This window comes from Amphiura filiformis, chromosome 17 (assembly GCF_039555335.1).
Source record: "Amphiura filiformis chromosome 17, Afil_fr2py, whole genome shotgun sequence".
Classification (NCBI taxonomy): Eukaryota; Metazoa; Echinodermata; class Ophiuroidea; order Amphilepidida; family Amphiuridae; genus Amphiura; species Amphiura filiformis.
Window position 1 is genome coordinate 34,563,323 of NC_092644.1, and position 72,089 is coordinate 34,635,411.

A 72,089-nucleotide genomic window follows, 5' to 3' on the forward strand; every position below is an offset into this window, starting at 1 on the left:
AGAGAGACCGAGAAGGATGCTGAGTGACTGACAGGGTTGCGATGAACCCCAACGGGAATATCAGAACCCTCTCTGTCTGTCCTGGGGGCAGTTGAAAAATCCCGAGAAGACTCTACCTCTGTCTGAGAACCATCCTGAAAGCTCATCATAGTTAGCATCTATGCTAATCGCATCGGACTGCGCGTGGATCCGGGCCCGTTAAGGGCAAACCTGAACCCACTGGTCGGGTTACCGCCGAGGGCACCTGACCGGGATCTTTGCCTAACAAACCAATAAGTTGGTTCATGCGGTATAACCCCGACGGGTCCGGAAGCGATGAGATGAGTGTTGACAGGGCCTCAGCCTGAGATGGTGAGCACTGACTGCTCTGGGATCTCGAATGCTCAACCATCGGGGGAGCAGCTAGGACAGAGGAGAGATCCCGATACCCGCTCTGGCCAGGAGCCGAGCGTAAGGAATCCGAGCGGCTGACCGGTGGACCGTAGCTGCCCCCGGGGGTCGCTCTACCGTCCTGGACGGACGGGAGGCCTTCCGACGGTCGAGCCATGGAACCATTGAGGTCGGCCGCACACGGGGAGGACGCCTGAGCAGCGCCCACGCCCGGGGCACTCAACCCGACCGCAACAGGTGCAGTCGAGGAGTGGCCGCTCGGGCGCGAGCCAGGCCATTACTCAGGGGTGCCAGGGCTGCACACCCACAGACGGCACTCGACCTGGACGCCGTAGCGCTCAGGAGGACGCCTGAGTAGCGCCCACGCCCGGGGCACTCAACCCGACCGCAACAGGTGCAGTCGAGGAGTGGCCGCTCGGGCGTGAGCCAGGCCATTGCTCAGGGGTGCCTGAGCTGTACACCCACCTACGGCAATCGACCCGGACGCCGTAGCGCTCAGGGAGCCGTGAGGGTACGAGCCACCCAGCAACAGAGTGAGAGAGAGAGAGAGAGACCGTCTCTCTCATACCTGGTCTCCTGGAGCTACCTGCAATGGAGAAAGGATAAGAAAACATGTAAACTCCCTCTCGTCTCCGAAGAGACTGAAGGGAGGGAACCCCGGCGTAAGAGGAGAGGGATAAGCAAGAGGGCCAACCTGCAATGGGGCCACAGACTCCCCAAAGGGGAGGACCCCCTCCTCAACCGCCAGAGAACCCAAAACATGCGAAAGCGCACGGGATCCAAAAAAGTGAACACGAGATCCCCTACTACTGAAAGGTGCGCATGGGAACAGTTTTGACATATGCCCCCGCACTATTAAGCGAAAAAAAACGCGAATTTTAAGCTTACTGCATGTGCGAAGAAAAATGAGTCAAAACACCGACTACGAAAGCCAAAGTAGCCAGGACAGAAGGGGAAATCGCCAAGAAATAATCCCGGCGACCTCCCTGTGGAATTACCAGGGGGAGCCAAGTGAGAACCTATGATTATTTTACTTGGGCGGTCTCACGTCGGCCACAGAGACTACGATAAACTAGCAAGAAAAAAACATCACAAATGGGAAAAAATCTTGCTAAAGTTACAGAAAATACCACCGAAGTGATAACTGATACTTGCGTAACCGTTACTCGGAAATGAGCCTCACGCTGCTACGATATTTCTCAACAGAAATTGGAGCTCTTCGTAAACACGTCCTTGTTGGTCGCAAGAAACGAATTGGTGACTAGGGCGATATCTCGTTAGTGTTGGGCGATACCAACACCTGGGCGTTGTCATCCCCGTTCTCCCGGGGTGCCAAAACCTTGTTCTGTGGTACAGGGGGTTTCTTGTGGTCCCAAACTTCGTTTTGTGCATAGATCAGGTCGTGGGAGGTAAGTAGAGGGTGCGCAGTGTATTGTTACATTGCTTTACTGATGAATACTAGGGGAGGATGCGATTGATATGACCTCGCTGTTTCACGGATACACTCTATCTACAATTCACATAACAGCTCTGCGTGCTTCTTTTTAATTGCAACTTTTACAATTGCACCAAATTTCACATAGTAGTATCAATCTTTGTCAATTTACAGGTTGTGGTAGCAAATATGCATCAATTTAGTGCTAACGAGATGGTGACCATGCACGACTGTGTCAATCTAATCGTCACAACGTAAGCCGGGTTAGATTTATGACGGGTTACGCAAGTGCGGACTTTCTTTTTGTGATGTATCAGTCTTTCAAGTAACTATAAATAACCATACACAAATAATGTAGTATTTTCATCCACTGAACGACCACATAAAATTAATGCAGTCTTTCCATCCGCTGAATGACCACACAAAACTAATGTAGTCTTCCCATCCACTGATTAACCACATAAAACTAATGTTGTCTTTCCATCCTCTGAATGACCACACAAAACTAATGTAGTCTTTCCAGTCACTGATTGACCACATAAAACTAATGTAGTCTTTCCATCCACTGATTGACTACACAAAATTAACGCAGTCTTTCCATCCACTGAATTACCACACAAAACTAATGTAGTCTTTCCATCCACTGAGTGACCACACAACACTAATGTAGTCTTTCCATCCACTGAATGACCACACAAAAATAACGCAGTCTTTCCATCCACTGATTGACCACACAAAAATAACGCAGTCTTTCCATCCACTGATTGACCACACAAAACTAATGTAGTCCTTCCATCCAATGATTAACCACACAAAACTAATGTAGTCTTCCCATCGACTGATTGACCACATAAAACTAATGTAGTCTTTCCATCCACTGATTGACTACACAAAACTAACGCAGTCTTTCCATCCACTGATTGACCACATAAAACTAACGAAGTCTTTCCATCCACTGAATTACCACACAACACTAATGTAGTCTTCCCATCCACTGATTGACCACATAAAACTAATCTAGTCTTTCCATCCACTGATGGACTACACAAAACTAACGCAGTCTTTCCATCCACTGATTGACCACACAAAACTAACGCAGTCTTTCCATCCACTGAATGACCACACAAAACTAACGAAGTCTTTCCATCCACTGATTAACCACACAAAACTAATGTAGTCTTTCCATCCACTGAATGACCACACAAAACTAATGTAGTCTTTCCATCCACTGATTGACTACATAAAACTAATGTAGTCTTTCCATCCACTGATTGACTACACAAAACTAACGCAGTCTTTCCATCCACTGATTGACCACACAAAACTAATGCAGTCTTTCCATCCACTGAATTACCACACAAAACTAATGTAGTCTTCCTATCCACTGATTGACCACACAAAACTAATGTAGTCTTTCCATCCACTGATTAACCACACAAAACTAATGTAGTCTTTCCATCCACTGAATGACCACACAAAACTAATGTAGTCTTTCCATCCACTGATTGACCACACAAAACTAATGTAGTCTTTCCATCCACTGATTGACTACACAAAACTAACGCAGTCTTTCCATCCACTGATTGACCACACAAAACTAATGTAGTCTTTCCATCCACTGATTAACCACACAAAACTAATGCAGTCTTTCCATCCACTGAATTACCACACAAAACTAATGCAGTCTTTCCATCCACTGATTAACCACACAAAACTAATGCAGTCTTTCCATCCACTGAATTACCACACAAAACTAATGTAGTTTTCCTATCCACTGATTGACCACACAAAACTAATGTAGTCTTTCCATCCACTGATTGACCACACACAACTAATATAGTCTTTCCATCCACTGAATGACCACACAAAACTAATGACGTCTTTCCATCCACTGATTGACCACACAAAACTAATATAGTCTTTCCATCCACTGATTGACTACACAAAACCAATGCAGTCTTTCCATCCACTGATTGACCACACAAAACTAATGTAGTCTTTCCATCCACTGAATGACCACACAAAACTAATGTAGTCTTTTCATCCACTGAATGACCAAACAAAACTAATGTAGTCTTTCAAATCACTGAGTAACCACACAAAACTAATGTAGTCATTCCATCCACTGATTGACCACACAAAAACTAATGTAGTCTTTCCATCCACTGATTGGCCATACAAAACTAATGTAGCCTTTCCATCCACTGATTGACCACACAAAACTAATGTAGTCTTTCTATTCACTGAATGACCACACAGAACTAATTTCGTCTTTCCATCCACTGACTGACTACACAAAACTAATGTAGTTTATCCACACAAAACTAATGTAATCTTTCCATCCACTGATTGACCATACAAAATTAATGTCGTTTTTCTATCCACTGATGGACCACACAAAACTAATGTAGTCTTTCCGCCCACTGAAGTTATTTTTTATATATTGCTTGTATGGTCTTTTCAAAAATAAAATGTTCATATGAAACAAAGGTGCCAGGCTCGCCAGATTCTGTATAGCCTAAGTCATCAGCGACCTTTTGGCAAAAAATGGGAAAAACTGAGAACTACATTTTGTTGGAGTATATATTTTGTTTGAGATATTTCCCCCTCTTAAGAAGTATTTTAATTATATTTGTAATTGCTCAATTTGCACACGATGATGATAATATTGAACAATTAAGCACACAATGCAAGGTACTAGTTTTTGTTTTGAGAGAGGCTATACAAATAATTTTGTATGTATTGTGTGTATGGTCTATTCAAAAATAAATGAAACAAAGGTGTCAGAAACAAACCGGGAATAGCTTAGAACCGCATTTTGTGGAGATTGGTGTAACCTTATAGATGTTAATTAGGAAAAATGGCAAATCTATAAGTCAAAGATGAGTATATATAATACGGTCATTATCGGTTTATCTTTAGAAATAACCTTATTCCTACTTGTAGAGAGGTATATCAGTCCACGTAATCGTTTTCACCGGTTTAGAGCGCTTGTATTTACGCTGATGTGATTTTAAAATTAGCTCACAAGCTAACCACTGAGCCATTATTTGCGCTTATTTTAGTAATGCGGATTTTAATCTCCTTACCCTGGGGGAAAGCCCGACCGCCACAAATATTGTTAGGTGGGGATTTGGTGAAGTCCATCATTATAGGTTCTACAGTAAAATCTATGCTTTTTATTTACGTACATTGGTAGAATTCCCAAATTTTGGTAATGTCGTACTCATATTGTAACGACATTGCGACATTGAGTAAGGACTGATTGTACTTATTTTGGTATCAATTTTGGACAGAGGAGACCCCGCATAGCTATACATTGGTAGCAAATGACATTAACACTTTTAATATGGAAAAATATGGAGCTGGGTTACAACAACCCTCTCCGTCTGGTTTGGCAAAAATTTGCCTGATATTAATGATTTATAAATCTAAAAGGCACATTTTACAATATTGACACTGTCTGAGTTGGACTTTACCCAGGAACTTTAGTCTCATATTTGTATCATCAAACCACTCCAAATACAAAATGGCAGCAAGTTCATTCGCTTTTTCGATGATTTCAGGATCCTCTTTTACTTCCATATTTCTTCTGTTTGTCATCTTAGTGACAGCATTCTTCTTCTTTCTTTCTAAAAGAGCAACTTACCGCCAGGACCATGGACTCCAATTCCTTACATTGGCTTTGCTCCCAACATCGCTTACGCGCTCTACAAAGGCGAACCACTCTACAAGGTTTTGGTAAAGCTTGGTAACAAACATGGACAAGTATTTTCGTTCACAGCACTTGGGATACCTATCGTGGTTCTGAATGAATACCAAGCAATACGTGAGGCTTTTCAAGATATAAAGCTGAGTGATCGAGGCGAAAGTAAAATGCAAGTCAAGGCCTTTGGCAGAACTAGTAAGTAGAGATTGTGATGTTAATTGTGAAATCGATTACAATTCGATGAAAAGTGTAGCAGCCGCAGCAGCAATACGGCGGCGGCGCACAGCGTCACCACCGGGTCAATAATTTGTAACAGACGGAATCACGTGGAATTGTAAACGCACCATCAAGTGCTAGATTACAAATAAACTGAATTAATCAAATAAAAATTACCTCTAGAGATGTCTTTCCCACTTCCATTTAATCAAAAGAGTCAGAATCCTATTTACCAGGATAATTGAAGCTTGCACTCTCTTACTGTGTCTATAGAATTGACAGCCACAGACCATGTAGGGTTATATTCATACAATACGTACAAGAGCTTATGATTTGAAAAGACTGCCACTTAAGATAATTTTATTCATAGCATGTTGCAGCGTTAAAATATTTCTGATATTATCCCTAGCTATAGGCCTAATGCAAAATGTATGGTGATGGTGGTGCATTTTCCATTGATATGATATGTCAATGTGTGATTATAATCGCAAATCGTAGAAAATATCCTTTAATTTTTGGTCTATTTTAAAACCTATTGTTGGACTTGCAGTTGAACATATGTGTTAAAAGAATATAGTAATCTCTTGTCAGTGGATTGAACTTCCAGTCAGTTTATTAAAAAACAAAAACTCGGCTGACAAACAATCAAATTTTTTTGAGTTGGAAACGTTAAAGGAAATCCTCGGCAATCACAACATTATGTCTTATATTTAAGAAAAATAATTATTAAGCACGAATCACGTGGTTTTATTTCAAACAAACTCATAGTGACCATAAAAACGAATAAAAACGTCAGTCACTCAACACGCGATATTCAAAATTCCCGGGCGCTGAAATTGTCAAGTGCAATGACGTCCCAGTAATACAATGAAGGCTGACGACAATTGAGCACAAAATAACCATTACGTCATTGCACTTAAACAATTTCGGCGCGGGAATTTTGATTATCGCGTGTTGAGATCCGACTGTTTTTAATTCGTTTTCATGGTCAATATGAATTTGTTTTAAATAAAACCATGCGATTCGTGCTTGATAATTATTATTCTAACAAATGAGGCATAATGTTATGCTTGCCGGAGACCCCCTTTAAAGAGGACAATGAGCATGCGCAGATCGTAAAAATAAGTAATTTCATATGATATATGGCAACGGTTAATTCATAGTGGCAATGAAGCGTATTTTAACGTACACGGGCGTGTGCTTAGTCTGGGTCGCTCGGCCTATCTCGAACAAAATCGCCACGGCGTGGCTGTTAAAGAACGACAATTTTTGACACGAAGATATAGATATAGAATGAGGATGACCACCACCACCACCACCACCACCACCACCACCACCATCAACGTCGTCGATATCAGCATCCTCAACCAGTATCATTATTATTTTATATATTATTAGTTGTTGTAAAAGCCATAATGTACTATGAAATTGGTTAATATTTTTTTCAAACCTGACTTTTGGCACATTTGTAATGCTTACACATGTCCCAGCTTAGACTTAAATGTAATTAGCTAAATTCGTTATGTTTGTCAGGTCAATAGAGCAATGTTGACATAATGTCATATTCAGACATATTTAGCCCCCATAGATAAAAGCTCCGTGTTAAAGTTAAAAACGGTCAAAATAGCCAAGGATTCGTTACCTAGATATTCGGCTTAGAATTTGGAAATCGTAGATTTTGGCTTTATAATGTTCACTTTAAATGATACACAACATCAATTCCATCATCGACATATCTCCATGAATCCTCCACCGCTCAAGCAAGGCGTAAAATTACTATTTCACCATGATTTATTGTTTTCTTGCAGATAACAAATGGGACGACATAGGACCATACCGGATTTTTGCTTTAGCCTGCTTCCGTCAATTTGGAGTCGGTACATCTCGTTTTGAGGAACCCATAAGTAAAGAAAGCACATATCTGATCGAGGAGTTAGCCAACCTTGAAGGCCAAGCTGTCGATCTTACGTGGCATTTCAGTAATGCCGTGTCAAACATCATCTCTAAAGTCGTTTTTGGAACCCGATTTGAACTTTCCGACGAGCGCATTCATCGGCTTACGAATCTTGTGAATCGTCTAAATGAACTGTTTGGGGCAGGTGGCTTGGAGGTATTGATCCCAATCAACATCCCAAGTAAAACGAAACAAGAAGTGAACAAAGTTACTGATGAGCTGCATGAATTCAGAAACGAAATGATTGAAAGTCATCGTAAAAACTTTGACCCCAATAACTTAAATGATGTGATAGATTTGTGGTTGAATGAGATACGACTTCACAAATCCGACGATCCTAATTCTTTCCTCCATCCAAATAATATGGCCGGACTAATATTACTTCTGTTCTTAGCTGGTACAGACACAACTTCAAACACACTTCGATGGGGCAGTCAATACCTTGTCCGATACCCGAAGGTGCAGGATCGCATACATCGCGAAATCGATACGGTAGTCGGTCGTAACCGGTTACCAAAGCTGGCTGATAAACTGAATCTGCCTTACACACAAGCCGTTATTGCGGAGCTTCATCGAATAATTTCACTTGCACCGCTGTCTGTTTTGCATGTAGCAGGGGAAACGGCAACCTTCCGTGGGTACACTATCCCGAAGAATAGTGTAGTGATTTCTAACTTGTATGCAGTGATGCACAGCCCTGAAATATGGGGCGATCCAGAAGAGTTTAGACCAGAACGCTTTTTGGATGACGATTGTAACTTTCATGAGCCGATTGAAGTGATTCCATTTGGAGTAGGTAGGTAATGAAACAAATTAATGCTAAGCATTCAGATTTTCTCAAGAGAAGGTGGCTAACTGTAATGCTATTTGTAACCTAGACAACTGATCCACGAATTGATCAGTAAGGGACTGTGCAATAATTGGGAGGCCTGGAGGGTAAAACGGGGAATAAGAATTGTTTAGCCAACATGAAACATACGAAAAATAGGAAACATATGGAAACGCTTAAATATGCGCATTTTCCTGCTCGCTGCGCTAGCAATATAATTCTACACCATTTAAGGTTTGCAAATAAACAGTCCACAAATTTGGCATGTGCTTTTGTGGCAAATTTTATTTGCAAGGGGTAGGACATTAATACTGCCATTAAAACAGCTGGAATTGATGAAGCAAGCAACAAGGAAATTTTATAAACATATTTTATCAAACAATACAAGGATTTATTTGTATTAAAAGCTTGAAAGAGTAATTTCCAGTAACTAAATAGCGCCACCAATCTTGTCATTAATAGATACATTTTATATCCGAAAAAGCTTTCAAAAATGCTACAAAAGTGAATAATTTTGTAAAAGAGGGGAAATTAAAGTTGAGAATGACTCAAAAGCATCTGTATATATTAGTAGGATATCACTTTTAGCTGTTTAATCCTAAAATTTGGTTGTACAGGATGTTTTGTTTGAAAATCTTATTAATGATCCCATCAAACAACCCTGGAGACTAGCAATATTTAAAGGTCCGTAACCCGATCGACAGCATCATCCCCCGATTTTTTTCATTGTTGATGAGGTTTTGGTATCACATAATAGATACTATATTTCTCATTACTAACCTGAAAATTGACACACCAAGTCGATGTATTTCCGGAGAAATCATGAAACACAGCGGTTTTTACAGGTTACCAGTTGTTCGCATTTTACACGACACGGGAGTTTTGGGTAGTCATAGAATGAAATCGGAATAGATTCGGAAGACTTCACCCCAGTACCAATTCGTCCGCAAAAATACATCAAATAGGCCTCCTAATGTCAAACTATAGATGGCGCTATAATGATATAAAACAAAAAAAACAAAAATAAAGAAATACATAAGAGGCGAAATAAATAAGGAAACATGACCTATATTGTCAAGCATGATACGAGGAATATGAAAAAAATTATGAGAGCACCCCCCCCCCCCATTAAAAAATTAGTTAAAAAATAAAACAAAGAAAAATCATAAATATGTGAAAATGTGCATCATATAGCTAAAAATAAAGAAATAATTAAGCGAAGTACGTACAGCATGGGCTATCTTGTCAAGAATGATAATGAGCGCAGTGATATGTAATGTTTTTTAAGATTAATCAGTATGAATAGAGGGTATAAAAGTGTACAGGGGCGAGCCGGTTTTTAGTGCCAAGGCGAACACTTCCCGTTTCCACCGGGACATGCGCTCGGCCGTTGTTTCGGGATGCCTGACCAGAATGCAATGCACGCGTACCAGTGTATTGGCTTGCTAATATGCTAATTATTCACATTTATGCTGAAATTGTTCCCGTTTTCTCACATAGATTGATAAAGGGGATAATATTTGACATTGTGTGTAAGTTTGAAGAGAATCCATATCCTAAACCGATAGGGTTACCCCCCTTTAACACCGTATTAACGTACATAAAAACGTACGTGAAAACGTACGTTCCACGTGCTGCGTTTGGAACATCGCAATGTCTCTAGTGTCAAACTCATAAACGTAAGTCCAGTTGCCTAGATTGTAGTTCAACTACCTGTATGAATGATAATCTTCACAAACGTAATTAATGCTCAATTATTAGGAAATCAAAGAAAATGACAGGTTTGAAATAATTGTATACACACTTAAATAACTCGTCATAATTCAAGTCGACTTGATTTGAGAAACAATAAGACACGAATAAAGGTGACAATTGGTTAAGGCTACATGCTCTTTTTGGTTGAAATTTTTGGCGGGAAATAATCCCGCCAAAACATTAAAGTAATCTTTTCCCACAACTAAATATCATAGTCAGGAAATTAATGATGCATCTGGTAGCTTAGATCATAACTTTCATTATACTAATTATCCCAGAAAATTCTTGATTTGTTTTTACAGAGTCTTGAATTGTCGATGTTTTTGATCAAAAAACATCACTCGGTGTATTTTGAAACTCGAGGCATTAACTCTTCTCACATTAGCCCCAAATCATAATTTATTATATGCACGTGTAGCAAACACCAATGGGAATAATTGGACGTTGTTTGCGGAGCCTAAATTTGGTTTGATTTTATTTCACAATAATTCTAAGGTGAGAATTTTGACCTGACATTTCCTTTTTGGATTTCCAATTTAAATTCATTGATATGTGATATTTTTAATAAATAAAGAGTACGCTTACCTTTCTGCAACACTTCCCGGTACCATTAAGCATTTTCTGATAACCAACATTTTAGCTGAAAACAGTCCCTTCCTATCATTTTTGAACAAAATCTGGTTCAAAAGTGCGTACACTACACGTATAAACTGGAACAGCGAGGTAATGAAGAGAGCTATTTACGGTGGGGTATCTATTGTAAGCTATTAGGGTAGGCCTATAGTATATCTTCCCGCAAGTGACAAGATGTGTCAAGCAGGGCGGTATATTCAAACGCTATTGTCTGGATCATTGAGTATCGATTGCGCACGTATACATGCAACACGGATGTGTGTGGTCCCCAGGTTTTGACATGAATTACAAATGACGTCGTGAATGACCCAGCGTTTTCATTTTATTATTACTAAATTAATCGTCGTTTATCACGAGTGCTAAGAGTCGTACCAGTTCAATTCATCAAAATTAATTTGTATTAAATGAAAAACAAACAGACAAGTAGAGTCATATGTCTTTCTATGACCGTATTCCTACCAAAATCTGATTTTCAATACACTAGAAACGTGTTGATATGTATATCTTTGAAAATCGCCGAATGTTAACCACAATCACCGTGGCACAGTAGGCATCTTTAGCATTCATAGTGCAATTGGCAGTGGTTCGAACCCCGGTGAAAATTTTAGTATTTTTTATTCTTTTTACTAATGCGCTGTGCCGTTTTTCAAACACGTCCCTGAATGAAACTGATGGGCAAGTACCCTTAAAAAGACTATTTGATATAAGTTTGATCCTCAAAGCCTTCGCCACCATTTTGTTATCCAGCGTAGCTATACCCATTATGACATTTTATTACTCCATCATTAAATGTATTTTTAATATTTTTCTTTCCATTGTAGGGCGCCGTGTTTGTCTTGGTGAAGCTCTCGCGAGACAAGAACTCTTCATCTTCTTTACCCATCTACTGCATCAGTTCAAATTTGAGAAGACATCTGAGGATGCACCGATGCCTACCTTGAAACCCATTGATGGGGTTGTCGCGCACCCAGAACCGTACAAACTTAGAGTCACCAAACGCGACTAAATCTGGTATCCTACTGTATTGTGTTTAATTTTGGTAAATCATATTCAGGAAATCAGATTCTGAAGGATAAGCCCGATGGATTTTTAAATAACACGCACAGGTATCTCTGCCTGTGTTATTCTGATTCTGGTTATTTTCAATCAAATAAAGCCCATTTCACACATCAAATAATATAATTAATATTTCAGAAACATATACATATATCAAACATTATTTTCAATAAAGAGTAGTGCATTGTGGCAATAAGCAATTTCTTTTTAAAATCCTTTCATGGGATGAATTCATGCATTGAAGGAAATATTTCATCATTGGCTTCCAGTCTGAACAGGAAGGGAAATACTTGTGCCTAGACTCATCAAATAAACTGAATTCGAAATGGAACTCGTTTTCCACTTATCCCTTATCACAAAGGAAATAGATGCCTTATGATATTATTCCAAATTATCTCTCCTTTGTCTCAACTCGAAGACAATGACCAGAGCATTTGAATCTTGCCGACGCTCTAGCTATAACCGGTATCTATTAGAACATCAAAATAACGATATAGTGATTATGACAGGCTAAATCTGCCATTCAGTCTCAATGTGAAATATCCAGAACTCTCTGGCTGTAAATAAATTCAGGAACACTATCTCATTATCAATACCTTTGGCTATCCACGCGAAAAGAAAAGGTATTTTACCATGTTTACTACACTTTCCCAAGTTGCTTTACCATTATCAAGTCTGCTCAGGAAGTCTAAGAATTCTTAGCCAAGATTTAATCAGGCGAATATTTTGACAGACATATTCACCAAGACGGATATATTCACCAAGTGCTGTTACTTATTTTTTGTAATCGGGTTTTGATTGAACAAACTTCAATCAAAATCAAAAGCCCCAGATTTTGTTGTATTTCCCTGAGTGCAATCATGTAGATCAATAAGAGGTGGAGTCATGTATCGTATGCCATTAGACGGACACCTGTTGTGCACCAATGCCTTGTGTCGAATCGTGTGCCAATAGCCAATCACGGGCAGCGGTTTTGGGGGGCGTTGGCCGTTCTCTGAGAAATGTTTTTAAAGCCCACCCACCACTCCCTTTATGAAAAATTTGAGAGTGAATGGCGTTGTTCCTGTTTGCGTTTTACCATTTTGACCAATATATGAATCAAAATTGAGATAAATTGCTGCATTTGGTCAAGGCATTGAGAATGTTTTCTCATATTTAATATGTAATGTCCATTCCAAATTATGCTGTTTGGAAATTTAAGTGGGTTGTCACACTACTTGACAAATGGATAATTCTTGTATATAGTAAATGTGAGTTTCAAATTAGCTGTTTGAAAAAGTGAATTGAGTTGTCCCACTTTCGGGCCAAAAACGGTAACAGATGATGTAGCTGTCTGATGCATATACTTTCAATGATTTGATTATACAGCTCATTAAATGGATCAGACGATATAGCCGTCTGATGCATATAATTTCATTGAATTTGATGTCTATGTCGATTAAGAAATGGCGCAGATGATATAGCTGTCTGAGGCGCTAATGAATTTGAATTAATATCTATTTAAGGATTTCAGATGATGTAGCTGTCTGAGGAGACTGGTGCTAATGAATTTGAAGTAATATCTACTTAAGGGTCTCAGATCATATAGCTTTCTGAGGTGACAGGTGTCTGGCGTGATATTTCTCAAATGACTTTGATAATAAATTTCATTAAATGTTATACAGACAGTTGACTTTTGATAAACTGTGTAAAAGAAAGGAAAATAAAAGATTCGGATGGTAAAGATCCAGTTCCGGCAATAATTGTGTTTGGTCTATTTATTGCGTCAATAGGACAATTACTCTATATGTAGAGATGCATTTTTTCACCACAAGACTACATGTGTAATAACGTGTTTCGCCCGATGAAAATGTACACATTTCTCCAACTTATTAATTCTATTAAAATATCTTCTTTTGTGTTTGCGTGACAATTATAAATCAATTTAAAATATATTTTTGTTTAATACAAAATAAAGGTATTTTCTCAGGAATGAAAGTGGGAGAAATCTTTCTCAATTTGGTCCATGCATCAGATATGATGAACAATATTTCATGAAAGTGATTATTCTTGGATCACATGTCCCAGTGTTTGTAGATAAAAAAAAAAAAAAAAAGGCCTAATTTTGCCGATGTTTTTTGCCCATTTTTGGCATGAATGAATGTATTTCTAGTTGAAAATCTATAACTCCAAACTGATTCTGCTCATGATTCCTCCAGGATGTGTCAATCGTACATTATATATTATATTACATTTCAGTTTATTGCCTGATGAAACTTGCATTTTTCATAAATTTGGCTAATATTATGTATCAATTCAAAATCGTGATTGTTCTCGAGTCAAGCAATTTAATGAAAAATAATAATTACACAAATCAATATCATCTCAAGATAGCGTTCTTTAAAATATATATATTTAAAAAAATGCCGTTGGCTTTTTATTCCAAAGTGTAGCCAGCGAAGTTAAAGTTACGCATGTCTGTACACCGAGTGTCATAAGTGATTACACCCATACCTATTTTCAAGTGTGAATGATTATTAGAAAACATAGAAACTTGGGCACTTATGCTAAATATCCAAATATGAGGTTTATTTGGTCAGAATACATACGTTAACCTTGGAGGATGATTCTATGGACCACCCCGCAATTATATATGGTATGGTCGATATTGTCACTGCACTGTCTATGCAAGAATAGGATACTATCAGGAAAAATCAAATCAAATAGCTTCCTGTTGGTCAAAGTAAAAATCACATAACCTCCTACATTTCTCCCGGCACCCCGGCATTAATAATGAACAAGGCCTTTAGATTTATAATTCTGATAGCCTCAGTTTGCAATAGTGCACTGTCTGAGTTGGACTTTACCCAGGAACCTTGGTCTCATATATTTGTATCATCAAACCACTCAAATTCAAAATGGCATCAAGTTCATTTGCTTTTTCGATAATTTCGGGATCCTCTTTTTCTTCCATATTTTTTCTGTTTGTCATCTTTGGGACAGCAGTCTTCTTCTTTCTTTCAAAAAAGATGAGCAACTTACCGCCAGGACCATGGACTCCAATTCCTTACATTGGCTTTGCTCCCAACATCGCTTACGCGCTCTACAAAGGCGAACCACTCTACAAGTTTTTGATAAAGCTTGGTAACAAACATGGACAAGTGTTTTCCTTCACAGCATTTGGGATGCCTGTCGTGGTTCTGAATGAATACCAAGCAATACGTGAGGCTTTTCAAGATACAAAATTGAGTGATCGAGGCGAAAATGAAATGCAAGTCAAAGCCTTTGGCAGAACTAGTAAGTAGAAATTGTGATGTTAATTGTGAAATCGATTTAATACGGTGGTGGCGGCGACGACGTCGACGACGACGATGACCACCATCACCATCAACATCACCATATTCAACCATTGTCATTATTATTAAGTTATTAGTTGTTGTAAAAGCCATAATGTACAATGAATTTTTGTTAATTTTGTTCTAACCTGATTTTGGGCACATTTGTAAAGCTTACACATGTCCCAGCTTACATCTAAACATGCTAAATGGAATCAGCCAAATTCGTTATGTTTGTCAGGTCAATAGAGCAACTGACATGATGCCATATTTAGACATAAGTCCCACATATATAGAACTCCACGTTAAACGTCCAAAATAGCCAAGGGATTATTTATCTAGATATTTCGACTTAAAATTTGGAAATCGTAGATTACCGTATTGCTTTAATGTTCATTTTAAATGATACGCAACATCAGTTTCACACGGTTGTTTGATGTGATTATGTGTTAAATTTTCCATCAAAACATTGTATAATGTTCAATTCTAGACCGGGACAATACCAAAAGTTATCACACTAATATACACATATAATTTTATAGCTATTTTTGACATACATTCTCGTTTCTATTTATTTATCTTTTCCCAGGGGCTATTTTAGGGGGGAAAGACACTGCACGTTGATAAATGGAATGTTTATAGTTACTTTTGCCTTAATGTCCAAGCATTGCGTGGGTACGGGGGGTGCTCGAGGGCATGTTTCCCCCCGTTTCTGGGAAAAAATAAATCACTCAATTTGGTGACACATTTTTGATCTCAAATTAGTGAAGTATAGATTTCTTTTTGACATTTGAGATGGCGGTTCACGATGCGTAACAATATTTTCTTAGTTTAAAAACACATTACTAATGATATTCTTATTAAAGTTGAATGGTATTGTTGTATAATCAGCAGAGAGGATAAATTGGAAAATTCTTTAAGTATTTATTATCGTTTATATATAATATAAATAACAGGGGTCCTCGAATTTACCCTCGGGGTACACCAAAACTTGTATTCTAAAATGTAAGCTTTAAAAGTATCACAATTATTATCATTTACAATTTGTCCAAATGTTTGCGTAATATCATCGTAAGGACAAATTGTTATTGTTTCTAAGAATATTTTTCACGATTGGTCATACGATTAAGGGCTGGGGTATGAACGTTTGGACAGTATTTATTTTGGGACATTAGAGCATCAGACATATCGAATTGCATTCTGAATACGAAGAATGTCATTCTGATATCAAATAATTTTGATTTTTTGAAATTCGCAATTTAATACACATTTTATGGCAAATCATTAAAATTGATATTTTTGATATTTAACAGTACTTGAAGTAAACTTTGTAAATCTGATGATTTATACTTAAAGTGTATGTAGGTGGGATGAAAAGCCGACGATCAATTGAAAATTTTGACCTTTCGTATTGAAGATATGGATTTTGTTTTCCAAAACACCAAAAAAAATTAGGTCTTTTTGGGAAAAAAATCCATATCTTCAATATGAAAGGTCAAATTGTTCAATTGACCGTCGGCTTTTCCTCCCTGCTACATACACTTTAAGAATATATCATTAGATTTATATAATTTACTTCGAGGACTGTTATATATCAAAAATGTGTAAAATATCAAATTTTTATAATTTGTCATAAAATTTGTATTATATTGTGATTTAAAAAAAATGAAAATTATTTGATATCAGAAAGACATGCTTCGTATTCAGAATGCAATTCGATAGGTCTGAGGTGCTCTTATGTCCCACAAAAAACTGTCGAAACGCAATAAACGCTCATTTTGGATCCCTTAAGAATATTTCAAATAATAAACGTGTTATCCAAACAGGTCGATGAAAGTACACATCTGGTTTACTAATATCAAGTTACCGGTTTTTTGTTTAAAAATTGTTAATCAGAATGCAAAAACGTATAAACACTATGTAAAGTTACAGAAAATGCACACAAGTGCCTACACTTTCATAAAATTACAATATATGTAAAATTATATAGACGGAAATTTAATTGACTTGTCATTATTTTTACTTAGCTACAGCTTGGTGAAAGTACACACCTGGCTCACGAAATGACAAGTTAATGTTTTTGTTTAAAAATTGTTAATCAGAATGCAACAACGCATAAAAAGTCTGGAAAGTTGCATAAAATGCACACAGGTGTTTACAATTTCATAAAATTTCAATCTCTGTAATTTTTTTAATTAAAAATATTAAATTAAAAATATTAAATTAAAAATTAAAAATTAAAAAATTGAAAATTGAAATTTTTTTTATTCGACGTCATCTAAATTTTTAATTAGAAAAGAAAATGTTATTTAGAAGGGTAGGTTTTCATTTTAAATGTAAATCCTTTAATTGACTTTTTAAAGCTTGATGAAAGTACACAATTGGTTCACTAATGCAAGGCTTTCCCCACGATGATTGAAAACTTGGGGAGAAAGGGCGTTGCCAGAGGCATTGTAAGGCAATATTTACTTCTTTTTTTTTTCAAAATGAATGTGATTACCAAAAACTAAACCTTTTTGCACAAGATTTTTGACTCGACCAGTTTTACTTTTGTGGAGGAATTTCCTCGTCATTAGTATGGCTGAAACTTAAAGAGGATAGAAATATTTTAAGCACCTATTTTTAATTCTCACTGTACGGACTTTATTCTATAACTGCACATAAACTGCACATAAACTGCAAATTGAGGGCGATATTTACACACATTTTAAATTTAAATTAGCTAAATGATATCAGTTATTCCTTACATTTCATGATAAACAATGTCTTGAAAATGTCCCTACCACTTGGTAGTCTTTTTTCGGATGTTCTAATGCTATTATACAAGTGTCTACCCCTTCTAAAGATGCAAACAAGATTTAACAAAAACATTTTAAAACGTGAAATCAAATTTGTACTGTAATTGTATACATTTCACCAACTTATTAATTCCATTTCAATATCTGCTTTTTCTGTTGGCGTGACAATGATACATGTATTATTGAAAATCAATGTTAAATATATAGTTTTGTTTGAATTTTTTTTAAACCCACCTGACCTTCGGGGATGAAATCATTCTAATTTGGTCCATGCATCAGATATGATGAACCATATTTCATGAAAGTGATTATTCTTGGATCACAATGTCCCAGTGTTTCTAGATAAAAATGGTCTTATTTTGCCGATGTTTTTTTGCCGATTTTTGGCATGAATTTAAAAACCAATAGTCCGGTATCTACGGGAAGTTAATGATGACCCCCCACAGGACGCTACCAAACCAACCTTTTTAGCTTCTTTTTATGGTCCTATAGCACATTCAAGATGCTAACAAAAATAATTCCCGGCACTCCGGCCATATTCAAGGTTAAAGGTCAACACAGTTGCTCAAATCTGGTTAACAAGCACATCAAATTATTCCTCTCATTGCATATAAGCAAAAAGGTCAATTTTTTTTTGGGGGGGTGGTCGTTTTTTGGCCGCGAATTCAACGAAAATGGTTTCAAATTGCTCGTCATGTAAAAACAAGTCAAAGAAGGAATCGTTTGCACTGTCTAAAATGCTTTGTTATTGACAAAATTGGCCAATAAAGGTCAACCCCCATTCCATTAGATATTGACCACAACCTATGGTGTGATGTTTCCAAGGTAACGAAACATCCTACATGGTTACATCCATTCCTTACTTGACTTGTTTACATGATCGGGGTGCATTTTGGTGGAAAAGGGGCTGAATTGGGTGTGACGCCATTTTGAAACATCTGCTGAGGTTAAAGGTCCTTTAAATTTCTCCCCTTGGGGAAAAATGCTGTAAAATTGCAAACACGTGATCAATTTGATGCACTAAGCGATGAGATAATTCTCATTATGATTCTCATTAGATGATGCATCAAAACAAATACTCCTAATTTACAACAAGGCTCATTATTCCGAAGGGTCATTACTCCGAAGGTTCATTAATCCGAAGGAACTTTCGACGGTCAATTATGGACGAGAAAGGTACTTTTGCCTAGGATACTTTTATACAATCAAGCGTGTGTATGTCTTTTGAAGATACTGACTTGTGGAAGAGGTGATGCATCAAAACAAACGTTCTGTAAAGAAGGTTATAAACTGACGAAAAATTACGACATTTGATCATTTCTTTCTTTCTAAGACATCTTATTGTGAAAAACCAAGTAGCTGAGGTGTTAGCTCAATATACTAGTAAAATATTTAAACCGATGACCCCATGTTCAGGCTGTATTTTCGCGCAAAAGGGTACCGTATTTCATAACATTTCTTGTTCGCCAGTTTGGGTACAATTTGACCTCCTATAGCTTACTGAATGAATAGCGCGGTTTTCCGAACTTTTCCGATCTTTATATGAAATGGTCCATAGATTTAGGGTAGGGTTAACTTAAGTTACCACGATATGGTACGACATGTTTTACCCTTCGAGATAAATATTCAGCGAAATGTGCATCTACGTCACTACCAAACTTTTGATGAGACAATGTATAGATGTGCGTTTGCAGGTGTGGTGGTTCAGGGCATGGAGGACATGAGGAGTGAGTGGGTTGTGCATGTTACAGTGGCGTAGATGTCGTTTTTGACAATGTAGGGATGGGGTAGAAAACATTTCTTAAAGTATATTGATATATGGTGCAAAATGAGAAAAAAAATGGGCTAAATCTTATGCTAAATTATCCAAATATGAGGTTTATTGCGTCAGAAACCAATATACAGGGTGTATCAAAATGATTGGTACCGAGACATGTGACATTTTCAAAAATATATCAAAAATATAAGATTGCTAATTAATATTGTTTTTGTACTATAAATAGAAAGGGGCATATATTAACTTATTGATCTAATAATCTGACGATGAAAGGTTGATGCATCTGGGAGCTATTGTCAATTAAACGAAGATCGGCGTAATCATGGTTTTACTTATACACAACAAGAAGGTGAATATGTTCACTGCTTGAAATGTTTATTGCATACGTGCTCTTAATTCAAGTCAATAAGGTATTACGGCTTTGACATTACTCTCAGTCTCAACCAATAAATATTGATTAGAACACATCGTGAATGAAGAAATAGGCAAGGAAAAAATAAAACATTTCCAAGATCTTCAACATAAATATCATTCTTGACAGGTATTTGTTATAAAATAGAGCGCAACAGCTTGGAAATGGTGGGCTACTGATCCAGCGTTACGATGAAAAGTGTAAAACACCTACTTTCCTTTAGAATTACGTAACTTCTGAACCAAATGTGCTATCTTTAAGATCTAAAATTCTTAGAGAAGATAAAACTATTATCATTTCAAATATGTAAACAATTAACCCCAAACTGGTACAAAACATAGTAAAAAAAATCTGCAAAAATGAAAAGTCGCCGGTACCAATCATTTTGATACACCCTGTACACACGTTAACCTTGGAGGATGATTGATTTGTATGGACCATCCCACAATTATATATGGTATGGTCGATATTGTCACTGCAAAGTCTACGCAAGAACAGGATAATATTTGGAAAAATAAAATCAAACAACCCCCCTGTTTGTCAAAGTGATAATCACATAACCCGCTACATTTCTCCCGGCTGCCTTCGGCATTAATACTGAACAATTCCTATAGCCTCAGTTAAGAATATTGCACTCTCTGAGTTGAACTTTACCAAGGAAATTTGGTCTTATTTTGTTCATCAAACCACTCATTTCAAAATGGCAGCAAGTTCGTTTGCTTTTTCGATAATTTCAGGATCCTCTATTTCTTCCATATTCATATTAATTCTGCTTGTCATTTTTGGGACAGCAGTCTTCTTCTTTCTTTGTTTCTAAAAAGAGCACCTTACCGCCAGGACCGTGGACTCCAATTCCTGACATTGGCTTTGCTCCCAACATCGCTTACGCGCTCTACAAAGCCGAACTACTCTACAAGTTTTTGATGAAGCTTGGAAACAAACATGGACAAGTGTTTTCGTTCAAAGCATTTGGGATGCCCGTCGTGGTTCTGAATGAATACCAAGCATACAAGCAATACGCGAAGCTTTTCAAGATACAAAACAGCAGCAATACGGCGGCGGCGATGGCGACGACGATGACCAATACCATCACCATCAACGTCTTCGACATCACCATCCTCAACTATTGTCATTGTTATTTGATAAGTTATTAGTTGTTGTAAAAGCCATAATGTACAATGAAATGTCTCAGCTTACACCTAAACTTGCTAAATGGAATCAGATTCGTTATGTTTGTCAGGTCAACAGAGCGACTGACAAAATGCCATATTAAAAAAAAGTAACAATTGACAGTTTTTTGATGATTTCTCTGGACATATACCGATTTGGAACGCCTAATTTAAATAATTTTTATGTGAATTAGAAAAATAGCATCTCTCATTTGGTATCAATTTATTACATAATCGCTCTATAAATGCAAATAATTCCATAAGGACTTAGTCACATTTACAAGGAACATTTACGTGTTCTTTTTGCATGAATTTTAAAAAGGGTGGCATTTAAAGTAATACGTAAGTTTAAGTTTTAAAGAATTTGATTTTCCAAATATATCAGGTCACTTTCCATTAAAATGTTTATTCAAAAGTTTCAATAACATTTAAATGTTGATTTATTATGAAGATCATGAATATGTTATAAAACGTATTTGTAATGAAAAAAGCATGAGCTTTCATCTGATATCAAAATCTGCATTTGATGGGGTAAACTGGGGGGGCGTGAGGCTGTCAACAAGGTTACTCACCTTTAAGAACATTTTTGTGTTTGCTCTGTACTTCTGGTATATTTATTGTAACGTAGGCCTATTGAATATTTTGATATAATTATCATGAAAGTAAGCTAAAGTAGAACAAGACACGATTAAATTGTACTTTAACGCAAACAAAATATGAAGTTATACAAATTGGGAATAAATAGTAGTCACAATTATATTTTACAAAGAGAGAAAACTGTAAGTGTTCGCTTTTTAAAAAGTTGTTTTCTACCGATTAATGTGCCCCCAGGACCTATTTCTGGGAGAACATGTGTGCATTAAGTGATATGCCATATGTTTGGACTCAATGGATAAGCAATTGGATAAACTGGCTATACCAAGTCATGAACTGCAAAGCACAGCACTCAACATGCATGAATGGTATGACCCGGTGCCGCCCTTGGTTAGGGGCTGTGTGCAATAATATTTATGAGAGGGTAAATTGGGTGGGGGGAGGGGGGGGGGCAAAACATTTTGGCGTGCAAAAAAAAGCATGCCGAGAGGGAGGGACCATCAGTTTTTGGCACACATTCATGGGGTGCTCTTAAAATAAAATGCTCTAAAGACCTAAAAAATTGTCCTTGCGCAAAAAAAATAAGGTACTCAATGACCCCCCTTTTTCTATTTCCTGCTACCCAATGACCTCCCCCCCCCCTTTTATTTTTAATTCCCAACGTTAGGTGGTATTTGTGTTCTCCTCGAGAAATAATGGTTTTTCAAATTCAATCATCCAGTTGTTTCCAATTGTTAATTGTTTCAAGTTCCCAAGGTGGCCAAGTTTCTTTTTCGCAGTTTTGGCACTTACCGGTATTTATGTGTACTCGTACTCAACACCTTTTTGGCAATCTTGTACCCAATGACCCCAATTTTACAGTTTGTTACCCCAATGGCCCCCTTTATTTCATACCGAATGACCCCATTTTTTTCAGGTTGTGTACTGAAATAACTGAATAAACCCCATATTTTTGTAATTGTACATTTGACCTGAAAGCTAACCTACTTTTAACATGGCCGAGGCACATCCCTGCCATTTCAGATAGGGAGTGCCTCCCCCGGGGGAGGTGTTGGCAAAGATTATCCGGGTGGCCAAGGGGGGGGGGGGATCATTTTTGGCGGGCCATTTGGACATTTTATCCCCCGAGCAGAGGCTCATAATTATTCTACAGTCCCTTAGAGCATAGGTTCACTACACTGTGTGCCATGTCATCATGATTATATTGGATTTACTTTCATATTTGTATCGTCGGGCTCGAATCCAGAATGGCAGCAAGTTCAGTTTTTCTATCAATGATTTCCGGATCTTCTTTTACCTACATTTTACTTCTGGTTGTTATACTTGTGACTATGTTCTTCTTTCAATCCAAAAAGAGCAACTTACCGCCAGGACCATGGAATCCAATTCCTTACATTGGCTTTGCACCCAATATCGCTTACGCGCTCTACAAAGGCGAACCACTCTACAAGTTTCTAATGGGGCTTGGTAACAAATATGGACAAGTAATTTCGTTCACAGCGCTTGGGATGCCTGTTGTAGTTCTGAATGAATACCAAGCAATACGTGAAGCTTTTCAAGATACAAAACTGAGTGATAGAGGTGAAAATGAAATGCAAGTCAAGGCCTTTGGCAAAACTAGTGAGTAGAAATTGGTGTTAATTGTGAAATCGGTTTCAATTCGATTAAAATTGCAAAGAGCAACTGCAGCAGCAGCAGCAATACGGCGGCGGCGGCGATGGCGGTGACGATGACCACCACCATCACCATCAACGTCATCGACATCACCATCCTTAACCATTGCCATTACTATTAGTTATTAGTTGTTGTAAAAGCAATATACAATGGAATTTTGTTAATTTTGTTCAAACTTGATTTTTGGCACATATGTATGGGCCTATATCAATTATCATATACTTACACATGTCCCAGCTTACACATAAACATGCTAAATGGAATCAGCTAAATTCGTTATGTTTGTCAGGTCAATAGAGCAACTGACATAATGCCAAATTCAGACAAAAGTCCCACATAGAACTCCACGTAAAACGTCCAAAATAGCCAGGGTTCTTTATCTAGATATTTCGACTTAAAATTCGCAAATCGTAGATTATGGCTTAGACTATGCCATAGTCGAATTTTATTAAAAATATGTTATTATTAGTCATGATGAATCCATTTCGTTGAACTCAAAATTATACTGATGTTTATTAAAATTAAAGTATTCAATAGTAACATGGTCATAAAGAGTTAAAAATATCAGATGATTAGTGACAATAAAAGTAATTGAATGCAACATTATCTTGCATAATTATAACGGCTCACTTTAATACTGAACAATTCTGATTTTGGAATCTCGGAAATTTCGACTATGAACTTTGAATTGTAAGCAGAACTTTACCCCTGGACTTTGCTCTCTTAAAACACACTGTCAAGCATACTTGTTTATCAGTCCATTAACCACAAGTACTAAGCATGGACGCGCTAGATGTTTGATAAGAGATTAACTTTTGCGTCAACACAAAAGGGCCGCAAATACCACAGACAGTTGTTTACGGTGTAGTTAATGGTAATGGCGCGGGCCCAGACGATTTAAACCATAGCGAGGTATGGGCGACCAATCACAAGGCAGATCCATTTAAAGATGCATTACATCATGGACAATTTTAGTTAGGCCAGAAATTGGCCTAACTCTCCATAGAGTCCCGTGTTAAAAATCTTAACCGCAAGGCAATGTCAGTAGTCCACTTGGGAAGCTAACAAACAGAGGGAGTAGGGTGACTGATCAGATGTGAAAATCTATCAATTGTGCACACATTAATTAAATCAGAGTTTTAAGCTTAAATACAATATCCAGAGTATGCACAATGGGCAAGTGGACTACAGGGTAGTCTAATTATGGCTCTAATGTTCACTTTAAATGATACGCAACATCAGTTCAATTCTAGACCTTGGCAATACCAACAGTTATCACACGAATACGCACATATTTTATAGCTCTTTTTAACATAGATTCTATATATTCATAATGTGGTAATTTTTATTCTGTAAACTGCACATTTTGTGTGCAAATTGAGGGCAATATTTATATACAGTTTAAATCAAATAACCCAAATAATATTAGCTATTCCTTACATTACATGATAAACAATGTCCTTGCCACTTGTTAGTATTTTTTCTGATGTTCTAATGCGATTATACAAGTGTCTATCCCTTCTAAAGATGCAAACAAGATTTAAGATAAATAGCGCCATCATTACTCACTTTTTCTTTAAAATGACTGCAGTTTACATGATATCAAACAACCGTGTTCCATCATCGACATATCTCCATCATTCTTCCATTACTCAAGCAAGGTGTAAATTTAATATTTCACCATGATTTATTGGGTGTTTGTTTTGTTATTCACACTCGCTGAGAAAATAGAAATGTGAAATCAAAATATTTAACTAGCTTAGTCTGAACTATGTTTTATTGTGTTCTTGTAGATAACAAATGGGATGACATGGGACCATATCGGATTTTTGCGTTAGCCTGTTTCCGTCAATTTGGAGTTGGTACATCTCGTTTTGAGGAGCCCATAAGTAAAGAAAGCACATATATGATCGAGGAGTTAGCCAATCTTAAAGGCCAAGCTTTCGATCTTACTTGGCATTTCAATAATGCCGTATCAAACATAATATGTAAAGTCGTTTTTGGAACCCGATTTGAACTTTCCGACGAACGCATTCATCGGCTTACGAATCTTTTGAATCGTCAAAATGAACTGGCGGGGTCAGGTGGCTTGGAAATGAATATCCCGATCAACATCCCAAGTAGAGCGAAGCAAGAAATGAAAAAAGTTCTTGATGAGCTGCATGAATTCATAAACGAAATGATTGAGAGTCATCGTAAAAATTTTGACCTCAATAACTTGAATGACGTAATCGATTTGTGGTTGAATGAGATACGACTTCACAAATCAGATGATCCCAATTCTTTCCGCCATCCAGATAATATGGCCGGACAATTATTACTTCTGTTCTTAGCTGGTACAGACACAACTTCAAATACACTTCGGTGGGGCAGTCAATACCTTGTCCGATACCCTAAGGTGCAGGATTGCATACATCGCGAAATCGATACGGTAGTCGGTCGTAACCGGTTACCAAAGCTGGCGGATAAACCGAATCTCCCTTACACACAAGCCGTTATTGCGGAGCTTCATCGAATCACTTCACTTGCACCGCTGTCTGTATTTCATGTAGCAGGGGACACGACAACTTTCCGTGGCTACACCATCCTAAAGAATAGTGTGGTAATTTCTAACTTGTATGCAGTGAGGCACAGCCCTGAGATATGGGGAGACCCAGAAAAGTTTAGACCAGAACGCTTTTTGGATGATGATGGTAACTTTCTTGAACCGGATGAATTGATTCCATTTGGAGTAGGTAGGTAATGAAACAGATTAATACTGAGTTTTATTTGCCTCACATTCGATATTGTCATTTTATTTGAGGTGACCGTAACAATTTTAATTTGTATTATGCGTTTATAACTGACTCCTATTTCCTTGCACATACACCACCCATGCTTACCAAACTTAAAACTCTTACCGTTTATCATATCCATATGTTTCAAAACACCGTCATTCTGGTTATTTCGTTAATGCCGTTCATGATTATCATGGGATCAGGTCTCCTGATTTGTATCGCCCAACCAATTTTGTTACAGATTGTGCACGAAATACTATCACAAGACAAGGTCCCATTACTCTCATGTCATGGAACGACATTGATATTTGTATTCGTAATTCAACACCATTCAATCAATTTAAAGATGGATAACCTGATCGACAGCCTCACCCCTCAATATTTTCTATAAAAATGGCGATTTTGGCATCACAAGAATGCTCATATTTTTTTCATAATCACTGTGAGATTTTACGCCCAAAATATATTCTGTTTAGATGTTATGAACGAAAAAGGGAAGCCTCATCCCCAATTGTGGTATAACACACATACCGTTCTATCGGCCACTGTGAAACAGGTTTTACTTCTAATATCAAAACAGCTGATGTAATTTACCTCAAAGTTTGGGAATTGGATTATTTTGGTACATGCCTCAATGTGAGGTACAAAACACAATACGAAAAAATCTGACCACCTATATATCTTTAAGTCAATCTAAAAGCTTAATTTGTTATCAAATTATCAGTAACCTCTTGTAGTATACACATTTATTGTGATTATTATCCTATACTTCGCAATGTATAATAGTCTTGATTCGCATTTGTTTCGTCTATGCTAACATACGTTATCTGTCGCACTTGTCCTGTCTTCTCATCCATCGACTTGTCCTTGCATTGTTTCTAGGGTGGCCAAATATTCCCAAACAGTGCTCTCTGTTGACCAGCCCTCCATTGTTTGCCTATTATTGTATTTTGTATGACTTGATGGCAAGATAGATTATACTGAAGTGAAACAATTTATACAACTTAAAAAATAGTATTAGACAAAGGCGCAGGCGTAGTAAGAGCCTCGGGTGCCCATGGACAAGGAGCAGTGCGGGCCCTTTTAACATCTCCTTTATCAGCCCTATCCCTAACTCACTTCAATTTCGCTTTTGCTCAGGCCCTGGATTTCGTCCACCCTAACCATCCGCTTGCTACGCCCCAGGTATGAGGCAAACATTTCACTTATTGATTGCATTTAGTTTTACTTGGTCGTCAAGGTAATTTGGTAAGCTACTACATAAGCTTTGTTTCAATCAAATTGGCAGTCTACAAGCGAGGATATGGCCAATTGCGTTAAGTAGTCCTACAACAGCTTGGGCCACTTTCGTGTCACCATGCACAGTGTCTTCGACCCTATATCTTCATGGCAGGAATCGCCATGGTAGGTTAAATCCACAGCCACGATTAGCCATTTGGTTCAAACCTTTAAAGCTCTTTTAAACTAATAATTAGTCGAGGGACATAACTAAGGCTACTCACAATAGCCGGGTAATCGATCTTGGTTGTGCGTGATTAAGCTTGTATACCCCATTGAGGTCAATGGTCATCGACTTTTATACTGCCTACAGTGAGTGCAGCTGTACTACACGCTACACGCTGTAGTCCATAACAGGACCAACGCAATATAAAATGGTCAAATTTTGAGTTCAAAGCGCACGGCTAATTTTCAAAGCGCATTCTAGCGACTATCATATCTGTTCAACACGTATTTCCAAGTTTATGAGACCAAATCTGGTTTCTTGAGAAAAAAATCATGACGGGAGATATTCATCATTTTCTAACCCGGTATCAGAAGATTTTCGTCTGATATCAAAATCGTGCATAGCAATTCACGTGTATCGATCCCGTGTATTCATTTTAGTGTCCCTTCTGCACCAAATAATTATTAGCCAGGCGGTGTCGGTGTGCCATGTAGCATATGTGACTGGATGGAGTTGAGTCATGAACCATCTGGTCAATGCTTTTAAAATGGCTAATTTTAAACTATGGGGTATTTGAAGTGATATTTTAATCAATAAATCTACTAATGTCAATTAAGTGAAAGAAAAACATGAAAACCTTTACTTTTGTTGTAAAATCTTTGATGATAAGAATGAACGTTCATTTTACGTGGTATAAACTGGATACGTGCGAACATGGCAAAAAGTGGCACAACGCTGGCGATTAAGTAAAATCCGGGATAGCGTTTCGGAACTTGAACTAGGAAATAAACCAAGTTAATTTGTTATGTTAGCAAAGATATTACTGATTCTACAGCATATCACATTTACGCCATTACCCCCTTTTCTGAAAAGTAAAAATACAATATTATTGCTAATCATGAAAATCAAATTTATGCTAGGAAAGCTTGATATGCGCGGAAATGTCTGGACGAATTAGTTAACTCAGCAAAGCGTTTAAACCCAAACTAGTAAAGAAACCAAATAAAGTTTTTCTGTTAGCCAGTCATTGACAGTTCATCTTTAAAATTTCCTTCGTCACCATTTTGTTATCCAGCGTAGATATGCCTATTATGACATTTTCTTATTCTATGATAAAATATATTTTTATCCTTTCTGTTGCAGGGCGCCGTGTTTGTCTTGGTGAAGCGCTCGCGAGACAAGAACTCTTCATCTTCTTTGCCCATCTTCTACATCAGTTCAAATTTGAGAAGACATCTGAGAACGCACCGATGCCTACCTTGAAACCAATCGACGGGCTTGTCCTACATCCTGAACCGTACAAACTAAGAGTCACCAAACGTGACTAAAGCTGGTGTCCTCTTTTTAGTGTTTTCGGTAATACATATCCAGAAAATCAGATTCTAAAGGATAAGTCATCTGGATTTCTAAATAACTTGCACCGCGGTCTTTGTCTATGTTATTTTGGTTCACTTTTCTGTAAAGTTTATTTGACTGTTTTTGATATGGCTATAAATTTGAATCAAACATTTCCATGTATGAAAAAGTAGAAACACTGCAATAAATTTTATAAATACTTTACTTTCTATTCAATCTCTACCTATGGAGAGTTTTATTTGCAAATCAAAGACATCGACACATTCCACACTTAAAATAATATGATTAATATTTTAAAAACATATACATATATCAAAATTTCAATAAAGAGTTATAATTGCAATTAGCAATTTCTTTTCAAATAGTTTCATGGGATGAATTCATTAAAGGCAGTTTAATTAATTAATTAATTAATTAATTAATTAATTAATTAATTAATTAATTAATTAATTAATTAATTAATTAATTAATTAATTTAAACCCAATTTTAATGTTTGTCCATGAAACATCTAAAATTTGAATATCAGCTCACTCTGAGTAAGGAAGATTTGGAACAACTGCCATTTTCTTAACCTTTAAGGCATTGAAATAAAATGGAGCACCCAAAGTGTTATTGGCCTTAGTCTTGTTTAAGTAAAAGGAACATTATTTGTTGTTCATTTTACCTTTACTTTAAAGATGTTTATTCTCTATCAAAACCATACAAATGTGTAGGCGGGTTTTTCAAATGTCGAAATGAATTGCACGCAAAATTGAAGTTTAGTGAATTACAAAATATCAAGTAAGTTGGACATATTGCAATTAAAGTTGGAGTCGAGGGAGGTATGAAGGACTTAAAATAATGTTATAAATTTTGTTTGAACAGAAAATTACTTAAGTTAAAGTCAGTTTCAGAGCTGGTGCCTTTATCTTGCATTGTGTGCTCTCATTCAAAATACATGGTATCTCGTGGACAAATAATGAAATTGGATATCGGTAGTTGTGAATCACTTCATTTTTCACAGAAGGTGACAATTGAGTGTGGCATTTATAGAAACTTTTAATAATGGGAAAGTTCAACTTGGTTCTTACATAAATATCGATTCTTTGCTCTATTGCACTTTTTTTTGACTCACCTTGTATATTGGCAGAAAATTTGTGCATTGAGTGATTTGTCATATATTTGGAACCAATGGACCATGCATGAATGACCAGGGATGATTGGTATGCCCCAATGCCAATGCTATAGCACAAGTTACTGCACTCCATTGTGTGCCACGTCATCATGATTATATTGGAAGTACTTCGTCAGGCTATTCGAATCCAAAATGGCAGCAAGTTCAGTTTTTCTATCGATGATTTACGGATCATCTTTTGCTAACATTTTACTTCTGGTAGTCATACTTGTGACTGTGTATTTATTTCTTTCCAAAAAGAGCAACTTACCGCCAGGACCATGGACTCCAATTCCTTACATTGGCTTTGCTCCCAACATCGCTTACGTGCTCTACAAAGGCGAACCACTTTACAAGTTTTTGATGCGGCTTGGTAACAAACATGGACAAGTATTTTCGTTCACAGCACTTGGGATGCCTATCGCAATGAATATGAAGCAATACGCGAAGCCTTTCAAGATACTAAACTGAGTGATAAAGGCGAAAATAAGATGCTTGTCAAGATCTTTGGCAGAATGTGTAAGTATAGTGAACATGAGGAAGGCAAATAAATTATCAAGTTGATTACCAGTTCGACCATCCTCTAACCATTGCCATGTTATTATTATTTCGTATGTTATTAGCTGATATTAATAATCACTTTGAATGGTACGCAACGTCACTTTCATCATTATCGATATTATCATCAATCTTCATTCGTTTCATCATTATTATTATTATCACCATTCGACACCGCTATAGCAAGGTGTAAACTGTTTAGCCATAATGTAGTGGCTATCATTAAAGGGGAGGGAAACGAGATTGTGAATCACAACAATTTGACTTATTCTGTTCTATGTTTTATCAATTGCTTGTAGTTAACAAATGGGATGACATGAGGCAATACCGGATATTTGCTCTAGCCTGCTTCCGTCAATTTGGAGTTGGTACATCTCGCTTTGAGGAGGCCATAAGTAAAGAAACCACAAAACTGATCGAGGAATTAGTCAACCTTAAAGGCCAATCTGTCGATCTTACAGGCCATTTCAATAATGCTGTATCAAACGTCATCTCTAAAGTCGCTTTTGGAACCCGATTTGAATTTACCGACGAGCGCATTCATCGGCTTACGAGTCTTTTGAATCGTCTATCTGAACTGTTAGGGGAAGGTGGCTTGGAAGTATTTATCCCAATTAACATCCCAAGTAAAGCGAAGCAAGAATTGAACCAAGTTGTTGATGAGCTACTGGCATTCATAAACAGCATGATTGAAAGTCATCGTAAAAACTTTGACCCCAACAACTTGAATGACGTAATCGATTTGTGGTTGAATGAAATACGGCTTCACAAATCAAATGATCCTAATTCTTTCCACAATCCAGATAATATGGTCGGACAAATATTAACTCTTTTCTTAGCGGGAACAGAAACCACTTCAACTACACTTCGATGGTGCAGTCTATACCCTATCCGATATCCTAAGGTGCAGGATCGCATACATCGCGAAATCGATACGGTAGTCGGTCGTAACCGGTTACCAAAATTGGCTGATAAACCGAATCTCCCTTATACACAAGCCGTTCTTGCGGAGCTTCACCGAATCATTTCACTCGTACCGCTGTCGGGTTTTCATGTAGCAGGGGATACAACAACTTTCCGTGGCTACACTATCCCAAAGAAAAGCGTGGTAATCTCTAACTTGTATGCAGTGATGCACAGTCGTGAAATATGGGGAGACCCAGAAGAGTTTAGACCAGAACGCAAAAATTTGTTTGCAGGCCGATGGGGGGGGAGACGATCATGTTTGGGACATTTTTTGAAAATCTTACCAACGGCTTATAAATTATTGCACAACCCCTAAGCATAGCATTAAGAAATAATTATGTTATAATGGTGAGTGTCAGTGTTGTTATTTTTTGTTTGTTGCATATTTTTTTGAAGTGTATTAATACCTTTAAAGTTTACTTTAAGGATTTACCAATTCTGAGTGCAAAACCCCCTTTCTTCCAATGAACAAAATTTCCAAAGCCTTCATTTGTTTGTACCGCTCTCTGTGCTTGCCATGGGTAGATGGATTATGGAGGTCAATAAGGTATTCATGGTACAGTACATTACGAAACCTAGCATAAGAGTGGCTACAGACTCCGTATGTTACGTAAAATATTTGGTGTGTGATACTTTTCGTGACGTCATTCTATATAGGTCGAATAAAAATAGGTTCCAAGCCGAGTTGAATCAGATTAAATAGAGCACTATAATCCTGATAGACTGGTTCTATTTTGGAAATATGTGCTTAATTTAAACATCTAGCGGCAAGTTCGCGCAAAAGTTGGCAACCAACATATCAATTTGTAAGCGCTCTTTTAGAAAAGTCATAGTTCATTGAATTTGCAACCGTATGACAAAACAGCCGAAAATAGTAGCATTTTGCACAAGATTTGCAATTTAAAGATAATTGGCCATTGCTCATTTTAGTGACTCTAGTGTATGGGCAATATAAGTGTGCTTTGTCATTCAATGACATAAATTTTGACAAATATTGTAAGGAACACTTGAGGTTTTGACATTTAAAACCTACATTTTGGTCAAAAAATGTGCTTGGATAGGTAGTTTTCAACAGATTTACCACATTCGGCTTGCTATAACATTGAATTGCGTTTTGATATAAAAAAAATTCTGATTGGATGAAGGAAACACTTGAGGTTTCGACAAAAACCAAACCAATCAAAGAGGCCCATTTTACAGCTAGAAGCTCCACAGCTCTCACATTGCTATGCATTCAACCGTGTAGTGTAATCAAAGACTGTGGTGGAGACATTCACTGCTTGTTGTTCTCTGCTTGGAAGCTGGAGGAAAATATCGTCGGGTGTATTACATGGTGACGGATGTTAAACTTCGCCAGAAAAAAAGTTTTTGAGTTAGAAGCGATCAAAGAGTACGCCGATTTGTGATCAACCATAGCAGAACACTGTCAGGTAAAATCCTCCAAAAGTTGCTGTATTTTAAAAAACTAGTATCTCAAGTATCTTGAAACATCTATCACATGAAGAATTATTCGCTATTAAATCAGTAAAATGATTACATAGTTATACGTCAGTATGTAAAAACGTGAAAACGTTGCACCCTAACATCCGTCACACATCCGTCACTATGTCTTGCGCCAATATCGCGCACGCTAATCTGGTCTCTCGTGTTGATCTATGGACATCCGTCACACATCCGTCACTATGTCTTGCGCATAAAAGTCGGATCAAGGAAGGACTTCGAAGCATCCGTCGGTTCTTTACGCTTATTATTAAACGCTTTTTCATGATAAAACCGACTCGTCACGAGTGCCCACGACATACATGGCATATTGTATTTGAGTATTTACTCCTGATCTTACTAGTACTCACTCTCATGATATAGCTAATCACACAAGCTGTAACTTCTTTTTACAAAACGCCAATGATTGTATTCAGTATTTACCAATAATACACTGTATTATCTGTAAATTTGGAGCCGCCTCTAAACGCCTCTGAACATATTTTGATCATCTTTCAATAACCTACTCATTAAAAAGAATCATTTTCATTTTTTATTACTTAATCATCCCTTTTATATTGTAAAGCTTTGAAATAATGTCTATAAATAATTGTCGAATCAACTCGAACCATTAAAAATTTATTAAAAGTGATATTTTACTAAAATAATGATCCATTGAATATCTGCTCTACGTAAAAGTTTTTGGTTTATACCCAGTTATCAACATCCGTCAAGAAATCATGTAGGTTTCAATGAACAATATTGAATTACGTACGTTCAAATTGAAAAATAATGTTTTTACATAGTGACGGATGTGACAGATACGCCATACAATTTAGTTGTTTTTCCGAGTAAACGGCGTTTTACATAGTGACGGATGTTTAGATACGCCACTATGTAAAACGTCGGGTAATGTAATATATCAACATCCGTCATTTACATAATTAATTAACTAATTAATTATGCAAACTTGAGCTTAAAATCTTGGTAATATTATACTACTCACTATTTAAAATACATTGGCCAATTTTCATAAAAATGACAAAAATCAACATACGTCACTATGTAATACACCCGACGATATGTGATCATGTGTATCGAGGTGGAAACTGCGCGCATGATGGTTAATAAGAGAATCGTTTTTGTATAGAAACCTTTCCATATGATTATTTTGGTTAATTCGGGTTGCCTGGCAAGTTATATTGGAACCTCGTGACCCCATATAGGGGCTAAAATTAAACATGCTCCAAATTCACTAAAAACATGTCAAATTATTCTTCTGGGTCTAAGGATCACAAAAATGTAACATAATTGAACATAGGACATATAGTTACCAAGTTATGTGGCTCGACAGGTCAAAGGTCAATTTGCATGCTGTGCAGGGGTGAAATATTAAAGTTCAAGGGATTCAGGAAAAGAATAGTTTTTACTATCTGCGATGTCAAGTTCAGAAGATGATTAATAAATACCAATTCCATTGAATCCTATGAAATTATACATATCTTATGACTCTTTGCTGTGTAACATGCTACCTAGACTAATCTTTTTCTGAAACCTCTAAGCGAACAATTTGCCTCAAATTGGAGTAACTGTGAATTTGACCCATAAACAACAAGTAAATCGGCCTGTGACCATTAGAAAAAATTCAAGGACATCTTTCATTCACCCGTGCGTACGTAAATCAGATACTCGTCGGTTTGGCTAACTGCACTTATCCACTCGTTGTGAAAACAACTATTGTTTCTGAAGGGGGACAGGTAAATGGCGAGTTAAGAATGGGCGAGTTAGATGAAAAGCGAGTTAGATTGGCGAGTTACTTCCTGCAGAGATTAAAGAGTGACCCCTGCTGAGAATACGACAAGTCCCATCGGCTAGTTTTAACTTAATCTTAAAAGATTTACAACAAGTCCTGCCGGCGAGTTACAACAAGTCCCATAAGCGAGTTAAGATTTTTACGGCAAGTCCCGCCGGCGAGTTAAGATGTTTACGGCAAGTCCCGCCGGCGAGTTACGACAAGTCCAATAAGCGAGTTAAGATTTTTACAGCAAGTCCCATTGGCGAGTTATAATTTCAAATATCAAATGCTTTATATATATTTAATTCTCACCATTTGTTGTTGTCTGCCATTTGTCAAGAAGGCTAATTATCACATGCTGGGTAATTAATGATGGTTCAGAGCATCTATGTTCAGGGTAATGTATTGGGTAATCTTGGAGTAAATAATAATTTTAAGCAGGAACCACTTGGCAGAGAGGCCCAGCAATGTAATAAATATATCAATTAACAGATCTGCAAGTATGGTGAGAGTAGCTTGGTATGTAGTACATGGATAATTAATTAATATTATAATATTACAAGGTAAAACATTGAAGACCTCACAGGAAAAGCCTACATCAAGTCCTACATGTAACTCGCCAATGGGACTTGATGGTGTTGCTATAACTCGCCAATGGGACTTGATGGTGTTGCTGTAACTCGCTTACAGGACTTGATGGTGTTGTCGTAACTCGCTTGCAGGACTTGCCGGTGTTGTCGTAACTCGCTTGCAGGACTTGATGGTGTTGTCGTACCTCGCGCCGGTGTAACTTGTTGGTGTTGTCGTAACTCGCCTATAGCTTACTTTGTGGGGGTAATTGACAAAAACCTAATCTCTGTGGGGGTAACTCGCCTTTTAACTGGCTTTTCTTTAACTCGCCTGTTTTTAAACTCGCCTAGTTACAGCTCCCTTTCTGAAGCTATAGGCGTATTTATAACAGCTGCGTTTCTTCTTGTGCAGACTTTATATGCTCCAACATCATAGCAAAATTATATCACTCACCATTTCATTATCTCTCTTGTACATGTTGTAGGACGCCGTGCTTGTATTGGTGAAGCTCTCGCAAGACAAGAACTCTTCATCTTCTTTACCCATCTTCTACATCAGTTCAAATTTGAGAAGACATCTGAGGACGCACCGATGCCTACCTTGAAACCCATCGACGGAGGTGTACTTCATCCAGAACCGTACAAAATGACAGTCACTAAACGTGACTAAATAATGGCATCCTCTTGTTTTGTGTTTAATATATGTAGTACCTATGCAGGAATTCAGATCAAGGATTACAATCACTATCTTTGTTTATATATTATCATGTATATTGTTTGCCAATTTAAAAAAAATTTTTTTATAATTTTAAAAGCTACATAAAAATATCTAGGAACCGTTTATTTTTGTTCTCTCTGGCCCTTGGGACCCCGGTTGGAGTGCTTAGTCACCGTAAGGGAGACGTAGGCCTCGGGCCTGCCAGCCATGCATGCGGCCTTGATGTTTTTTGTTGATGGGCCCAAACGTATTTCCTACGCTTGGATGTTCGTGCCGCATGGACACGATTTTCGTTTCACTCGAGATGTCGTCCCACTAAATATAACACTCCCGATAAAAATGTGTCGTTGCTAAGGCATGTAAGGAGCAACCCGCACGCAATACAATCAGAGCCAATAGTCGTGTATAAAAGACTAATAATAATTGCATTCATATAATAATTTGAGTAATTAAGCGTTGATCGTGAATAAATATCGGTTTCTTTCAAACTACTGAGATGACCGAGAACTACACATAATTAAGTCAATGCAAGTTGATCTTAAAATTAAAATATCAAAAATGCATTTACAATATTATTGTGTTGCAGCAACATAATTAATGGCAGTAATCTGGGTGGTTCGGATCCAGGTTTTGAAGGGGAGGGGGAGCAACATTCCGATTCGCTAGCCCAAATATGACGGCAAGTGCGAATCTATTTTTGTGAAGGACGGGGCGGGGCAGATCGCCCTTTGCAGAAACCAAATTATTCAGAACATGTTTTATTAATTTGACAGCATACACATTATTCAACGTTCATCAAGTATTAAATGTCAGACTTGGAATTGTTTCCGAAAGCATTGAAACCAAAACCAATACAAAATTCACTCAAGGTTGAAAGATAAACGGGCTCATCATATTTTGTTAGCAATTTATGCATTTATTTTGGTTTTGAATATTGTTGAACAACTTCCCTCCCTGATGGATATTTTTATTGGGACACGTATACGCGTATCCGACGTACACTCCCAAGTCTTGACCGAAACCGTCATGTCGACGCACATGGAGTTTTGCATTAAGGCGTTGGCCCTTCGAAGGTCCGACACCTTAAATTTTCAACCCGTCAGTAAACACGACTATACATGTAGCATATAGCACTTATACCATATGTTTTCCACCACCAGGCTATTCATAAAAGTGACAATATGATTGGGTTTGTGTCTCGCTATCCTTGATGTTGCTTCACAATGCATAACTAGAGCGATAACCGCACCATAGCTGAACCATGTGGCTTCGACAGTATATTGTAGTAGGCGTATACCACTGTCACCGGAGTCTGTAATGTTAAATAATTACCTTAAATGAATTTTAAAATATTTTCATCATGTGTAGAATGTCATAAGGATCATTGCATTTAAATTTCAGCTCAATCGGAGCATGTTGGAAAACTTGACCTTTGACCCCTTTATGACCCCTTAATGACCTTAAATGAATCTTAAAATGTTTTTAAAAAATGTCATAAGGATCATTGCATATAAATTTCAGCTCAATTGGAGCATTTTGAAAAACTTGACCTTTGACCCTTTTATGACCCCGTAATGACTTTAAATGAATTTTAATTTTTTTTAATGTTTAGAATGTCATAAGGATCATTGCATATAAATTTCAGCTCAATTGGAGCATTTTTAAAAACTTGACCTTTGACCCCTGTATGACCCCTTAATGACCTTAAATAAATTTTAAAATGTTTTAAACATGTTTAGAATGTCATAAGGATCATTGCATTTAAATTCAAGCTCAATCGGAGCATTTTCGGTTAAAATGACCTTTTTTGACCCCTGTGACCCCTGGATGACCTCTGACGTTTGGAAATATTTTTATTATATTCTTTATGTTTTCTTCTTTCATATGACACCACTCATGGGTCATACCTTCGTGGCATTTAGAGATATGTCCATTTCAGACCAAATGGTTAGTGAGTTAGTAAGCTAGTAACATACACTCATATAGGCTGATACCATTTCATGGTTCAGCAAAAATCGAATGATACGGCCATCAATCATATTGATTCTTTTCCGTAAAGATTGATATGGGAACTTGTGTCGTATAAAATATTGCAAAGGGATGTGCATCCAATGTCCAAATATCCGCATCATCATGTCATCATCGTACATGTATGTAGCTTATCAGATTATCTGTCACCGAAAATTAACAGACGTGAAATCAACGCTACGGATACTGATTAATGAGTATACAATATTGACAATTGAATATATGAATACAAAAGCCACCTAAGTCCATACTTAAACCAAATTGAGTTAAGCATGGGAAAGTGTTCCTTTACATAGGCCTGTCATATGTATGAAAGAACAACTCAAATTCATCCTCTGTGTCTATTGAGCATGTGAAAAATAGCATGTATGAAAGAATCACCCAATTCCATGATTTGAGTCTTGTAACACATTGATTAAAATCCAGTATGTATAAAAGTCCACTTGTAACACATTCATTGCTAGAAAGTGACTTTTGAAAAAAATGGGTTTAATAAAGGAAAGTGTGTGGTTTATATTACATGGCAGAATGCTTATCAACATTATACATACCTGTGCGCTTTATTTTGTATTATCTTACTAGTGGTAATCTCATTCTAACATTGTTGTCTTTGTATATGATTCAAAAAACCACCTAAGTCCAAAATTTAAAATGAACCCCACGAAGTCCCTGAAATGCTAATCGTCATACCTAATACAGGTTAATCCACTCATTTGCACGTAAAACTTACCATATTGACCAGGTAAATCTAACTGAAGGAATTAAAATGATACACAGGTTTTTCTCTCAAAATCACTTCCCATGGACTTAGGTGGCTTTTGTATTCATGTATTCAATTATCTGTGTGCAGACGAGGACATGTATGGTTACACCCCTTGATCCCAAAATCTGCCATGTCTGTTAGTTTTGATATCATGACATAGAATGCTGGACTCACAGGATATTATTTTGTAAATAAATAATATTATACATGGCATTTTGCTGTTGTTGAAGCAATACTGACGTGAAATGGCAATAAATGGTAAAACATTTGAATAGCACAGCTGAATCAATATATATATCGTGACCTGCGACTTGGTTACCCATTATTCATTATTTACACTGAGCGTCCTAGACGGCTTAGCTTTATTATTACATGCAGAAGTTTGACAAACCAACATAGAACATGATTTGCTATTATTTTTTATTACACCCAATGTACTGGTTATATGTTATTTTTTTAAGTTAATTCGGAACGGTTGACCCGTGTATTTTAACTTAATCTTAAAAGATTTACAACAAGTCCTGCCGGCGAGTTACAACAAGTCCCATAAGCGAGTTAAGATTTTTACGGCAAGTCCCGCCGGCGAGTTAAGATGTTTACGGCAAGTCCCGCCGGCGAGTTACGACAAGTCCAATAAGCGAGTTAAGATTTTTACAGCAAGTCCCATTGGCGAGTTATAATTTCAAATATCAAATGCTTTATATATATTTAATTCTCACCATTTGTTGTTGTCTGCCATTTGTCAAGAAGGCTAATTATCACATGCTGGGTAATTAATGATGGTTCAGAGCATCTATGTTCAGGGTAATGTATTGGGTAATCTTGGAGTAAATAATAATTTTAAGCAGGAACCACTTGGCAGAGAGGCCCAGCAATGTAATAAATATATCAATTAACAGATCTGCAAGTATGGTGAGAGTAGCTTGGTATGTAGTACATGGATAATTAATTAATATTATAATATTACAAGGTAAAACATTGAAGACCTCACAGGAAAAGCCTACATCAAGTCCTACATGTAACTCGCCAATGGGACTTGATGGTGTTGCTGTAACTCGCCAATGGGACTTGATGGTGTTGCTGTAACTCGCTTACAGGACTTGATGGTGTTGTCGTAACTCGCTTGCAGGACTTGACGGTGTTGTCGTAACTCGCTTGCAGGACTTGATGGTGTTGTCGTACCTCGCCGGTGTAACTTGTTGGTGTTGTCGTAACTCGCCTATAGCTTACTTTGTGGGGGTAATTGACAAAAAACCTAATCTCTGTGGGGGGTAACTCGCCTTTTTAACTGGCTTTTCTTTAACTCGCCTGTTTTTAAACTCGCCTAGTTACAGCTCCCTTTCTGAAGCTATAGGCGTATTTATAACAGCTGCGTTTCTTCTTGTGCAGACTTTATATGCTCCAACATCATAGCAAAATTATATCACTCACCATTTCATTATCTCTCTTGTACATGTTGTAGGACGCCGTGCTTGTATTGGTGAAGCTCTCGCAAGACAAGAACTCTTCATCTTCTTTACCCATCTTCTACATCAGTTCAAATTTGAGAAGACATCTGAGGACGCACCGATGCCTACCTTGAAACCCATCGACGGAGGTGTACTTCATCCAGAACCGTACAAAATGACAGTCACTAAACGTGACTAAATAATGGCATCCTCTTGTTTTGTGTTTAATATATGTAGTACCTATGCAGGAATTCAGATCAAGGATTACAATCACTATCTTTGTTTATATATTATCATGTATATTGTTTGCCAATTTAAAAAAAAAATTTTTTTATAATTTTTAAAAGCTACATAAAAATATCTAGGAACCGTTTATTTTTTGTTCTCTCTGGCCCTTGGGACCCCGGTTGGAGTGCTTAGTCACCGTAAGGGAGTCGTAGGCCTCGGGCCTGCCAGCCATGCATGCGGCCTTGATGTTTTTTGTTGATGGGCCCAAACGTATTTCCTACGCTTGGATGTTCGTGCCGCATGGACACGATTTTCGTTTCACTCGAGATGTCGTCCCACTAAATATAACACTCCCGATAAAAATGTGTCGTTGCTAAGGCATGTAAGGAGCAACCCGCACGCAATACAATCAGAGCCAATAGTCGTGTATAAAAGACTAATAATAATTGCATTCATATAATAATTTGAGTAATTAAGCGTTGATCGTGAATAAATATCGGTTTCTTTCAAACTACTGAGATGACCGAGAACTACACATAATTAAGTCAATGCAAGTTGATCTTAAAATTAAAATATCAAAATGCATTTACAATATTATTGTGTTGCAGCAACATAATTAATGGCAGTAATCTGGGTGGTTCGGATCCAGGTTTTGAAGGGGAGGGGGAGCAACATTCCGATTCGCTAGCCCAAATATGACGGCAAGTGCGAATCTATTTTTGTGAAGGACGGGGCGGGGCAGATCGCCCTTTGCAGAAACCAAATTATTCAGAACATGTTTTATTAATTTGACAGCATACACATTATTCAACGTTCATCAAGTATTAAATGTCAGACTTGGAATTGTTTCCGAAAGCATTGAAACCAAAACCAATACAAAATTCACTCAAGGTTGAAAGATAAACGGGCTCATCATATTTTGTTAGCAATTTATGCATTTATTTTGGTTTTGAATATTGTTGAACAACTTCCTCCCTGATGGATATTTTTATTGGGACACGTATACGCGTATCCGACGTACACTCCCAAGTCTTGACCGAAACCGTCATGTCGACGCACATGGAGTTTTGCATTAAGGCGTTGGCCCTTCGAAGGTCCGACACCTTAAATTTTCAACCCGTCAGTAAACACGACTATACATGTAGCATATAGCACTTATACCATATGTTTTCCACCACCAGGCTATTCATAAAAGTGACAATATGATTGGGTTTGTGTCTCGCTATCCTTGATGTTGCTTCACAATGCATAACTAGAGCGATAACCGCACCATAGCTGAACCATGTGGCTTCGACAGTATATTGTAGTAGGCGTATACCACTGTCACCGGAGTCTGTAATGTTAAATAATTACCTTAAATGAATTTTAAAATATTTTCATCATGTGTAGAATGTCATAAGGATCATTGCATTTAAATTTCAGCTCAATCGGAGCATGTTGGAAAACTTGACCTTTGACCCCTTTATGACCCCTTAATGACCTTAAATGAATCTTAAAATGTTTTTAAAAAAAATGTCATAAGGATCATTGCATATAAATTTCAGCTCAATTGGAGCATTTTGAAAAACTTGACCTTTGACCCTTTTATGACCCCGTAATGACTTTAAATGAATTTTAATTTTTTTTAATGTTTAGAATGTCATAAGGATCATTGCATATAAATTTCAGCTCAATTGGAGCATTTTAAAAACTTGACCTTTGACCCCCTTATGTTGATTTGACCCCTTAATGACCTTAAATAAATTTTAAAATGTTTTAAACATGTTTAGAATGTCATAAGGATCATTGCATTTAAATTCAAGCTCAATCGGAGCATTTTCGGTTAAAATGACCTTTTTTGACCCCTGTGACCCCTGGATGACCTCTGACGTTTGAAAATATTTTTTATTATATTCTTTATGTTTTCTTCTTTCATATGACACCACTCATGGGTCATACCTTCGTGGCATTTAGAGATATGTCCATTTCAGACCAAATGGTTAGTGAGTTAGTAAGCTAGTAACATACACTCATATAGGCTGATACCATTTCATGGTTCAGCAAAAATCGAATGATACGGCCATCAATCATATTGATTCTTTTCCGTAAAGATTGATATGGAACTTGTGTCGTATAAAATATTGCAAAGGATGTGCATCCAATGTCCAAATATCCGCATCATCATGTCATCATCGTACATGTATGTAGCTTATCAGATTATCTGTCACCGAAAATTAACAGACGTGAAATCAACGCTACGGATACTGATTAATGAGTATACAATATTGACAATTGAATATATGAATACAAAAGCCACCTAAGTCCATACTTAAACCAAATTGAGTTAAGCATGGGAAAGTGTTCCTTTACATAGGCCTGTCATATGTATGAAAGAACAACTCAAATTCATCCTCTGTGTCTATTGAGCATGTGAAAAATAGCATGTATGAAAGAATCACCCAATTCCATGATTTGAGTCTTGTAACACATTGATTAAAATCCAGTATGTATAAAAGTCCACTTGTAACACATTCATTGCTAGAGAGTGACTTTTGAAAAAATGGGTTTAATAAAGGAAAGTGTGTGTTTATATTACATGGCAGAATGCTTATCAACATTATACATACCTGTGCGCTTTATTTTGTATTATCTTACTAGTGGTAATCTCATTCTAACATTGTTGTCTTTGTATATGATTCAAAAAACCACCTAAGTCCAAAATTTAAAATGAACCCCACGAAGTCCCTGAAATGCTAATCGTCATACCTAATACAGGTTAATCCACTCATTTGCACGTAAAACTTACCATATTGACCAGGTAAATCTAACTGAAGGAATTAAAATGATACACAGGTTTTTCTCTCAAAATCACTTCCCATGGACTTAGGTGGCTTTTGTATTCATGTATTCAATTATCTGTGTGCAGACGAGGACATGTATGGTTACACCCCTTGATCCCAAAATCTGCCATGTCTGTTAGTTTTGATATCATGACATAGAATGCTGGACTCACAGGATATTATTTTGTAAATAAATAATATTATACATGGCATTTTGCTGTTGTTGAAGCAATACTGACGTGAAATGGCAATAAATGGTAAAACATTTGAATAGCACAGCTGAATCAATATATATATCGTGACCTGCGACTTGGTTACCCATTATTCATTATTTACACTGAGCGTCCTAGACGGCTTAGCTTTATTATTACATGCAGAAGTTTGACAAACCAACATAGAACATGATTTGCTATTATTTTTTATTACACCCAATGTACTGGTTATATGTTATTTTTTTAAGTTAATTCGGAACGGTTGACCCGTGTATTTTAACGTACATCCTTCCGGGTATTCTTGCGCACGCACGTACAGTGTGATTGGAAAAATCGACAAAAATAAGTGCACTTATGTCCACGGCAAATTCACCGTGACCTTTCCAGCCATAAACCCGCTTAGTGAAGATTAAACCGAGATATGCAGTACTAAACCATTATAGTAATCGGTTGTCCAACGCAAATTTATTACCACGTGATAATATTAATCCAATGAGCGATCGAATTGTCCGCTACGGTCGACTAATCAATTGATATTGACGCCATTGACATGTACGGGTGGACCTCCACTGACTGAGTTTTGGGGTATTTTTCACTGTCATTTACTCATCAAGGCGGTCCACCGTTATTATAAGGACTATGCTAATGATTTAAATATTGACATGTAGAGAATAAACCATACTTGATTGACAGAAAGTACTAAATTTGTACCTATTACGGTTTCGTGACATCCCTCTTGCAAATGTGACCAAGGCAGGGCGGCCCGGTGAAGCAAAATGTGCATTGGAATAACACGGGTGTTTGTATATAGATGGTATATTTCTTTTTCATACAAACGTATGGTCCCCCGTTATTAAAGCTTGTACCGGGTGAAAAATTCAGATATTTTGAAAAGAATAAGTAATTGAAACACAGAGAAAGTACTAAAATCATAGCTTTTATACTTTATCATATATGTCGCTAACTAGTTCATCTCCCATATCTACAGCACAGCGCTACAAGTAAGATTCAATTGCCTATTGTGAGTGCCCCTGTGTTGTGTGCATATATGTAGTTAACAATAACTGCATGATGGATCGCTTATTTTAGACCCATTTATGACCAAATTTCACAATTGGCTATTCTTGCTCTGAAAAGTGGACCGTCCGCACATACCCCACCTCGCCTACCCCACCTTGGGTGGATTTGCCCACACCCCTCCCGCACCGCACAGGCCTTCCCCTACAAAAAATCCCAGCTACCTAACGCTACTGCTGGGAACCACTGTTAAACAATATTATTATCTGTCCCCCAGGGAGGGGAGGGGGAGGGGCAAATCTCAAAATAGCCTGCCAAAATACTTGTCCGGATTGCTTGCCCCTCCTTCTTTTTTGGCCTGCCAAAAAATCCTCGCCCTCTCACATTTCGCACATGCCAAATATTTGCCATTTTGTTGGTCATACGAGAGCGGTTTCACTCTACATGTAGTAGGGCTGCCCTACTCTAATCTGGTAGATATTTACAAAATATATGGTGGCTGTATACACAACAAATAATACACAATTTACTCAAGTAGAGTAGATACCCTGCATCCTAACATCTATTGGCCACAATGCGACCAGAGTGGGTGTGTTGAACTTGAGTGAGGCAGAGGTATACTTATAATGTTTGGGTTGTTAAAACATCAATGTTCAGTGTATACCCAAGCAACCATCTATACACTATAGAAAAGTTTACATTTCTTTCAAAAATTACATTATATTATGTAAATTTGTAAAAACGACAGTTACATGTTTAAATTATTAATGTTAAACTAAACAGTAATGTAAAAAACAAACGCAGTGAATCATAGTGGGCTACGTACAGGCACACAAACCACAGCACATTTTAGACATTTTACAGGTAGGGACTTGTACACAGAAAATAATTGTCGGTATCAGTTCTTTTCCAATTCAGAAAAAACAATATTTAAAACCGTAACATTTTTGGTGTGTGATACACCCTGTATAGTCATGATATAGTGGGGTGATTTCAGCATTTACAATCGTCATATCTATTAACTATTCAAATAACACATTAGCCATGCAGGTCATAATTATTAGTTTCATACAGCGTCAGATCTCTCGAATCCAATATGGCAGAAAGTTCAATTGTTCTATCGATGATTTCAGGATCATCTTTTGCCAACATTTTACTAATGGTCGTCATCCTTGTGACTGTGTTTTTCTTTCTTTCTAAAAAGAGCAACTTACCGCCAGGACCATGGACTCTAATTCCTTACATTGGATTTGCTCCCAACATCGCCTACGCTCTCTACAAAGGCGAACCACTTTACAAGTTTCTTATGGGGCTTAGTAACAAATATGGACAGGTATTTTCATTCACAGCACTTGGGATACCTATCGTTGTTCTTAATGAATTCAAAGCAATACGCGATGCTTTTCAAGACACTAAACTCAATGATAGAGGAGAAAATGAAATGCAAGCCAAGGTATTCAGCAGATCTTGTAAGTAGTGAACATGATTAATGTAAATTGTGAAATTTATTACCCATTGTATCACAAATAGCAAATATAGCAGTTGCAGCAGTACAACGACGGCGCCAACAATCACTAACACCACCCCACCATCTGCATCTTCAGCACCACCACAACTACAACCACCGTCACTACCACCACCACAATCACCACATCCTATTTTGTTATCAATGGACATTGTGATTATTGTTGTTATCAATATCGTCATCATCATCATGAACATCTACCTCACCATCTCTTCAACATTGTTCAACATCAACGTAATGTTATCCTCCTTATTTTCGTCATTATTCGCCATGGTTTAGTGGCTCTAATTAATGTTTTATTATTCACACAAACTGGAAAAATAGAGACGTGAATCATAATAATTCATTTAATTCGTTCTATGTTTTATAATTTTCTTATAGATAACAAATGGGATGACATGGGACCATACCGCATTTTTGCCCTAGCCTGCTTCCGTCAATTTGGAATCGGTACATCTCGTTTTGAGGAGCCCATCAGTAAAGAAAGCACATATCTGATCGAGGAGTTGTCTAACCTTCAAGGCCAATCTGTCAATCTTAGTTGGCATTTCAATCATGCAGTATCAAACATCATCTGTAAAGTCGTTTTTGGAACCCGATTTGAACTTTCCGACGAGCGCATTCATCGGCTTACGAGTCTTTTAAATCGTCAAAATGAATTGTCGGGGGCAGGTGGCCTGGAAATGTTTATCCCGATCAACATCCCAAGTAAGGCGAAGCACGAAATTAACAAAAATGGTAATGAGCTGCATGAATTCATAAACGGCATGATTGAACGTCATCGTAAAAACTTTGACCCCAATAACTTGAATGACGTGATCGATTTGTGGCTGAATGAGATACGACTTCACAAATCCGATGATCCTAATTCTTTCCGAAATCCAGATAATATGACCGGACAAATATTAGTTATTTTCCAAGCGGGGACAGACACGACTTCAAATACACTTCGATGGGGCAGTCAATACCTTGTCCGATATCCGGAGGTGCAGGATCGCATACATCACGAAATCGATACGGTAGTCGGTCGTAACCGGTTACCAAAGTTGGACGATAAACCGAATCTCCCTTATACACAAGCCTTTATCACGGAGCTTCATCGAATCGTTTCACTGGGACCGCTGTCTGTATTTCATGTAGCAGCGGACACGACAACTTTCCGTTCCTACACCATCCCGAAGAATAGCGTGGTGATTTCCAACTTGTACGCAGTGATGCACAGCCCTGAGGTGTGGGGAGATCCAGAAGAGTTTAGACCGGAGCGCTTTTTGGACGATGACGGTAACTTTCATGAGCCGAACGAAGTGATTCCATTTGGAATAGGTAGGTAACTAACCAGATCAATGCCAAGAACAGCCATGCATTTAGATCTTGTACGTAATACACTTAAAAAGTGAGAGATACTCTCCCGACGAAATGTCTTTCCGCCCCCCTATAACCGCAGAAAATGTTAAATTGTAATGATACTACAAATGGAAAACATATCAAACCTAACTGTCACTAAAATATAAACCCCTTTAATCAATAATAGTCATAATTGCAGGAACCTGGAACCCTCATTTATTACAAAAATAAAGAAAGGTAAAAATATCCTTATTTTGCGATAAATTACACAGTAAAATTCCATTGAAAAAAGTGGCGGCGCTGTTTAATGAGGCTCATTATGACGCCAATACCCTCTTCAATCAAAAAATTATCATGATCGACTTGCAGTTATCCCGACTGCACTGCTGGTCATCATCAATAATGTTTGATACAAAAGCTATTTGGGTTCGGTTGTTATTATCATCTTGGTGTTGTGTTTTTTGGCCGTCCAGATTTCGGGCGATTGTCCATTAAGCCATGAATGTCCTTTTTTCTCAAATTATATCGAACAGATCCCTCGTCAATATTCAATAATCTTGTAATTTGATTTTCCTTCACTATGATATGCTTCTATCATTTCCTTCTGGTGATCGGTAATTTTTGGCATTTTGAGCCTGATCTGATGTTAAAACTTAACAATTTTGGAAGTCGAAATTAAACTAGAATGCGCTGTTAGATAGAAAATCCCTGTAATGAGGCTGCATGATATTAACTGAATGGAAGTTATCTCTTTTGGATCATGGCAAATAACATAATCGCATAACAATTACTAATCCATTGTGATCGGGGGATACCTTTATTCCTCTAGTATCACAATTCATAACCTTGATCATTTGTTATGCATCACATGTTTGAAAAAAGAGATCAAATACCCCTGGCGTCATCTGTTGTTATGGTGGTCGTCAAGGACTGACGTCATAATTAGCTAATTAAGTACAGCGCGGCCACTTTTCCTATGGGGAGTTTGGTTTGTTATTTTCCAGCAATGCTTTGAAGTTGAAAAGATGATTAAGACCGATTAAAGGTATTATAGATGATATTAAAGTAAATAAGTAGATTTCAAGTTAGTATTATTTACTAAAAATTCAACAAGTGTTACTGCAGAAAGACATTTCGTCGGGAGAGTACATACCATTGAAAACTCAGTATAAGGGTTAAGACCGCTTATGGATGCTTTGAACATTTTTTTTGCCCCTGTGCAATTTTGTTGTTACCCTTTGACCTAGTTTGACACAATACCTCATTAATCATGTTAATTAAGAATTCTAGAGATAGAATATTCTAAACATTTACTTTTTTATTCCTTGGGACTAGACGAAGAACTAGATGAGTGTGACCACCCGGTCCCCGAACTTCATGTATCCACGGGGTAACCGTGCTCGTCGGAAATCGGGGGGGGCTGGTATGACACCCACCTCACCTCAGGTACCATCCTCATCATGGGGGTGGGTTGCAGCCAGTCTTGTGATGAGCCTCCATTTGCATCTGTCTTGTGTGGCTTGGGTCGCAGTGTATGTGGTCAATCCCGTCCAGGAATTGATGTTTGATTCCCATGATGTACGTGGACGTCCTCTGCCTCGGTTACCTTGTGTTTTTCCTTGCAACAGGGTTCTAGCAAGGTTTCCTGCACTGTCTCTTGCTACGTGACCAAAGTACTGTAGCTTGTGTTTTCTCACTGTTGTCAGGAGTCTGGTATGACAATCTGGAAAAAAATATGTGAAACGATACCTCTAAGAGGCAATATCGCAAAGAAATTAAGATACCAAAGAAAATGACACGTATGGAAAATCGTATGCGCATTGTCTCATCGTAATTAAATACGACTTGTTTTGAGGAATATGCGCTTTTCCACCCTCTGTAAAATTGGTTCATTGTAGTTCGACCGCACATGGATATGTCTATTATGACATGTTCCTTTAAATACCTCGTCATAATATTCCATTATTCAATTCAAAATAAATGTTTCAAATTAGGTTATTTGATCCTTGAAAACACTTTCTCGATTTCTTTGAAACGTGCTCATTGCGGCATCATCTTTTTATCCTTTCTGCTGTAGGGCACCGTGTTTGTCTTGGTGAAGCACTCGCGAGACAACAACTCTTCATCTTCTTTACCCATCTTCTACATCAGTTCAAATTTGAGAAGACATCTGAGAACGCACCGATGCCTACCTTGAAACCAATCGACGGGATGGTCCTACATCCAGAACCGTACAAACTGAGAGTCACTAAGCGCGAGTAAATCTAGTGTCCTAGTGTGTTTAACATCGGTAGTACGTAGCCATGAAATCGGATTCTCTGAAGTTTCTTGCATAACCATGTTAATGGTTAATTTTCTGTATCAGATGAAGGGTTCAAAACAGAATATACCAGAAATATATAATGGGCGTGTTGTTCAGAACTGGCTCATTGTTAGTTGGTTTGAGGTTGAGACCCCGACAGGATTAGAATTACATTTTTTGCACCAAAACATGTAAATTTAATAGTTCAAAAAGAAATTTAATGCCAAACGTTTGAATTAAAAATACTAGCTCCTCAGAAGCCAGCATTATCAAATCAATACAGAATTGATCAATTAAAATCTGTATTTGAAGTGGTTTGGTATATAGTTAATTTACTTGCGTAGTTAATCCCGCTGGAGTGGTGTTTTTACACGTGACTATTGTTATTAAAATGACTATTGTTACGAATAATGCAAATTGCAACGAGTTACCAATGTTTGAAGCAAGGATGATAAGCTGGGGCGAGGCACTGAGAAATTAGCATGCGTCTTAAATAACGCGTTGTTATTAATTTAATCCCGTGATCTTGCTGGAGAGCGTCAATATGTCGGCAGACAGAGCTCACTCGAAAGTAAGATCAGTGATGATGACATCTCGTGTCTTCAAAAACTATTCTATGCTGGGTTAAATGCGCAGTTTAATAACTGTTAATTATCGCCTTCCCATGTGGTATACAATTTCGTTACAAAATAAATGTAATTGTTCAATTTAATGCATGTAATCTTTATATACAACTGTAGGGGGTGTATTAACCCAAAATGTCTGAGTTCCCCTCAAAATACGTGAACTACTTATACATGTTATATGAAAATGAAAAAACAGGTTTGTGTTGAAACAAAATATTCTAACCCCCTGTACATACCCTTTTTGTTAAGGTTGCCGGATTCGGCAGACATGCACTATGTTTAACACAGAGTTATTCTTTATTAATACTGATGTAACTTACAACTAGTGATGAACTAGACCTTTTAGTGATGAACTAGACCTTTTAGTGTATAAAATGACAATTTCACATGTTGTAGTGTATTAAGGGACTACATGTATATATAAGAGTTTATAAGTATACTAAAACTGTTTTCATTTCAAGAATGGGGTCCTGGTCAATTTATGGACTATTATATCACTTTTTTATGGTTCTGATAGCTTTTTCTGGAACATGTTCTTCAGTCTAGATCTAGTTTCAAATCTTTGGCATAAGGTATCACTGAGGTAGTTTCTTAGTAGTCTTTTAGAAGCCTGAATTATGCCGCTTCCTTTAGGTATTGTTAAAGCACTGTCCTGTGTCTATTCACGGTAGGGGAAAGTGGGGGAAATTGGTCCACCTAAGGGGCAAAATGGGACACCAGAATTTACTCGGCTATAATACTAATACCCCAAAATGTATATCACCAAGTGTCTAGTAGACTAACATTTCACAAAAAATGATGCACGTCGGCCTCCGGCTTCATTATTTTATTATTTAAAAAAAGCGTCCCATTTTACCCCATGCGAAATGGTTGCTGTAAAGAACCTGGGGTAATATGGGACAGCTATTTCCATGAAAATCACAGAATAAGTAGGCGACATGTGTGTCATTGTATTGCACTCATCAAAATTAGATACACTGTTGACTATATATTTTAAAGATTTTTTTCAAACACGGTATAGATCATTCTGGGACACCCTGTATAAACATGGTAGATATGGAGGAAAAGGCTGGAAGACGAAAAAGGTCTGACAGTTAGCCTTTCCTTTAACTCAAATGAAATTAACAAGATAAACCAACATCACATAGCATAACCAAAAGACAAGGGAAGGGGAGGGGGCCGGTGCTCACTGAAAATTTTAATTATCCTTAGAGTTTTGTTTTTAATTGATTGCGGAATTGTTTAACAGATTTTGAAGCTTTCAGATTTTCATCTAAAGAATTCCAAAGAATGGGACCTCTTGTACGTATGGCATGATTAGAAAAGACTTTCTTATTTTTGGTTAGATTTAGGTCATTTACATATCGTGTCTTGTAGATACATGTCAGAACGTTTGGTAAAATAATTATCGAATGAACAGGGCAGCTCATTTATAGAGTGCCTGTACATAAATGTACATAATTCCAGTGTGCACATATCTTCAACAAGTATTAAATGTCAAACTTGGAATTGTTTCCAAAAGCATTGAAACCAAAACCAATACAAAATTCACTCATTGTTGAAAGATAAACGGGCTCATCATATTTTGTTAGCAACTTATGCATTTATTTTGGTTTTGAATATTGTGGAACAACTTCCCTCCCGGATGGATATTTTTATTGGGACACGTATACGCGTATCCGACGTACACTCCCAAGTCTTGACCGAAACCGTCATGTCGACGCACATGGAGTTTCGCATTAAGGCGTTGGCCCTCCGACACCTTAAATTTTCAACCCGTCAGTAAACACGACTATAGCATATAGCACTATGTTTTCCACCACCAGGCTATTCATAAAAGTGACAATATGATTGGGTTTGTGTGTCGCTATCCTGGATGTTGCTTCACAATGCATAACTAGAGCGATAACCGCACCATAGCTGAACCATGTGGCTTCGACAGTATATTGTGGTAGGCCTATACCACTGTCACCGGAGTCTGTAATGTTAAATAATTACCTTAAATGAATTTTAAAATATTTTCATCATGTTTAGAATGTCATAAGGATCATTGCGTTTAAATTTCAGCTCAATCGGAGCATGTTGGAAAACTTGACCTTTGACCCCTTTATGACCCCTTAATGACCTTAAATGAATCTTAAAATGTTTTTTAAAAAAATGTCATAAGGATCATGCGAAAATCGCCGGAAGCAGCGGTCAATCCCGCGGGAAAAGTGGATCCCCAGTGGTCATTCTGAAGAAGCCATCAGCCAAGATGGCGAAAGTCTAAATATGTGAGTATCATTGGATTTGGCAATCAAAAATGAAGCCTAATTTATATTTCCAATCCTACAAATGCATCTATTCCATGAGTCATAAGGATCATTGCATATAAATTTCAGCTCAATTGGAGCATTTTGAAAAACTTGACCTTTGACCCTTTTATGACCCCTTAATGACCTTAAATGATTTTTTTTTTAAATGTTTAGAATATCATAAGGATCATTGCATTTAAATTTCAGCTCAATTGGAGCATTTTAAAAAACTTGACCTTTGACCCCTGTATGACTCTTTAATGACCTTAAATAAATTTTAAAATGTTTTAAACATGTTTAGAATGTCATAAGGATCATTGCATTTAAATTCAAGCTCAATCGGAGCATTTTCGGTTAAAATTACCTTTTTTGACCCCTGTGACCCCTGGATGACCTCTGACGTTTGAAAATATTTTTATTATATTCTTTATGTTTTCTTCTTTCATATGACACCACTCATGGGTCATACCTTCGTGGCATTTAGAGATATGTCCATTTCAGACCAAATGGTTAGTGAGTTAGTAAGCTAGTAACATACACTCATATAGGCTGATACCATTTCATGGTTCAGCAAAAATCGAATGATACGGCCATCAATCATATTGATTCTTTTCCGTAAAGATTGATATGGGAACTTGTGTCGTATAAAATATTGCAAAGGGATGTGCATGCAATGTCCAAATATCCGCATCATCATGTCATCATCGTACATGTATGTAGCTTATCAGATTATCTGTCACCGAAAATTAACAGACTTGAAATCAACGCTACGGATACTGATTAATGAGTATACAATATTGACAATTATCTGTGTGCAGACGAGGGCCTGTATGGTTACACCCTTTGATCCCAAAATCTGCCAAGTCTGTTAGTTTTGATATCATGACATAGAATGCTGTAAAGTAGCCTTTAGACCCTGGGAGGAGGAAGATCTCAAAATAGCCTGCCAAAAAATAATTGCCCTTCCGAGCAACAAACTCGCGGCCTGCCAAAAATTGCTTGCCCCTTCTTCCTTTTCGGCCTGCCAAAAAACATTGCTCTCTCACCCTTCGCACATGCCAAATACTCGCCATTTTGTTGGTCATACTAGAGCGACTGCCCTACTCTTATCTGGTAGATATTTACAAAATAAATGGTGGATGTATACACAACAAATAATAAGTAGAGTAGATACCCTGCCTCATAACATCTATTGGCCACAATGCGACCAGAGTGGGGGAGTTGAACGTGAATTATACTTAATGATTGGGTTGTTAAAACATCAATGTACTGAACATACCCAAGCAACCATTTATACAATATAGAAAAGTTTACATTTCTTTCAAAAATTGCATTGTATTATGTACATTTGTAAAAGACGACAGCACATTTCAGACATTTTACAGGTAGGGACTTCTACACAGAAAATATTGTCGATATCAGTTCTCTTCCAATTCAGAAAAACAATATTTAAAACCGTAACATTTTTGGTGTGTGATACACCCTGTATAGTCATGATAGTGGGGTGATTTCAGTATTTACATTCATCATATCTATTAACTATTCAAATAACATCATATCAATTAACTATTCAAATAGCCATGTAGGTCATAATTGTTAGTTTCATATTTACAGCGTCGGATCACTCGAATCCAATATGGCAGAAAGTTCAATTGTTCTATCGATGATTTCAGGATCATCTTTTACTAACATTTTACTTCTGGGCGTCATCCTTGTGTCTGTGGTTTTCTTTCTTTCCAAAAAGAGCAACTTACCGCCAGGACCATGGACTCTAATTCCTTACATTGGATTTGCTCCAAACATCGCCTACGCTCTGTACAAAGGCGAACCACTTTACAAGTTTCTTATGGAGCTTGGTAACAAATATGGACAAGTATTTTCGTTCACAGCACTTGGGATGCCTATCGTTGTTCTTAATGAATACAAAGCAATACGCGAGGCTTTTCAAGATACTAAACTCAATGATAGAGGAGAAAATGAAATGCAAGCTAAGGTATTCAGCAGATCATGTAAGTAGTGAACATGATTAATGTAAATTGTGAAATTTATTACCCATTGTATCACATATAACAAATGTAGCAGTTGCAGCAGTTCAACGACGGGGCCAACAATCACTAACACCACCCCACAACCTGCATCATCAGCATCACCGCCACCACCACCACAACTACAACCACCACCACTATCACCACCACAACCACCACGTCCTATTTCGTTATCAGTATCATGGACATCTGCCTCACCATCTCTTCAACAGTATTCAACATCAACGTAATGTCGTCGTCAACATCGTTATCCTCCTTATTTTCGTCATCATTATTATTCGGCATGGTTTAGTGGCTCTAATAAAATGTTTTATTATTCACACAAACTGAAAATATAGAGACATGAATCATAATAATTCATTTAATTCGTTCTATGTTTTATCATTTTCTAATAGATAACAAATGGGATGACATGGCACCATACCGCATTTTTGCCCTAGCCTGCTTCCGTCAATTTGGAATCGGTACATCTCGTTTTGAGGAGCATATCAGTAAAGAAAGCACATATCTGATCGAGGAATTAGCCAGCCTTAAAGGTCAAGCTGTCAATCTTAGTTGGCATTTTAATAATGCAGTATCAAACATCATCTGTAAAGTCGTTTTTGGAACTCGATTTGAACTTTCCGACGAACGCATTCATCGGCTGACGAATCTTTTGAATCGTCAAAATGAATTGTCGGGGGCAGGTGGCTTGGAAATGTTTATCCCGATCAACATCCCAAGTAAAGCGAAGCAAGAAATTAACAGAAATGTTGATGAGCTGCATGAATTCATAAACGGCATGATTGACAGTCATCGTAAAACCTTTGACCCCAATAACTTGAATGACGTAATCGATTTGTGGTTGAATGAGATACAACTTCACAAATCCGATGATCCTAATTCTTTCCGAAATCCAGATAATATGGTCGGACAGATATTAGCTCTTTTCTTAGCGGGGACAGACACAACTTCAAATACACTTAAATGGGCCAGTCAATACCTTGTCCGATACCCCAAGGTGCAGGATCGCATACATCGCGAAATCGATACTGTAGTCGGTCGTAACCGGTTACCAAAGTTGGCCGATAAACCGATTCTCCCTTATACAGAAGCCGTTATTGCGGAACTTCATCGAATAATTTCATTAGTACCGCTGTCCGTGTTTCATGTAGCAGCGGCCAAGACATCTTTCCGTGGCTACACATTTCCGAAGAATAGCGTGGTGATATCTAACTTGTACGCAGTGATGCACAGCCCTGAGTTGTGGGGGGATCCAGAAGAGTTTAGACCGGAACGCTTTTTGGACGATGACGGTAACTTTCATGAGCCGAAAGAAGTGATTCCATTTGGAATAGGTAGGTAAACTAATCAAATCAATGCCGAGGAAAGTCACGTATTTAGATCTTGTATGTAAGTGAGAGATACGGCCTGCCAAAAATTGCCCCCCCCCCCCCCCTTCGGCTGGCCAAAATATTTCTGCCCCCCCAATTTTACCCTCCCCAGGGCTCATAATTATTGCACAGCCGCTAAAAAAGGGTTGTTTTTCTCTAAAAAGTTTGCGAATTAAGATGCAAAACGGGGTGTTTTAAACCGTTGCCGACAAGCAAGATTACCCGCGGATACACGGAGTGGGGGAACGGGTATGACAATGTGGAAAAAAAGTGAATCGACACCTCCAAGAGGCAATATCTCAAAGAAATTAAAATTAAGATATCCAAGAAAATTACCCGTATGAAAAAGTGTATAGCCATTGTCTCATCATTATTAAATACGACTTGATTTGAGTAAGATGCGCTTATTCGCCTTCTGTGAAATTGGTTCATTGTAGTTTGACCGATTAAAAAGAATTGTCGCCATTTTATTTCCCTGTGTTCATATACCGCACATGGATATGCCTCTTATAACATCACTAAATAAATTCATCAGGTTTGTTGATAAACATTATAGAAGATTTCATTGAAACAAAACCAAAAATAAACTCACTGTTTGACGGTTTCGCCTATCATGGTCGATAGGCATCATCAGAATGATGGTTGCAGATCCATACTTCCGGTTGGACGTATCCCGACTGAAGAGGGTGTTTTATCAGCCAGGAGAGGATCATACACGTGACTAAGGAAGTGGGCCCCCGTCTCTGTTCATGACGTTCGGACCTCGTCTCCTGATCCAAATGGATTCTTTAATTCTTCTTGTATTGGCATCATCTTCCTTACAAAGAATTTTGGCATTGTCCCAATTGATAACATGGTTTTGCTGGACCGCATGATCCGCAATTGCCGACTTTGACTGTTCACTCGCAGATTGCTTGCGGGTTTGACGAGTGTAGTTTGTTTTGGTCTTGGACACCCTGGCAGTTTCTTTTGGTGTTCATTAAGTCGTGTTTCAAATTTGCGGCCCGTTTCACCGACATAGGAATGTTTACAGTTCGCGCATGGAATCTCGTATACACAATCGGTGGTGCTGAGAGGATCGATTTTATCTTTAGGATGGACAAGCATTTTGCGGAGGGTGGTGTTTGGTTTCATAGCCGTAGCTATACCGTGTTTCCGGAAGATTCTGTTGGCTTTCTCTGCGAGTCCCTCTACGTACGGGATCACAACAAGTCCCTTGGTCTGATTTTTACTGTCTTTCTTGGTGTTAGCCTTGCTCTGTTTTTTCACCATTTTTTCTTTGACTTGTTTGAAAGTCCAACCCGGTAACCGCAGCGCCCGAGCGCTTGTTTGATATTTTCTTCTTCCTGCTTCCTATCCTCCTCCTCAGTAACAATACTATTCATTCTATCGAGTAGAGTACGAACTACACCAAGTTTATGGTGAATAGGGTGGTGAGACTCGAAGTTAAGGTATTGGTCAGTGTGGGTGACCTTCCTGTAAACCAACAACTTCACTGAGCCATCAGCTTTCCGTACGATTAAAGTGTCCAAAAATGGGATGGTACCTTCTTGTTCTTTCTCATATGTAAACTTTATATTTCCCGTGGGGTCTTTGTAAGGAAGATGATGCCAATACAAGAAGAATTAAAGAATCCATTTGGATCAGGAGACGAGGTCCGAACGTCATGAACAGAGACGAGGGGGCCCACTTCCTTAGTCACGTGTATGATCCTCTCCTGGCTGATAAAACACCCTCTTCAGTCGGGATACGTCCAACCGGAAGTATGGATCTGCAACCATCATTCTGATGATGCCTATCGACCATGATAGGCGAAACCGTCAAACAGTGAGTTTATTTTTGGTTTTGTTTCAATGAAATCTTCTATAACTCTTATAACATGTGCATTTAAATACCTCGTCATAATATTCAATTATTCAATTTAAAATGAAGGTGACAAATTAGGTTACTTGATCCTTCAAAGCGCTTTCTCGATTTCTTTGAAACGTGCTCATTGCGGCATGATCTTTTTTTATCCTTTCTGTTGTAGGGCACCGTGTTTGTCTTGGTGAAGCTCTCGCAAGACAACAACTCTTCATCTTCTTTACCCATCTTCTACATCAGTTCAAATTTGAGAAGACATCTGAGGACGCACCGATGCCTAAATTGAAACCAATTGACGGGCTTGTCCTACATCCAGAACCGTACAAACTGAGAGTCACTAAGCGCGACTAAATCTGGTATCCTCTTGTTTGGTATTTAACTTTGGTAGTACATATCCGGGAAATCAATTCTCTGAAAGATAGACGATGTCGATTTTTAAGTATCTTGAGTAACGGTCACTGCCATTGTCATTCAGGATCACTTTTCTGTATTAGATAAAGGAATTATAAGACGATTATCAGTAATAATGAGCGTTGAGGACTGGTGAGACGTTAGTTAGTTTGAGGTTTCGACCTCAATCCAACTAATATTGAGCCAGTCCTGAACAACACTCCCATTATTTCTGGTAATGGTCTGGTTTCAACCAACACATGTAAATATAATAGTTCAAAAAATGTAATGCCAAACTTTAATTTCTTGAGTTAAAAACACTAGCACCTCAGAAGCCAGATTTATCAAATCAATACAGAATTGATCAATTCGCGGCAGAAGTAGTGATGTAACAAGATTAACTAAAATAGCGACAGGTGAAAACAATTTTGGAATGTATTGCCTTGCACTATAAATAGGCTTCACTCATCAGCTGTCATGTGTGTGTATGTGTACAATCGTAGATCACGGGTGTTTGATGTATATAGAATTGGCTTCATTATTAAGTAAATGCAAACTATAGGTGCCGCTATTTATCACAAATCATATTTCTTAATTTGCAAGGGTAAATAATCAATACTGCCATAAAAACAGGTGGAATAGGTGAAACAAGCAACAACGAAATTTTATAAACATATTTCATCAACAAATAAAAGCAATTTTGTCATAAATATATACATTTTATATCCGAAAAAGCTTTCAAAATGCCGTGAAAGTGAGTAATGTTGTAAATAAGGGGAAATTGAAGTTGAAAATGACTCAAAAGCATCTGTATACATTAGCATGATACCGATTTAAGCTGTTTAAGCCTAAAAGCTCCTAAAATTGGGTTGTACACGATGTTTTGTTTCAAAAAATGCCCAATTGTTATTAAAATAGCGTATTGTTATCAAATTGAACCCGTGATCTTGCTAGAGGGCGTCAATATGTCGGCAGACTTACCGTCGTTTTATCTTTTCAGTTTCTGTTTCCGTATCCGTAATAGTTTTTGTAAGTCATTGTTATTCTGAAGTGGTAGTCTCCCAGGTATGACCAATCTTTTATTCTAGCCTTTTGTTAGTTACTGAAAATTTGAAGCTCGTGAATTTCAGTTTTCGTTTTGGTAAGTTATATTGATTTTTTACATAAAACCTTGAGATGTGCGGTTGGGTGCCAATCTAGACAAAAGAAGAGTCTAAATTTTACGGTCCTAAATTCGCGGTAAATTGTACGGCTTCAATTGACTTGTGTTTGGTGTATATGTACTTACGTCTAGACGTAAGTGCCTCGTAAAAAAAGTCTTGCATTGAAATATATACTAACCATGTTGCCAAGTTATAAGCAAAAGTCTTTCATATTGGTGATGAAACGAGCGTCTAAAATATCCCAATGAGGCGCGTACAAGTGGTGATTTGGTAATCATGTTTTATATTGAAATGCAATACAAAAGAATTTGCATTGGAGCAAAGATAATGCATTCTATTCATGGCAAGCTAATCTGATAATTGGTTGGGCCTATATGCAAGACTCGGGTTTATTTTAAATGTTTATTTTTGCAGAGCTTATTTTCAGTCATGGCTCATACTGATACATTTCGCGAGGGGGAGGGAGGGAGGGAGGGAGATACTTAAGTTGAGACTGAACAAGCGAGAGTGGGAGGGGTGAGGAAGAAAGAGAGGAGAGGAGAGACGGAAATACTAGAAAGAGAAGAACTCGAGAAGAGAGAGTAGGGACCGGGGACGGGGACGGGAGGGAGTGGGAGACTGATCATGGGGGGCAGGAGGAAGCAAAATAGGAGATAGACATTGATACGAGGGAAGGGCGACACTGTGGCCCTGCACAAGTGCATTGGGGTGCGATATGCTCATAAGCGGGCCTTTTGTGATTTTAGGGCTTATTTGCAACGTTTTTACAGAAAAAAGTGGACTTTGTCATTCGGATTGGCATGTATTTTGTCAAATCAATGTAGATCAATTTACCAAGAGGGCGCTAGGCCATTAAAACACTGGTGTTAACATAATTTTTTTCTCTCCCGATTTTATTGACATAAGCAATCACCTCTATTGAAATAAGCTGATTGGTACTTCAGAGTTAACAATGAAATCAGATTACAGTAACTTACTGAATCCCTTGCGTTTTCGTATCTGAACAAAAGACTTACGGAAACTGAAAAGATAAAAAGACCCATGGTCACAAAGTTCTATGGTTCCAGTATCATTATCAAGGTTGCTGTTTTGATCGCAGTATACATGGTATACACAAGTCTGCACTGCAGCACGCATAGATGAAGTTGTGATGATTTTTCTTGCAACTTTCCCCAAAAATATTAAAAATACTTCCAGATTTTAGTTTACCTTTTGATTTCACATTATATAGGATCAATGTTAGCTCTCTCTAGCAATGCAAACGTGCTCTCAATATGTTAAATATTAATTTGTTAAATTCTAAATCGCATAAGAGTGTTGTGACTATTTATATAAATAAATAGACATTCTTGCACATGCGGTCAGCGTGGGTTCCCATTCACTTGCATTACCATTACCACTGGTATCGCTGCGAGCATGGTGAGTCTCTTGTACAAATAATATGCGTACAGTGGTGGCCACTCAACTATGTAGAGCGTATGATATATAACTGTGTATGAGAGTCCTATTACGCATCCTTGTCGTGGAAAAAAAATCGCATCCCGGAGCCTGTCAACCCCGCTACAGCAAGTTTGCCCTTTTCAATAGATAAAGTTGAAGAGGCCATCAAGAAGCTTAAAAACAACAAAGCGTGTGGTTGGGATAAGATCTAAGCAGAAGTGTTGAAAGCAGGAGGACCCATGTTGAAACAAATGTTGTTGAAGATCATCAACACTGCCTGGGCGGAAGGAAAAATCCCTGAAGACTGGAATAAAGGTCTAATAACCCCTGTGTACAAAAAGGGCGATAAACTAGACCCCGCCAACTACAGAGCTATTACCCTCCTGTCAATCCCGGGAAAAGTATTCTGTAGGATGGTTCTTAACCGAATTCAACAGACTGTAGATAACCATCTGAGAGAGGAACAGTGTGGGTTCAGGAGTTCCAGAGGCACCTCAGATGCCGTATTTACAGTTCGCCAAATCTTTGAAAAGGCTAAAGAAAGACGCATTCAAATACACTGGAACTTTGTAGACTTCAAAGTAGCATTTGACACCATATAAAGGGAGGCCCTTTGGAAATATCTGCGTTCAGTAGGTGTAGACGACAAACTGGTGAACCTCATTACAAAAATGTATGAGCAAACCAATGTTCAGTCGTGGTAAATGGAAAGATCACCGATTGGTTTGAAGTCCTAGTTGGTGTTGGACAGGGATGTCTTCTCTCACCATGCCTCTTCAATCTATATCTGGAGTTTGTCATGAAGGACATCCAAAATCAGGTGTGCAGATGGGTGACATGTGCATTAACAACATCCGATATGCAGATGACACCACACTCATGAATATAGACTTTGAGAACCTGCAAATCTCCACTAATGAATTGGAAAAAGCATGCAGCAGCTGGGGAATGAAAATTAACCCAACAAAAAAGAAGATCATGTCTAACGATCCAAGAGATATCATGCTGAACCAAATGCCCATTGACAAAGTAAATAACTTTCTGGGTAGTAGTGTGCCCTCAGTAGAAGAGGATATTAAACGTCGCACAAAGTTGGCAGCCTGGGCATTTGGTAGATTGAAAAATACCATTTGGTCTAACGATGACATCACCATATCGCTGAAAGTAAGGATCTCCTATTCCCACCTATAAGTCAGAATCCTGGGCGTTACGTGAATCCGATCGACACAGACTGGATGTTTTTGAAATGCGATGCCTTAGGGCAATGCTTGGAGTTTCACTACTTGACAAAATCCGCAACAATTTCATCAGACAGAGTCTCAACATCACTAGCTCCATCAATGATGTTATCTGCCGGAGACGTTTGAAATGGGCTGGGCATACCTTTAGGTTGCCTCTACATCGACTTTCCTACCAAGCCTACATTAATGACTTCAGCAAGAAAAGACCACCAGGTCGTCCACCAACCAGATGGAAGGACCAAATTCAGAGGGACTTGGGAATGACCCCACATGAAGCAAAGACACAAGCAACAGACATAACTGAGTGGAGGAGGCTTACTCGGCAGAGTGCAAAGGGCCACAGATAAGTCAAGTAAGACAAGTTGTTTGTTTGTTTATTTATTTATTTATTTATTTATTTATTTATTTATTTATTTATTTATTTATTTATTTATTTATTTATTTATTTATTTATTTATTTATTTATTTATTTATTTATTTATTTATTTATTTATTTATTTATATTTTTGCGCATAATGTCTCCTATGCCTACCTTCCATTTGGTCTTTAGATGCTACATCGCATTTGCAAACGTGAATTCGTCCTGTACCAAATTCCTTTTCCAGTTCTGTCTGCGTTTGTTTCATGGCTCCTTCATTAATATCTATAATGAAAACCGCCTGCAACAAAAATATCAAAATATCATAAATGGTAGTCAGGGAGTGGGCAATCATTATCTCCTGTTGAGTTATGACAAAGGCAATCATATTTATGCTGGAAGTGGGTGTTACAATAGAGTGCAAAAGATTCTTCCCCTTCCCCCAGAAATCCTTCCCCTCTCTCTGCATTCTAACCCTCTCTTGTCATTCCCTCATTATTACACACCACCCCCCGGGATACCATCATACCTATTTGGGTAAGTGCTACATATAATTCTATAATTATATGTGACCCGTTCTGTGACAACCAGGAACAAGTCGCATTTTTGATATTTCACGATTTGAATAAAAATGTAAGCCCGGGACTATAAGCTTCAAAATTATACCAAAGTTATATACATAGCATTTATTCGCTAAATACGCTGCGCTTAAACGCGAATAAAATATTTTCATACGCGCTGCCGCTGTTTCCATAAACATAATAAATACACACAAAAACAACATTCACATGGGAGATGACGCTCTGCCGCAGCAGGTCCTGATTTAGTATTGTGCTGAATTACGGGATACTGGATACAGGATAAAGGCCTATCCGTAGGCCTACGTACCAGACCAAGAGAAAAGTTAGGTTAGCTTACCCAATAAACTCCAAATTGAGAAAAAGCATTCTTAAAAAACGAAACCTAACCTTTTACTGTTGAGAGCTAGAAAATCTACAGGTCCGCCGAAGCTGAAAGGCAAACGTGAAGTCAGGATAGATTTCATCCTTATGAAACGCCTGAATACCCAATCAATCAATGCCATATTGTTATACAATCGCTGATAAACGCATGACTCTAAGGCTAGCTTCAGACTCCGCATTGTACGTACAATATTGTATGTACAATACTTTTCGTGACGTCAAAAAGTATTACACGTGCAATAAATATACGTGCCACGACTAGTTGAATCAGATTAAATCCCCGCGCTATAACCCTGGCGGTTCATTGTTTGCTAAATCCAAGCGAGGACACCAGAAAATCTATGCAAGATAAATTTCTACTGCTGCTGATGAAAAATCCTAGAGTGCGTTTTGAGGTTTTTTCTGCACTTTACCATTAGGCCTAATAAATTCATAAAAAGATAAAAATCAAATAAAGATTTAGGGCGAATGCTTTTACTCACTGCTCATCTGATCCACTTTCCCAGGAAACTAAATACCGATGCTGCTTGACTTTCCAGACATAATTATGAGTAAACATCAAATTTAATGTTTACAAAACAATCAAATATATATACATTCGTTTGCATTTTGTACATAAATATTAATATTAATAATGTACAAACATTAAAAAGGGGGCCTAAGAGTATGTCTATCTTTAATCATATACTAATTCCGCCATGCCCAAACATATTTTATATATATGAAATCGTGTAATGGCACCCAAATTCCAATAAAAAATAAAAACAAATTTGTTATCAAATACACTAGGCCTATACATTGTATTACAGGAATTTAATAGATGGTGCATTTCAATGAATAAATAGATTAACACGGGTAATGGGCAATAAATATTGGGCAATACCGGATTTACCACAGAGCCAGTGGACAAAGAAATTAATTACAATTAAAACAAATTAAATGAGAAAATGAAAGCAAGGACATTTGGTGTTCAAAGTATTGTTTTAGAATGCGAAGGAGTCCTAAATGTTATCCTGGCCCAGGACACTGATTAATGTAAATTCGACCCATAGTTATTTTATCTACTTTTGCCAGCATTCAACCTGTTTTCAATGTGATTTGTTCCTATTTTAATACAATTCCGAAATCTGACGTATCAATGTTGTATCGTCCACAAACTATGATCCGAGACTATTTCATTTGACACGGTTGTATGGATTTCAAAAGATCGGTCCTATAATAGATATCGATTAGAGAATTACAGCAAGAGGCTTTGAGGATGCCGTAATCCTCTTGACAATCAACCAATCAGAGAGACATATTTTAGAATTATGTTCGTAGTTGAAACGCTTTCAACTCTGAAATATATATTTCAAGTAATCTCGTTTCACATTAACACGTTTATGGATGTATTGGGATGATCATAAGTAGGTCTATAACATACACCATCATAACATGCCTCAACGATATCAACATGTAAAAAGCTGTTGCAAATTCATAACACAACGTGTTATAATGTATAATGTTATATGCCAAAACTTTAAAAAACAATAAAAATATCAGTATCAATCAAATCAAAACCAGAATAAATACATAGGCCTACAGATATTACTTAAGAAACTGACTAAATCAATATATGACTAAATGTCAGTATAAATGAATCGCTAAATCAATTATTCAATCAGTAATCAATCAATAAATAAATACATAAATAAATAAACAAATAAATAAATAAACAAATAGGCGTAAATAAATAAATCTATAAAATAATAAATAAATAAGAAATGAATGTGCCATTTATATTATTATTACAATTTTAGTATTATTAATATCGTTAGTATTAATAGGCCTTTTAATATTAATATCAATCAATCAACCAATCAATCAATAAATAAATAAACAAACAAATAAATAAAACAAATAGGCCTAAATAAATCAATCTATAAATAAATAAATAAGAACTGAATGCGCCATTTATATTATTATTACAATTTTAATATTATTAATATCGTTAGTATTAATAGGCCTTTTAATATTAATATCAATCAATCAACCAATCAATCAATCAATAAACAAATAAATAAATAAACAAATAGGCCTAAATAAATAAATCTATAAATAAATGAATAAGAACTGAATGCGCCATTTATATTATTATTACAATTTTAATATTATTGATATCGTTAGTATTAATAGGCCTTTTAATATTAAGTACAGTTGAATACAAAAAGACATAAAAAGATGTTCATCATTCCGTGCACGAACACTCACTAAATTTACCACTCTTAGAAATTTGGCAACTACGTATCAATTAAGCAACCAACGATTGTAGCACAATATATATTTTCCCGGTACATACTATTTATTGCACGTGCAATACTTTTTGACGTCACGAAAAGTATTGTACATACAATATTGTACGTACAATATGGAGTCTGAAGCGCGCTTAAGGCTAGCTTCAGACTCCGTATTGTACGTACAATATTGTATGTACAATACTTTTCGTGACGTCAAAAAGTATTACACGTGCAATAAATATACGTGCCACGACGAGTTGAATCAGATTAAATAACGCGCTATAACCCTGACGGTTCTTTGTTTGCTAAATCCAAGCGAGGTCACCAGAAAATCTATGCAAGAGAAATTTCTACTGCTGCTGATGAAAAATCCTAGAGTGCGTTTGGAGGTTCTTTCTGCACTTTACCAGTAGCCTAATAAATTCATAAAACAATAAAAATCAAATAAAGATTTAGGGCAAATGTTTTTACTCACTGCTCATCTGATCCACTTTCCCAGGAAACTAAATACCGATACTCCTTAGTTTTTCCCTGACTTTCCAGACATAATTATGAGTAAACATCAAATTTAATGTTTACAAAACAATCAAATATATATACATTCTTTTGCATTTTGTACATAAATATTGATATCAATAATGTAGGCCTACAAACATTAAAAAGGGGGCCTAAGAGTATGTCTATTTTTGATCATATACTAATTCCGCCATGCCCAAACATATCTTATTATGAAATCGTGTAATGGAAGTGGAACCCAAATTCCAATCAAAAATAAAAACAAATTTGTTATCAAATACACTAGGCCTATACATTGTATTATAGGAATTTAATAGATGGTTCATTTTAATAAATAAATAGATTAACACGGGTAATGGACAAGAAATATTTGGCAATACCGGATTTACCAGAGAGCCAGTGGATAAAAAAATTAATTAAAATTAAAACAAATGAAATGAGAAAATGAAAGCAAGGACATTTGGCGAAGTATTGTTTTAGAATTCGAAGGAGTCCTAAATGTTATCCTGGCCCCAGGACACTGATTAATGTAAATTCGACCCATAGTTATTTTATCTACTTTTGCCAGCATTCAACCTGTTCAATGTGATTGATGCCTATTTTGAATAAAATTCCGAAATCTGACGTATCAACGTTGTATCGTGCACAAATTATGATTCGAGACTATTTCATTTGACACGGTTGTATGGATTTCAGAAGATCGGTCCTATAATAGATATCGATTAGAGAATTACAGCAAGAGGCTTTGATGATGCCGTAATCCTCTTGACCATCAACCAATCAGAGAGACATATTTCAGAATTATGTTCGTATATTTGAAACTCTTTCAACTCTGAAATATATATTTCAAGTAATCTCGTTTCACATTAACACGTTTATGGATGTATTGGGATGATCATAAGTAGGTCTATAACATACACCATCATAACATGCCTCAACGATATCAACATGTAAAAAGCTGTTGCAAATTCATAACACAACGTGTTATAATGTATAATGTTATATGCCAAAACTTTAAAAAACAATGAAAATATCAGTATCAATCAAATCAAAACCAGAATAAATACATAGGCCTACAAATAATACTTAAGAAACTGACTAAATCAATATATGACTAAATGTCAGTATAAATGAATCGCTAAATCAATTAATCAATCAGTAATCAATCAATCAATCAATCAATCAATCAATAAATAAATAAACAAATAAATAAATAAACAAATAGGCCTAAATAAATAAATCTATAAATAAATAAATAAATAAATAAGAACTGAATGTGCCATTTATATTATTATTACAATTTTAATATTATTAATATCGTTAGTATTAATAGGCCTTTTAATATTAAGTACAGTTGAATACAAAAAGACATGAAAAGATGTTCATCATTCCGTGCACGAACACTCACTAAATTTACCACTCTTAGAAATTTGGCAACTACGTATCAATTAAGCAACCAATGATTGTAGCACAATATATATTTTCCCGGTACATACTATTTATTGCACGTGTAATACTTTTTGACGTCACGAAAAGTATTGTACATACAATATTGTACGTACAATATGGAGTCTGAAGCGCGCTTAAGGCTAGCTTCAGACTCCGTATTGTACGTACAATATTGTATGTACAATACTTTTCGTGACGTCAAAAGTATTACACGTGCAATAAATATACGTGCCACGACGAGTTGAATCAGATTAAATAACGCGCTATAACCCTGTGTTTGCTAAATCCAAGCGAGGTCACCAGAAAATCTATGCAAGAGAAATTTCTACTGCTGCTGATGAAAAATCCTAGAGTGCGTTTGGAGGTTTTTTCTGCACTTTACCAGTAGCCCTAATAAATTCATAAAACAATAAAAATCAAATAAAGATTTAGGGCAAATGTTTTTACTCACTGCTCATCTGATCCACTTTCCCAGGAAACTAAATACCGATACTCCTTAGTTTTTCCCTGACTTTCCAGACATAATTATGAGTAAACATCAGTGGCGTAACCAGTTGGGGGGGGGGGCTGGAGCCCCCCATTTTGAACCCTTGCCCCCTGTTTGCCCCCCACCCCCAAATGAAAAAGTTAAAGTAGGCCTACTTCTGAGAGTTATTAATTAACCTCATATCTGGTCATTTTAACCTTAAAAAACACAAATTTTTACTCGCTTCGCGCGCATTTATTCCAATTTTTTACCATATGTCACCAGTTTAGCTTCAATATACCAAAAATTTTCGCGCCAACAAACATTAAAAAAGGGGGCTTAAGAGTATGTCTATTTTTAATCATATACTAATTCCGCCATGCCCAAACATATCTTATTATGAAATCGTGTAATGGAACCCAAATTCCAATCAAAAAAAAAAACAAATTTGTTATCAAATACACTAGGCCTATACATTGTATTATAGGAATTTAATAGATGGTTCATTTTAATGAATAAATAGATTAACACGGGTAATGGACAAGAAATATTTGGCAATACCGGATTTACCAGAGAGCCAGTGGATAAAGAAATTAATTAAAATTAAAACAAATTAAATGAGAAAATGAAAGCAAGGACATTTGGCGAAGTATTGTTTTAGAATTCGAAGGAGTCCTAAATGTTATCCTGGCCCCAGGACACTGATTAATGTAAATTCGACCCATAGTTATTTTATCTACTTTTGCCAGCATTCAACCTGTTCAATGTGATTTATGCCTATTTTTAATAAAATTCCGAAATCTGACGTATCAACGTTGTATCGTGCACAAATTATGATTCGAGACTATTTCATTTGACACGGTTGTATGGATTTCAGAAGATCGGTCCTATAATAGATATCGATTAGAGAATTACAGCAAGAGGCTTTGAGGATGCCGTAATCCTCTTGACCATCAACCAATCAGAGAGACATATTTCAGAAATATATTCGTAGGTTTGAAACTCTTTCAACTCTGAAATATATATTTCAAGTAATCTCGTTTCACACTTTGGCTTGCAATAAAGCCACGAAGGGGCGGTAATGTTAATATACGATTTCAGTCAAATATTGGTGCAAATATACGATTTCGGTCAACTATTTGGCTATCCTTTGCCCAAAATTATGAAATGTTTATTAGTAACAACAACTCTTAGGAGGGTTTTCGAGTAATTTTAGCGAAATAATGAGGTTAAATAAAAGAAAACCCACTTACAATTGTGGACGCTTAACTGTGGTGTTCTAGGGGAATTAAAATATCACAATTAACATGTTTAATTCAAAATCGTTGTCCTACAAGCACATGTTCAGATTGTGTGAACATTACAAATACAAACAATAAGGTTGAAAAATAAATAGCCATTTAAAAATGATTTTAAAAGATCGTCTATTTTGTAGCTTTATGACACTGAATAGGCCAAATATCTGCAAAAAAAAAAAAAAAATGTTTTCCATGCTGATTTGTTTTTGTAACAAGTACCGTATGTCATTTCAAAAAGAAAGAAAAAAGGCGGATATTACTTTTTAAAACTCGACGCATTACTATTAATACGCCTATAATTAATGAATGAAAAAGTATAGAAGGCGTTGCATCCGGTTCTGATGAGGGGGGAGGGGCACAGGCCGTTTTCGGCAGTTTTCCTGATATTTCAGATCAATGGGGGGGGGGCTTCCGTGCCCCTAACGCTACGGTTACTGCATTAACACGTTTATGGATGTATTGTGATGATCATAAGTAGGCCTATCATAACATGCCTCAACGATATCAATATGTAAAAAGGTGTTGCAAATTCATAACACAGCGTGTTATAATGTAACGAATGCTATGCCAAAACTTTAAAAATTAACAAAAATATCAGTATCAATAAAATCAGAACCAGAATAAATACAAAGGCCTACAAATAATACTTTTAAACTTTCTAAATCAATATAATGACTAAATATCAGTATAAATGAATCTCTAAATCAATTAATCAATCAGTTATCAATCAATCAATCAATCAATCAATAAATAAATAAATAAATAAATAAATAAATAAATAAATAAATAAATAAATAAATAAATAAATAAATAGGCCTAAATAGATAAAATCTATAAATAAATAAATAAGATCTGAATGTGCCATTTATATTATTATTACAATTTTAATATTATTAATATTAGTATTAATACGACGTATTATTAACTTTAAAAAGGTGCCCATTGATTATATAATAATTCAAGTACAGTTGAATCATGGTAGGTATTATGATACCTACCATGGTTGAATACTCTAGAAGACATTAAAAGATGTTCATCATTCCGTGCACTCACTAAATTTAGAACTCTTAGAAATTTGGCAACTCCGTATCAATTAAGCAACCAATGATTGTAGCAAAATATATATTTTCCCGGTACATACTATTTATTGCACGTGTAATACTTTTTGACGTCACGAAAAGTATTGTACATACAATATTGTACGTACAATACGGAGTCTGAAGCGCGCTTAAGTTTGTTCTACATTTCTCTCATTCACCTGACGAGCCTTCGGGAGAAACGGATCGTAGTGAACATGGAATAAATTTGTTTTTTTTTAATATTATGTACACGCTCTCCTTCACAGGATCGCGCACTCTTTTTAATGAAAGAAGAAACACAACTTTATGTATATATCTAGTAACATATTTCTCCTAATGAATATGTAATACCTTTCAACATGTATAATATGTATGTATATGAATATCAATTATTAGAATTATATAGAACACTTACCCTGCTTGAAATTCAAATTTCAAATCTGCTTTAACCAAGGTTACGTGTAAGTAGGCACTTCTTTCTGATTATATGAAAAATATCTCGTACTGTTTTCAAACTCAACTTGCCAAAAATCGCTTGCCATTCCATAAATAATTATTTAATCCCGCGGTTATACATAATTTCGCACATTCCCTAAAATGAGCTTTGATTGACTTCAGCACAATACCGTAAACGTTCGCCTAATGGCGCTTTTGGATTCTTAGAAATGTGAGAGCGCCATCCTTATAAAATCTCAACAGCATTAAGGATACGTGTATGTTAAATTGAGCAACCTGGACATAATGCCTCAGAAAAAAATATCGTGACATGACCCAATACTTTCGGTCACTAGGTTAGTTGCTAGAGCAGCAAATGTTTTGGGGTTTCTTCAGGTATTCTTTCTCAAAGTGTCATTGGACTTAATTTGTAAATCGATTCATACGTTATACCTAACTCATTTTGGTAAATCTTTTTATAACATTGTAATTTCTTCATATTTTTTAAAATATTCTTCAGTTCAAAATTACACCCTTCTATTGTCTGACACGTTAGCTCAGTCGGTAGAGGGTGCGCCTTGAATGGTGAATGGTACTT

The 72,089-nt window shown here is 37.0% G+C and overlaps 4 protein-coding genes across 5 annotated transcripts; all 4 read left to right on the forward strand.

Moving 5' to 3' along the window:
- Window positions 1-348: 348 nt before the first annotated feature.
- LOC140137163 (cytochrome P450 2A10-like) lies at window positions 349-13,702 on the forward strand. Its single transcript, XM_072158816.1, has 6 exons — window positions 349-450; window positions 2,000-2,079; window positions 4,772-4,775; window positions 5,465-5,729; window positions 7,559-8,500; window positions 11,743-13,702. The coding sequence occupies exons 1-6, from the start codon at window positions 349-351 to the stop codon at window positions 11,925-11,927; spliced, it is 1,578 nt and encodes a 525-aa protein (XP_072014917.1). The 3' UTR covers window positions 11,928-13,702.
- Window positions 13,703-14,806: 1,104 nt separating this feature from the next.
- On the forward strand, window positions 14,807-29,629 carry LOC140137679 (cytochrome P450 2A10-like). Of its 2 annotated transcripts, none has more exons than XM_072159429.1 (3): window positions 14,807-15,253; window positions 25,509-26,450; window positions 29,080-29,629. In XM_072159429.1, the coding sequence occupies exons 1-3, from the start codon at window positions 14,875-14,877 to the stop codon at window positions 29,262-29,264; spliced, it is 1,506 nt and encodes a 501-aa protein (XP_072015530.1). In that variant the 5' UTR covers window positions 14,807-14,874; the 3' UTR covers window positions 29,265-29,629. The 2 variants fall into 2 exon arrangements, with proteins under 2 accessions (XP_072015530.1, XP_072015531.1); XM_072159430.1 differs by lacking the exon at window positions 14,807-15,253 and adding an exon at window positions 23,240-23,661.
- A 371-nt stretch (window positions 29,630-30,000) lies between these two features.
- LOC140137164 (cytochrome P450 2B19-like) lies at window positions 30,001-40,969 on the forward strand. The gene is made up of 4 exons (XM_072158817.1): window positions 30,001-30,965; window positions 31,304-32,185; window positions 36,299-36,475; window positions 40,785-40,969. Exons 1-4 carry the CDS (start codon window positions 30,938-30,940, stop codon window positions 40,967-40,969), a joined length of 1,272 nt encoding a protein of 423 aa, XP_072014918.1. The 5' UTR covers window positions 30,001-30,937.
- Window positions 40,970-46,142: 5,173 nt separating this feature from the next.
- LOC140137165 (cytochrome P450 2A10-like) lies at window positions 46,143-50,177 on the forward strand. The gene is made up of 3 exons (XM_072158818.1): window positions 46,143-46,515; window positions 46,953-47,894; window positions 49,993-50,177. Exons 1-3 carry the CDS (start codon window positions 46,143-46,145, stop codon window positions 50,175-50,177), a joined length of 1,500 nt encoding a protein of 499 aa, XP_072014919.1.
- The last annotated feature ends 21,912 nt before the right edge of the window (window positions 50,178-72,089 follow it).

Excerpts from the sequence above, each read along its gene's own strand:
- LOC140137163 (XM_072158816.1), top strand. The coding sequence starts at position 349 with ATGGTGAGCACTGACTGCTCTGGGATCTCGAATGCTCAACCATCGGGG. Across the intron at positions 451-1,999 it reads GCTCTGGCCAGGAGCCGAGC|GTTGTGGTAGCAAATATGCA; the intron begins GTAAGGAATCCG and ends GTCAATTTACAG. Across the intron at positions 8,501-11,742 it reads AGTGATTCCATTTGGAGTAG|GGCGCCGTGTTTGTCTTGGT; the intron begins GTAGGTAATGAA and ends TTTCCATTGTAG.
- LOC140137164 (XM_072158817.1), top strand. The coding sequence starts at position 30,938 with ATGCTTGTCAAGATCTTTGGCAGAATGT. Across the intron at positions 30,966-31,303 it reads CAAGATCTTTGGCAGAATGT|TTAACAAATGGGATGACATG; the intron begins GTAAGTATAGTG and ends AATTGCTTGTAG. Across the intron at positions 32,186-36,298 it reads AGAAGAGTTTAGACCAGAAC|GACGCCGTGCTTGTATTGGT; the intron begins GCAAAAATTTGT and ends TACATGTTGTAG.
- LOC140137679 (XM_072159429.1), top strand. The coding sequence starts at position 14,875 with ATGGCATCAAGTTCATTTGCTTTTTCGATAATTTCGGGATCCTCTTTT. Across the intron at positions 15,254-25,508 it reads CAAAGCCTTTGGCAGAACTA|ATAACAAATGGGATGACATG; the intron begins GTAAGTAGAAAT and ends GTGTTCTTGTAG. Across the intron at positions 26,451-29,079 it reads ATTGATTCCATTTGGAGTAG|GGCGCCGTGTTTGTCTTGGT; the intron begins GTAGGTAATGAA and ends TTTCTGTTGCAG.
- LOC140137165 (XM_072158818.1), top strand. The coding sequence starts at position 46,143 with ATGGCAGAAAGTTCAATTGTTCTATCGATGATTTCAGGATCATCTTTT. Across the intron at positions 46,516-46,952 it reads CAAGGTATTCAGCAGATCTT|ATAACAAATGGGATGACATG; the intron begins GTAAGTAGTGAA and ends ATTTTCTTATAG. Across the intron at positions 47,895-49,992 it reads AGTGATTCCATTTGGAATAG|GGCACCGTGTTTGTCTTGGT; the intron begins GTAGGTAACTAA and ends TTTCTGCTGTAG.